This window comes from Haliotis rubra, unplaced genomic scaffold, assembly GCF_003918875.1.
Source record: "Haliotis rubra isolate DU_JTF1 unplaced genomic scaffold, ASM391887v1 Scf1039, whole genome shotgun sequence".
Taxonomy (NCBI): Eukaryota; Metazoa; Mollusca; class Gastropoda; order Lepetellida; family Haliotidae; genus Haliotis; species Haliotis rubra.
The window spans coordinates 69,515-141,603 of NW_025764936.1; the positions used below are offsets into that span (position 1 = coordinate 69,515).

The 72,089-nt window shown below is 40.2% G+C and overlaps 2 protein-coding genes and 2 long non-coding RNA genes across 4 annotated transcripts; all 4 read right to left on the minus strand.

Annotated features, from left to right (window-relative positions):
* Positions 1-6,956: 6,956 nt before the first annotated feature.
* Positions 6,957-20,185, minus strand: LOC124273933 (low-density lipoprotein receptor-related protein 4-like). The gene is made up of 11 exons (XM_046709277.1): positions 20,108-20,185; positions 19,856-19,986; positions 18,972-19,200; positions 18,670-18,792; positions 16,815-16,988; positions 16,123-16,416; positions 14,500-14,677; positions 13,576-13,806; positions 12,180-12,298; positions 7,912-8,028; positions 6,957-6,997 (listed from the first exon to the last, which is right to left on the minus strand). Exons 3-11 carry the CDS (start codon positions 19,114-19,116, stop codon positions 6,957-6,959), a joined length of 1,422 nt encoding a protein of 473 aa, XP_046565233.1. The 5' UTR covers positions 19,117-19,200; positions 19,856-19,986; positions 20,108-20,185.
* On the minus strand, positions 20,186-54,148 carry LOC124273942 (protein sidekick-2-like). The gene is made up of 19 exons (XM_046709288.1): positions 54,084-54,148; positions 53,622-53,798; positions 52,657-52,843; positions 48,030-48,305; positions 43,526-43,902; positions 42,725-42,956; positions 42,289-42,419; positions 41,917-42,145; positions 41,542-41,664; positions 40,878-41,051; positions 31,994-32,370; positions 30,626-30,857; positions 30,334-30,464; positions 29,407-29,635; positions 29,031-29,153; positions 27,726-27,899; positions 24,512-24,787; positions 23,353-23,729; positions 20,186-20,341 (listed from the first exon to the last, which is right to left on the minus strand). Exons 2-19 carry the CDS (start codon positions 53,772-53,774, stop codon positions 20,186-20,188), a joined length of 3,957 nt encoding a protein of 1,318 aa, XP_046565244.1. The 5' UTR covers positions 53,775-53,798; positions 54,084-54,148.
* On the minus strand, positions 54,149-56,388 carry LOC124273971. The gene is made up of 3 exons (XR_006897800.1): positions 56,295-56,388; positions 55,221-55,362; positions 54,149-54,340 (listed from the first exon to the last, which is right to left on the minus strand). It is a non-coding gene; the product is annotated as an uncharacterized LOC124273971 (long non-coding RNA).
* Positions 56,389-70,231: 13,843 nt separating this feature from the next.
* Positions 70,232-72,063, minus strand: LOC124273978. The gene is made up of 3 exons (XR_006897803.1): positions 71,976-72,063; positions 71,036-71,128; positions 70,232-70,313 (listed from the first exon to the last, which is right to left on the minus strand). It is a non-coding gene; the product is annotated as an uncharacterized LOC124273978 (long non-coding RNA).
* Positions 72,064-72,089: the final 26 nt, after the last annotated feature.

The window sequence follows — 72,089 nt, forward strand, 5'->3', positions numbered from 1 at the left end:
GATAGCGATACTGATGGACGTAACATGAATCATTGGTTCATAATTTATTAAAACCATATTCCAATCTAGGGTACATTTAAGTGAATCAGGATATATTTTGTAGATGTTGTACGCCATTTTGCTGGCAAGTGTGCATTTATATAGAAAAACATCGATACTGATGGACGATTTTCTTTCTTGAAGAGTGAGTGTGTGACTGGTTTTAGGCAGCTTTTATCAATATTCCAGAAATGGGCTTCACACATTGTACCCATGTGGGGAATCGAACCCGGATCTTCAGCGTGACGAGCGGAAGCTTTAACCACTAGGCTACCCCACTGCCTCCGTTCTTGAAGAGGATGTTACGGTTCGCCCTCTTCGTCTTCACTTCCAGGTTGCCCAGGAGTCGTCTTGTTACAAGTCTGAAATAATACAAATATATACGCTTATTTACCTTTGATGCGATTAACTCTAATTTGTAAACTATTATTGAGATAATCATGCAGCTCAAAGTTAGTTGTAATATGTGTTTCATGCACGATCGATGCTCGTCAAAGGGAGATAACTCCATTACAATCTGTGTACCTCGGACTGCTGTCTAATTTGGACTTGTTAGTCGGTCCCAAGCCGGTCCGAATTAGACAGAGTGCACTGTAAGTGGATGACATGTGTTGTTTGTTGTTTTACGCCGCACTCAGCTATATGAGTGAGTGAGTTTGGTTTTATGCTGCTTTTAGCAATATTCCAGGACGAGGGACACCAGAAATAGACTTCACACATTGTATCCATGTGGGGAATAGAACCCGGGTCTTTGGCGTGACGAGCGAACGATTTAACTACTAGGCTACCCCACCGCCCCCTCAACTATATGACGGCAGTCTGTAAACAATCGAGCCTGTGATTGATAACATTAGCACTGGGATACGATGACGTGTGTCAATGGTGATTAGCGAGCCTGGCCACCCGATCCCGTTAGTCACCTATTACGACAAGCATGGGTCGCTGATTCTAACCCGGATGACAAGTGATGAGATCAAATCACTCGAAGTATGATGTCAGAACTGGCGCAACACCTGACTGGTGTCATTCAGATCTGTCCTTCCTTGGGGCGGCGGGGTAGCCTAGTGGTTAAAGCGTTGGATCGTAACGCCGGAGACCCGGGTTCGAATCCCCACATGGGTAGTATGTGTGAAGCCCATTTCTGGTGTCCCCGCCGTGATGTTGCTGGAATTTTGCTAAAAGTGGCGTAAAACCATACTCAGTCAGTCAGTTTGTCCTTCCTTACATTACACACAGTGTATCTCATCAGTCGAATAAAGGAGATGTGGGATGGTGTTTGTGGCATTCATAACACCTCGACCACATTATTCATATTGCTAGAATAGACTGAGAGAAAAGCGTGACTCTAACATGTAATCACAAGCAATATGTAAACGACTTCATCGGTGCAAAGGTTTAGTTTATATTATCCCTCAGTCAGGCGGTGGTGGGCAGCCAAGTGGTTAAAATGTTCACGCCTCATGCTGAAGACTCGGGTTCGATTCCCCACATGGGTACAATCTGTAAAGTCCATTTCTGATGTTCCCCGCTGTGATATTGCTAGAATATTGCTAAAACTAAACTCACCCACTACAATATCAATCAATTTGAATCTAAATATCAGCTAAACTTGTTTCATATACCCGAGCTTCACTGACAGGCAGGTGTCTTGCTTACTTTGGTTCTGTTGAATCAATGTAGTCAACATACCATCGGTAAAGCACGTCCTGTCATCCGACGACAGCTGGTAACGCCGATCATCCGGGCATTTACATAAGAAGCTTGTAGACTGTGACGTCTGATGAGGCGACGGCAGACACAGATGTGAGCATCCTCCGTTGTTGTCACCACATGCGTTCGATGCTGTGAACCAAAATGTACACTCTGACTAAAGTGCGCGTAGTACTGTCCGTGAACTGCATTATTTCAACTTTAGCCAAGCTAAACTGAACCTTCGTAGCGCTGAACCTTCGTAGCTCCACTGAACCTTCGTAGCGCTGCGACATTCGTAATCCAATGATAAAATATAGATTTACGACAGGTCGTAACGTTACAAACACTTTGTGGATCTGGGCCCTGCCTTCGTACCAAGCAATACTCCGTGGTGTAGTGGTTAGAGCGTCCGCCCGGAGAGCGGAAGGTCGCGGGTTCGATCCCCGACCGCGTCTTAACAAAAGACGTTAAAATATGCTACTTGTTGGTTTCTGCCAGGCGCTCGGCTTTAATGGGTATAACAAGGACTGGTCGTCTCGAGTCAGTATAATGTGTCTGAGTGGGGTATTCATGCTTCACTGCAGCATGGTATCTCAATGGGCTAGCACTATAAAACAGCTTCAGTCTGGGCTAGTACAAGCAGCCGCACATACACATACACACGCATGCACGTCATCATATGAGCGAAATATTTAAAAGCACGACGTTAAACCCAATTTCACCTCACCTCACCTCACTTATGGAGAATATTTCCGATACACAGTAAAACACTGTGAGTCAAGACCTTGGCGTCGTACCAAGCAATACTTACAGAGAATATGTTCAATACACAGTGAAACACTGTGGGTCAGGGACCTGGCGTCGTACCAAGCAATACTTACAGAGAATATTTTCGATACACAGTAAAATACTGTGGGTCAAGACCTTGGCGTCGTACCAAGCAATACTTACAGAGAATGTTTTCGATACACAGTGAAACACTGTGGGTCAGGGACCTGGCTTCGTACCAAGCAATACTTACAGAGAATGTTTTCGATACACAGTGAAACACCATTCTGTCGAAGTTACTTACGTAAATACACCTTAGTTCGACACAACCGAAAAATATATGCCTAATGAACGAATACGAAAGGACCGGGTTTTTACTTCGACACAACCATAAGCTCGACACATCAAAGTTTGGCACAACGATGTTTGAGTGTATGATGCTGGTGGTGGTCCGATTAATTGAAATAATCGAAGATTGGTCGCAGTGACTAAACGACCAAGCAATCGATCATGTTTTCTCATAATCGAACACAAACAATTCTGGAACACTTGTTTTCATAAACAATAATTTTCACAAGGTTGGTTTTGTCTGTTACATTTCATAAACACTACAAACTCGTTTCAAGTCATGATTGAATTTATCTTAAAGACTCCAAGAAATTTATGTTCCTGACATACTAATCATCCTATAAAGATGTGAAATTTTGCCCCAAAAACAAAAGAACTACATGTTTTTTCCTTATTTTTATGTGCATTAAGAAATTTCATTAATGACGCTAACCAATTTTTTTCGATGATTGATCGGTTGTAATAAACCAATCATCAATTATGAGATTTTAACCAATTCCCAACACTACTATACTTAGATTAGATATCAACAGATCTTACTTATTAGAGATAAAAATACATTGCGTTTTGTTTTATCTTAGTCTTCTGTATTTGATTGAAACCAGCTGGCAGAGGCCATGGACCCGATTCACAAAACTCCGGCAGCGCTAAGTCATTCGTGAGCCTATGATATACTGTACAGTTACGATATCTCGTTACGCTACGAATGTTTTGTTAATCGATCGGAAACCTGAATTTTGCAATAAATGAACCCACACCAGCAATATCATTAACCTGTTAATTGGTTTAACTAAAATGAATGTAAAATGTTGCTGTTTCATGTCCAAAACACTTCATTCACTCAATTGTTTTATGAACGCATAGATTTCAATTCCATGGCGACCTCTGTTAATGACATAAAATAAGTTTGGAGAATCGGGTGGATGGCCACTCTTGAGCAATGAAGTTACATTTGAATATGTGGCAAATATGGTTCAGCTTTTAACTCTCATGAATATGTAAATATCAAAATCAATTTGACTGTACCTTTGAAGAAAATCTGACGGTGGTTCATAATTCATTAAAACCATATTCCAAGCTAGGGTAGATCTAAGTGAATCAAGATATGTTATGCTAGCAAGTGTGCATGTATATAGAAAGATAGCGATACTGATGGACGTAACATGAATCATTGGTTCATAATTTATTAAAACCATATTCCAATCTAGGGTACATTTAAGTGAATCAGGATATATTTTTTGTAGATGTTGTACGCCATTTTGCTGGCAAGTGTGCATTTATATAGAAAAACATCGATACTGATGGACGATTTTCTTTCTTGAAGAGTGAGTGTGTGACTGGTTTTAGGCAGCTTTTATCAATATTCCAGAAATGGGCTTCACACATTGTACCCATGTGGGGAATCGAACCCGGATCTTCAGCGTGACGAGCGGAAGCTTTAACCACTAGGCTACCCCACTGCCTCCGTTCTTGAAGAGGGTGTTACGGTTCGGCCTCTTCGTCTTCACTTCAGGTTGCCCAGGAGTCGTCTTGTTACAAGTCTGAAATAATACAAATATATACGCTTATTTACCTTTGATGCGATTAACACTAATATGTAAACTATAATTGAGATAACCACGCAGCTCAAAGTTAGTTGTAATATGTGTTTCATGCACGATCGATGCTCGTCAAAGGGAGATAACTCCATTACAATCTGTGTACCTCGGACTGCTGTCTAATTTGGACTTGTTAGTCGGTCCCAAGCCGGTCCGAATTAGACAGAGTGCACTGTAAGTGGATGACATGTGTTGTTTGTTGTTTTACGCCGCACTCAGCTATATGAGTGAGTGAGTTTGGTTTTATGCTGCTTTTAGCAATATTCCAGGACGAGGGACACCAGAAATAGACTTCACACATTGTATCCATGTGGGGAATAGAACCCGGGTCTTTGGCGTGACGAGCGAACGCTTTAACCACTAGGCTACCCCCACCGCCCCCTCAACTATATGACGGCAGTCTGTAAACAATCGAGCCTGTGATTGATAACATTAGCACTGGGATACGATGACGTGTGTCAATGGTGATTAGCGAGCCTGGCCACCCGATCCCGTTAGTCACCTATTACGTCAAGCATGGGTCGCTGATTCTAACCCGGATGACAAGTGATGAGATCAAATCACTCGAAGTATGATGTCAGAACTGGCGCAATACCTGACTGGTGTCATTCAGATCTGTCCTTCCTTGAGGCGGCGGGGTAGCCTAGTGGTTAAAGCGTTGGCTCGTCACGCCGAAGACCCGGGTTCGAATCCCCACATGGGTACAATGAGTGAAGCCCATTTCTGGTGTCCCCCGCCGTGATGTTGCTGGAATATTGCTAAAAGCGGCGTCAAACCATACTCAGTCAGTCAGTCTGTCCTTCATTACATTACACACAGTGTATCTCATCAGTCGAATAAAGGAGATTTGGGATGGTGTTTGTGGCATTCATAACACCTCGACCACATTATTCATATTGCTAGAATAGACTGAGAGAAAAGCGTGACTCTAACATGTAATCACAAGCAATATGTAAACGACTTACAGTCAGGCGGTGGGCAGCCCAGTGGCTAAAATGTTCACGCCTCATGCTGACGACTCGGGTTCGATTCCCCACATGGGTACAATCTGTTAAGTCCATTTCTGATGTTCCCCGCCGTGATATAGCTAGAATATTTGCTAAAACTAAACTCACCCACTACAATATCAATCAATTTGAATCTAAATATCAGCTTAACTTGTTTCACAGCAGCCCGAGCTTCACTGAGAGGCAGGTGTCTTGCTAACTTCGGTTCTGTTGAATCAATGTAGTCAACATACCATCGGTAAAGCACGTCCTGTCATCCGACGACAGCTGGTAACGCCGATCATCCGGGCATTTACATAAGAAGCTTGTAGACTGTGACGTCTGATGAGGCGACGGCAGACACAGATGTGAGCATCCTCCGTTGTTGTCACCACATGCGTTCGATGCTGTGAACCAAAATGTACACTCTGACTAAAGTGCGCGTAGTACTGTCCGTGAACTGCATTATTTCAACTTTAGCCAAGCTAAACTGAACCTTCGTAGCGCTGAACCTTCGTAGCTCCACTGAACCTTCGTAGCGCTGCGACATTCGTAATCCAATGATAAAATATAGATTTACGACAGGTCGTAACGTTACGAACGCTTTGTGGATCTGGGCCCTGGCTTCGTACCAAGCAATACTCCGTGGTGTAGTGGTTAGAGCGTCCGCCCGGAGAGCGGAAGGTCGCGGGTTCGATCCCCGACCGCGTCTTAACAAAAGACGTTAAAATATGCTACTTGTTGGTTTCTGCCAGGCGCTCGGCTTTAATGGGTATAACAAGGACTGGTCGGCTCGGAGTCAGTATAATGTGTCTGAGTGGGGTATTCATGCTTCACTGCGGCATGGCATTTCAGTGGGCTAGCACTATAAAACCAGCTTCTGTCTGGGCTAGTACAAGCAGCCGCACATACACATACACACGCATGCACGTCATCATATGGGCGAAATATTTAAAAGCACGACGTTAAACCCAATTTCACCTCACCTCACCTCACTTATGGAGAATATTTCCGATACACAGTAAAACACTGTGGGACAAGACCTTGGCGTCGTACCAAGCAATACTTGCAGAGAATAGTTTCGATACACAGTAAAATACTGTGGGTCAAGACCTTGGCGTCGTACCAAGCAATACTTACAGAGAATAGTTTCGATACACAGTGAAACACTGTGGGTCAGGGACCTGGCGTCGTACCAAGCAATACTTACAGAGAATGTTTTCGATACACAGTGAAACACCGTTCAATGTCAGAGAATAGTTTCGATACACGGTGAAACAGTTACTTATATATAATTACGTAAAACACCTTAGTTCGACACAACCGAAAATATATGCCTAATGAACGAATACGAAAGGACCGGGTTTTCACTTCGACACAACGATGTTTGAGTGTATGTTGCTTCATAGATGTAAAAGTATCACCTTCTGGTTGTCGGTCAGTGTGGTACACTTTGACATCGTAGGGCCTTCCTCTCCCAGTGTTGATGACTTCAACGGCCTCCCTCGTCCTCTTGTTGACCTTTCTAAGAGTTGATGATCTCAAGTCGCTCCAGTAGAGGAAGTCCTGGAAGGAGTAGCAACATCTGTATCAACACCACCACCACCACCATCATAAGCAGCACGTTCTTATATACCGTATTGCTATGCACCAAGTTGCCTTAAACCACATTTTGTATAGTCTCGTGTGTCAGTGTTATTTGTTGTGTAACAATGTTTCAAGTGTAATAATACCTTGTATATGTGGATAGTTAGTGAGAGGTTATGTTAGAATTGTACTATGTTTAGACAGAAAATAATTCTGTAACACTAGTAGGTCAAAACTCACCTGACATATTCTTATAGGGCAACACTAGTAGGTCATGTCTCACCGATATATTTTTATAGGGCAACACTAGTAGGTCATGTCTCACCTGATATAGTTATAGGACAAGACTAGTAGGTAATGTCTCACCGATATATTTTTATAGGGCAACACTAGTAGGTCATGTCTCACCTGATATAGTTATAGGACAAGACTAGTAGGTCATGTCTCACCTGATATGTTATAGGGCAACACTAGTAGGTCATGTCTCACCGATATGTTTTTATAGGGCAACACTAGTAGGTCATGTCTCACCGATATGTTTTATAGGGCAACACTAGTAGGTCATGTCCCACCTGATATAGTTATAGGACGAGACTAGTAGGTCATGTCTCACCTGATATGTTATAGGGCAACACTAATACGTCCTGTCTCACCTGATATGTTCTTATAGGGCAACACTGGTAGGTCATGTCTCACCTGATATGTTGTTATAGGGCAACCCTAGTAGGTCATATCTTACATCCTACATTATTATAGGGTAAAGATGTAAGCCTGTCTCAGCTGCTATATCGTTATAGAGAATCTGTGTTTGGTTAGATCTGATTTCTCCCGACCTATCGTTTTGGGCAGCTGTAGGTCATGTCTCACCTGAAACATCGTTATAGCAAACATACGTTCATCTGGCGGACCTGGCATTCTGATGACCACTCTGCGGTCACCACCGTCCATGTCGCAGCTGCTCACTCTGTCACGTATAGCGTCCGTCCAGTACAAGCGACGTTCAGCATAGTCTGTTGAAAATATGGGTGGTTTTGTAGAAGTTCTTGTCTCCCTGCTGTGGTTGCATTCATCTTGGTCCAAATCGTTATTTCACCATAAACAATAAGGAGGCAATACAAGTTAAAGTGTATCATACAGAGTGAGAGGGAGCCCCCATTAAATGAGACAATATATTAAAGGGGCACTGATCCACAGCGACTCATGTTTCCCGCCAATCATTTTATAACTTCGTCTAGCCGCTAGATAAGCCTATTATATGAGTGAGTTTAGTTTTATGCCGCACTCAGCAATATTCCAGCTATATGGCGGCGGTCTGTAAATAATCGAGTCTGGACCAGACAATCCAGTGATCAACAGCATCAGCATCGATCTGCGCAATTGGGAACCGAGGACATGTGTCATCCAAGTCAGCGAGCCTGACCACCCGATCCCGTAAGTCGGCTCTTACGACAAGCATGGGTTACTGAAGATCAATATTCTAACCCGAACCTTCACGGGTCGCCAATTATATGAAAAACACACATTTCATCAGTTTGAATCCGTAAACTTAATCAAACTCACTTTGCCATTGCTAGAAAAATGCAAAATAATTACTAACGTCAGTAGGTGTATGCATTTTTAAACTTTACAGCAAATGATGTATTTCTTATGCAACAATGAAGTTCCGTACATATCCTCAAAACAGCGTCGACCTCTTAGCATTTTTAAGCAATTAAAATTGTATACAATACAGCGATTACTACTCTCTTGATGTTACCCATGTTTGGTGATATAAACGTACACCTGTTTGTTTGTCATCATTCACTTGATGGGCAGTTAATGAATTTATAACAGGTATAATTAGTAGTAATAGCACTCAGATTTCCCGACAAAGGTTCCCATTTGGCATTTCTCGTGTTTGGAGTAAATGCTCAACATTATAGATTAAGGTCTGATGTATGTATTACATGTTATGTAATATGCGCAAGGAAGTGCAGCAAAGGAATTGTCAGCTGAGTTAAAAATAATAACACCGACCAAAGGATTAACCGATAACACGTTGATTGATTAATTAGAGAAACTATCACTAGTTATAATTACTTCTTTGAGTGGCATTTAGAAGCTGGTTTGCTGACAGTATCAGAATGGTCATACCCCACTTTGCCGGACAGCTGATGTGATGATCACGGATTAGGAGTAACGGTCCGCTAGTTTGCTGGCTATAGTCTGTTTTCAGTGAGTAGTTGCCACCCATGGCCATAGTCTCATTTGGGGGACATAAGCGATTGGCAAAGTTCGAACTCAATAATTACAAGGCACCAATTTGTTTTGGGTGAACTCGATTTCTAGTAACTAATTTGAGTGAACACGAATTATATCAGCTAAATTGAGTGAAACTTATTTAAATGATTATTTCTGCCATTGTGCCTGTATTCAAAGAATGTAGACATGGTTCCCTCATTACAAAATTCAGTTCATTCCAAATTCATGGGGATCTTGTCTCAGACCTAGTTGGTGTCCCTGTGTTGGAATGATTATTATTTGTGTATATTTATGAACAAAAATCTTTATGTATATTTATGGAAAAATATTTATGCAGATTTATTTATATGTCTTCAGTTACCATTTTCTCATTTTCTGAAGATGTACGAAATGTGTATTTATGAATTTCATCATGAAGAGAAAATACACAAAAAATGTTGAATTGCTGAATAGAAAACATCGAGATGAAGTTATAGTGTGTACATATAGCCGAAAATGACTATAAGTTAATCCCCTATTGTTTAAGGATTATCGCGCATCAGTGAATTTTTATCTAGAACAAAATCGTCCGGCAAAACGGGAACCCCCCATCAGAATCTACACCGAAACGTCCCATCGATTTCAATAAAGAAGTTGTCTATCCATAAAAAAACGTTCCTTACTAGTTATAACGATTTATACATTGTTTGCATATTTGACACGTGACATGGAACAGGTTTCTTTGTCAGATGCAGATGAATGGCATATGGTTCCTTTATGCGGATATTGATGGATACATTCAAGGTAACGGCCTGAGGTTATTGCTATAACTTTAGTCGGTTTTAATTTTGTATATATTCTTTTCTTGCAGCATCCAACAGAATCGTTCCACTTCATTTTTTTCGCCGTGAAGGTCTGTAAGACAGACAACATACACTAGATCGCACTTAGGGCTTGTATTTGAAATATGAATCACATAGGCAGTCAATAAAAGTCTATATATTACATTCATGTAATATATTTGCTAAAACAGATCGTGTACATTTTATGAAGTTCCAAAATGCAGGGCTGTGGGGTAGCCTAGTGGTTAAAGCGCTGGCTCGTCACGCCGAAGGCCCGGGTTCGATTCCCCACATGGGTACAATGTGTGAAGCCCATTTCTGGTGTCCCCCGCAGTGATATTGCTGGAATATTGCTAAAAGCGGCGTTAAACCATACTCACTCACTCACTCTAAAATGCATACAAACATAAAAATAAATTAATTAGGATTATAACACAAAAATATAAACGCGTTCACTAACTTCTCTTTTTGTTCAGTCCTAACATATTTTACCACTGGCAGATGAAGTTCAATATTTTTCATTTGTTATCATAACAATGAAGTTGGAAATAGATTTCATATGTGTTGATCGATGTCAGGATATATCATACATATCATACCAATTGCGCTTGCGGGTGGCGCGACAGTGTTCGCAGCCCAGTCAAGAATTCTGGGATATCATCCGGTTACAAAACAATAGCAAAAGCAACAACCAGTCCCGGGGAATTGCTCTGGATCAGTGTCCCTTTACGTGTATATTTTATTAGCGTAATGGTGAGGAAAATATTGATTACAGGAGACTGTTTGAATATAATTTGCTAATTTGTCATTGATCTAATGTGGATATTTATTGATATCAAATTTAGTTTGAGTTTTCAGGGTTGATCTTCTAATTTCAAGTTTGAGATTTACTCGTAGGTGATCGGAAAAAAAGTCATAGGAAAAAGAATGGAAAAAGTCATAGGAAAAAAGTCATGGGGAAAAAGTCATCTTTTATAAAACATCCTGTTCTCCAGTTATTTAATTTTTTATACTTTATTTTATAAATACTATTTCACTTTCATCTTAAAAAAATCTTCAGTAATAAAAACATCCTGTTCTCCAGTTATTTATAAAAATTATTTCACTTTTAAGTTTGTTTTCCCTTTCGGTTTGATGCTGTAAGCAATTGGATCTTATCAAAACAGGAGAAATGAACATATTATTACTAATAGTTATTTAGTCCTTAAAGGAATATGGGATTAAAAGTCACGAGTCATATGATTGTTTGTATAACTTGCTTTGAGCTTGATGGTATCAAACAGATTGCTTCTTTCTAGCAGCTAATATAAGACACGAGATGAACTGGGACTTCGGTCATCCAAGATGGCGTTACTGACCACACGTAAGGGAGGTTTGACAGTCAGTTATGAAGACTACTTGTACGCAAAGCATTTCTCAAAGAAGAAGAAAATCTGCAGCCCTAAAGTTCGCGCCATGCTTCCATCGAAAGACGGTGACTAGACTCTTCACGGTATTGGATGGAAAATTCGGCTAAATAAAATATGCTGAGACAATTGATGTAGTGCTATTGCAGATGATAGTGTTGTGATCTGTTCATTTTATGATGTCATGTATTACTGGAATAAATACATTAATGTAGGTTCAGATGTGGTTCAGAGAAATTTATGTAGTGCTATTGAAGATAATATTGTTGTGACTTGTTGAAAATATACATTATCAATACTGAATTTTGTTTTAGTTTATGACTTTTTTCCTATGACATATTTTCCTACCCAAAGCTATGACGTTTCTTCTTATCACTCTTTTCCTACATTCTCCTCATCCCCGGGTTTTCAGTTATGTTTGAAGAACGCTGGAGAAGAAGGTTGCAGTGTTTGGGAGTCTTCAGTGCTTTATGTTTGTTCTTGGTACGTTCTTCAGTATCAGTATTCTCAACTAATTTGTCAATCTCACGCCAGTACACATATATCTTCAAAAGGGTCATTGTCAATGTGAAGTGATTAAAATAGAACCGTGGCACTCTTGTGTTCGCTTTTTGCTCTTATACCACAATCCTAATACCAAATATGCCAGTCCATGTAAGGAGCTGACCATTGTGTCTTCACTGTGCCTCTTACCTATAGTAAGACCTTCAGGCCATGTTATATCGGAGTTAATGATGCTGCTGACATTGGTTCCATCCATGCCACATCGCCCAATCATGGCTGGTTTCATCCGGTCAGTCCAGTACAAGTATCTGATTATAACAACAAGAATAATAATTGATTTCTAAAGCGCTATGACAAATTTAAAACCAAATCCATGCACACATATACACACAATCCTGAAAGTTGTGCTGAGTTGAAGAGGTGGGTTTTAAGTAAAGACTTGAAAAGGTCTTTGGGCTTGATGTTTCTTAGTTCAGATGGTAGAGAGTTCCATAACTGGGGACTAGAAACTGAGGAGGCACGTTCAGACAGAACCTGATTGAGTATAGCTCCGCTGTTGGATCGAAGTGCACGTTTAGTAGAACACAGGGAGATCAAGTCCTTAAGGTATCAAGGGTAGTTGTATCATCGTTGAGGCAGTCATGGGTGATAATACAGATCTTGAAAATATTTCGAGAGAAGACGGGATGCCAGTGCAAGGTTTCCAGAGCAGGAGGAATGTGTTCACTACACACCAACAAAGCCTTGATTTCAATAGTTGCCACATGTCTTATGTTATACAAAATGTCATTCAGTTCAAACTATCTAAATCAGTGAAATGCATGTGAATAACAATCTTCACACTAGAGCACTCCAAAGAGGCCAAAGAACATCCGGTTTATTTATATTGCTGACATATTAACTAAAATTGATAGAATCGGTGTTTTTTTAAACTTGGTTAATAAGTATACAGTAAAACCTGCCAACACCGGCACCTGTATAATCCGGCACACTGTCAAAGCCGGCATAAAATGATGAAGACGAGTGTAAATGGCAGCCATGTTGGAAAATGATCGTCACTGTCTAATCCGACACCCTGTCTAACCCGACATTTTATTTAGACAGTTTCACTATATTTACATTAATCAGTTTCACTATATTTACATTAATCCCATTCAGATCGAACGCCAGATATGAAGAGAAGGGGCGGCGGGGTAGCCAAGTGGTTAAAGCGTTCGCTCGTCACGCCGAAGACCCGGGTTCACTCACTCACTCACTCACTCATTAACAGAAGTGCAAACAAAATGACCTGTACGTCTACACTGACACATCAGAGAACATCAATTAGCATATCTGGTGTTATGGTCGGATTGATTGGTAAGGTAAAACGCAAAACGCCAACGAAAAACAATTTCGATCCGATGAAAATTACATATTACAACCGAAAGAACTACATCTTTAGCCGAATTGACTACAGAAGAGAAATAAGTTGATACAAGCAATGCTTTTGATTTTAGCATGTTTCACATAGATGCTGCAATAAGCTCAAGTGGTTTTTGGTTCGATGAAAATAAATTACTTTCTTATAGGATGTTTTAAACCCTACCTTTGCTGAATGTCAAGCGCTATTGCTCGTGGTTTACCCATGCCGTCAACAACCGTTGTGATATACTTCCGGTCCTCTCGGGTCAAAGTCATGACCCTTATGGATTTCCGTCGGCCGTCAGTCCAGTAGAGTGCTTCGTGTACCCAGTCGTAAGCTATGCCAAATATGGAGGAGTTGGAATCCTGATAGATCCGAACTGCTGAATGGAGCTGAAATCCTTCTATTGTTGCCCTAGAGAACATGTAATTATATGTGAATTTCAGTAATTCAACAGGAGCGGTGGGGTAGCCTAATGGTTAAAGCGTTCGCTCGTCACTCCGAAGACCCGGGTTTCGATTCCCCACATGGGTACAATATGTCAAGCCCATTTCCGATGTCTCCCACCGTGATATTGCTGGAATAATGCTAAAAGCGACGTAAAACTAAACTCACTCACTCAGAAACTCAACAACATCAGACAGGCGTCATCGTCGAGCATTCATTCATCTTATAACTTGAAACGATGTTTTAAAGATATACATTCAAGTAGAATTTATAAGGCCTTTACAGTTTGCTATTACGCATAGAAAGATGCATGTTGTATACTTATACACAGTCTAACACCGCTGTGTCGAAGTTTGATGTGTCGAAGTAAAGAGTTTTTCCCTGTGTGCTCTTTTTTAACCATCATTTTGCGGTTAACTATTGGCGGTTAATTATTTTACGTGGGTCCCTTCAACTTCGACTGAAGTATTTGACTTAAATATTATTTATAACGGCATATCGTCAGTCGGGGTCGGGTTGCCCGAAACATGAATGTCAACGTATCCCAGTTACGTCGATCGATGATCATGATTTCATCACCGGATCGTCTGGCCTACACTCGATAACTAACAAACATTATACCCTTGTGTCATTTCCCATAGCAACGAATATTTTAAGTACATGTTTATGCTTTTTGTTCTTTTGTCCGAAAAGAACACAGTATTCTTCCGAACGTTGAAGGTCAAGGACGCCGGACTCCTTATTTTGAGTTTTTTCTTGGTGAATCTGACCAGATTGGTAGATGTGGACGCGATGTCGACTCGCCTGATTTTCTTCCCTTGGGTCAACAAAAGAAAGGCTGTAAGAATGAAACAACAGCATGAATTTCAATGTGAAACACGTTACTCACGAAGTTCCCACTGTGGACCCAATGCTTGGTGAAATTGTTGGAAAAAGTTATCTGAAATACTTTTGTGTTACTTTATGTCTAACCATAGAACGTTCGAATACGGTCACGCGACCACTATTTTGTAAAGATAGATCATATAGTCTACATCAAACTTAGATGTAAGGGTTAGCTGTATAATCGGTTAGTTCAACGTTTTAGAAAAATATGAGTCTCGCCAAGCAACATTGTAAACCAAAAGTCACTGTGTTCTTTAATCTGATTGGTTGAAAATCATGATCGAATGGTATTCGATTCCCGGAAATTCGCTGCGTATTAACACGTACAAACATCGCTCACACTATTGTATTGTTACGTCGTCAGCTGTGATGACGTCATTCAAATCATATTGTGACGTAAAGTCTGAATGACGTCACAAATGAGTCACAAATGAGAAGTTCCAGATGCTACCACGGGAGACATCCGAAACGGCCGGCTGATGACATTTCACTGCTGTACCCGTACTCGATGTCAATGAGTGCAGACACAAAAACTTTGTGGACCTTTTGGTTTACTTTTGTGTTTACAATGTCGATAAACATCATGTGTTGGTCAATTTCCGGGTGTTATTGAGTATTTGAAGCACGGGAATATTTCATTTGAAACCTCTGGCTGACGCCGTCGGTTCCAAATGAATTCCCGTGCTTCAAATACTCAATAACACCCAGAAATTGACCAACACATGATGTTTATCTCCTAAATGACAAGGGACACATGTAGATCATATGCTAATTATTGAGCAGCGTGGGCACGGTTGGCCCAGTAGTCTCGGAGATAATTCATTTCCTCTTCCTGTGTAGGGGCTGTGGGGTAGTCTAGTGGTTAAAGCGTTCGCTCGTCACGCCGATTCCCCACATGGGAACAGTGTGTGAACCCCATTTCTGGTATCAGACTCCGCGATATTGCTGGAATATTGCTAAAAGCGGTGTAAAACCATACTCACTCACTCTTCCTGTTTGGGACAGGCGGTGAAGTCACAAGCTCCGACTTTACTGTGTCCCAAATGATTGCTTTCAGCTGAACTATACAAGCTGGTTACTGATGGGTGAGTTACAACTAAGACTTGATAGGTGTAGGCAATGGTCACTTATATGTCAGATCACGTCTATGTCACATCATGTCTATGTCTGTTCGCATATGTCAGAACACGGGTTCAGATACGGGTTGATATATTAATTCAGCTTTCGTTACAGTATAACAATCTGCATAGGGTTAAGATGGCTGACAGTATTTCTGCGCACTGGCCTATTTACATCTATAGCAATTATCAAAAGGTTTTACTTGGAATGTTCCTGATGCTTATCATGTCACCAACAGTGTGTATATATTCTGTGGAACCTGACAATAGTTCTCCTTACCTTCAGAAATCGTTCTAAATGTCCTGGTGTCGCTGTATAGTTTTCTACGTGATGGTGTACCAGTCTGCCCTGCTGCTGTCCACACACGGACTTGGTAGGATGTACCTGCCTCCAGCCCTTTAATTTCTTGCCAAAGATTCTCCTGTTCTACTGTTACACGGTCCCATCCAGCCTTTCCAAGTTTGCGATATTCCAAGTAATAGTTAGCCACCTCTTTAAGCCCCCCAGCGTCAGGAACAAGCCACGTTACATTAACGGTGGTGAGAGTTGGTACTATGTCATCTATGACTAGACCTACAATGTACGAAATTAATTATTCGCCTGTGAATGAATGTAACAGTTACTATGTGATGATTGACAAAATCTTTATCAGACTTAGGTACAGAACACATTTGTACTTCACTGCCGAGAAAACCTATTGAAATACATACAATAGGTGGATCCGTGTGGACACACACACACTCTTTCTCAAAATTGTGCCCCTTGTTAAGGGGGTTATCGGAATAGATTCGGGTTTTTCTGTTTAGTCAATTGCATCCGGTCACGTCTCACTCTCTGATCTTGTAGATCAACCCGTAATTGTTCAGGTAAGTCGTGAAACACTGTCAATTTTTTTACTTCATTTCCAACTTTTATTACTATTGACTTACGTGTATGAGGTTTCACAAAAGGATGCTGGTGGTTAAGCCTACCTGGCGTTTCTTCAGCCGTGCGAATGTCAATGAAGAACTCCTCACCCCGCCCAACACGTGTCATGCCCCACACGTACACACGGTACACAGTGTCGGGGGTCAGACCTCCAAGCCACATGCGCCTCTCTGTAACAATCTCACTGATCTCCAGATCACCAAACTCAAGACCTTCATCTGAAACAACACATTATGATATATGATTCCAAACAAAAACAATACTGCCTCTAAAATTCCATATAATCGCCATACATAAGTACATGCATCCATATTTGACGCCATTAACAAGCACAATAGACGATATTTCATGTGTCTGGTGAAATATGATGTATTCTATATATTATATGCTTCCAATTTTGTTTAATTGAATTTAAACACTAACAATTATTCCGAGGAAATTTGATTAACGAAATCCTAATTCTCCAAACGGTAAACTAAAGACTGTTCACTTCTTTGTTAAGAAAATAGAGTAACAATCGAGAAAACACATATCTGGATCAATCCTTTTACTTATTGTCATTGTTTGAATTAGATCAGCACTTACAACAATATCCATCAAACGATCCTTTTGTCTTAGCGTAAATGTCAAAGTCGGTGCTAGCGCAAGAATACATAAGAACCACAAAAACACGGCTGACCGAGAGAAAGGGAAGAGTGCGATTGAGAAAGAAATCAACTATTTACTGTGTCAATGAGCATAAATACAGGTAATGATTGTTGCCAGTCGAGTGAAAGGTCACTTGTACTTCAACTGTCTGTGTTAAACGATGCCAGCACGCAACTTATGTTTTTTCAACAGAGCTAAACTTGCACGAAATGAGACATGGACTCATGAACTGAATGAATTGGCGATTGGCTGATCGGTGCGTGTTTTCTTCGCAAGAGATTGGAGAACCAAAGCCTATTTGTTTGAGCGGCATTCTAGAAGTTGGTGGTATAGAGATGACAAGACTTTATGGATGATCATCTTCATTATTTTGACAATGGCGACGTTTCTGTATAGATTCTTATACCATATGCTTGAAAACGCTACAAGAACCTATACTGAAACGTCGCCATTGTCAAAATAAAGAAGATGATCATCCATAAAGTCTTGTCATATCTAAACCGAAGCCTAGGCTTGCTGACCAAATGCATTTGGTGAAATGCATCTGTGTACATTGCTATATATTGCGATATGTAACAAGATACAGCACGGAAAACTATGTTGAGCCATGAGGTAGTTCAGGTAAAGCGATATTTTCACTCTGATGAAAAAATCAAATTTCTGTCATTGCAGTGAAATTATCAGTTTTCTCAAACTCAGAAATTCAAGTCTTTCACACTTTCACACTAATTAATATGATTCCATATCGAAACTCATAAACTCAGAATCGAGATATTCGCTATACATGCATTGTCAATATTTCACACCATTAAGAAACACAATAGATGTACAGAATAGCACATACTTTAAAACTGTGGTTCTGAAAATAAGGATGAAACCTGGGACCTAAATTTTATGTGTATGAAATTGCTAAACGCTCCCTGGAACAAAGAAGTTCATGAAGTCACCTTTTCAAAAGAAAGTCTTTCAAAGTTGCTCAAAACCAATACACTGTAGGGTTCGAGAACAAAACGTCAATCCACACTGAAAAGATCGATCATCAAACGTTATTCAAACCTGAGTGTATGTGCTAATCACGAATCAGAGCTCGTGAGTCTTTGTGTGACCTTGACTTAGTAAGTAGTACCTTTAGTGTCGAACCCTGCAAGATTCATGCACATTTACATCCTGAAGCAAAAGGGTTGTTTTCACTGAGAGTGGCGAAGAAGCGAAGAGAGATGAAAGGAGAAGGTATTGATGCCGATAACGAACCCTTCATGTAGCCGACCTGGTAGCCAATGACGATACCGTTTGGTTCCCCAGGTTGTCCCCACTCCAGCTCGATATCTTCTGAGCCTCGGTAAGTTATATTTACGTCCTCTACTGAAGAGGGCACTGTAATAGAATAGAAATATGCTAAGTAATGTGTTTGTTTCAGAAAGGTCACTGTAATACCTGAAAGAGCTTTTGGTACTTTTGTTTTGGATATAGTTCCTTTCTTATTCAGATAATAAATAACATTTTCGAACACTATTCAAAGAATAAACATACGAAGTAGGTTGTACATTGATTACCTCCTTCTGCTGTTGAGAAGCGGAGGATGTTGCTGCCTTCAGAGCTGAAGTAGGTGTTGACAACCACTACATCGGCCTCAATATGAGAGTAAGGCGGCAAACTGTGGACGTCAACCCAGACTTTGTTTCCTGTACGTCTCAACATCTGTTTACTGTTAGCTTCTGTACGGTCCGGGATAAACACCTCACGGAGGCTTGTCTCCTTCTGGTTCCTCTTCCAGTGGCGAATCTGTAACCCAAACAATGTCCATCAATAAAAAATAATGTCTTCAAATAGAACCAAAATCATTAGATGCACCCAATGCCATCAATGTGTAATCATACCATGAAATAGAGTGAGTGAGGGTGTGTGTTTTTTATCAATATTCCGGCAATATCATGGTGGGGCACAACAGAAATTGGCTTTACACATTGTATCCACATGGGGAATCGAACCCTGGTCTTCGGCATGACGAGCGGACGCTTTAACCCCACCGCCCTCAAATAGAAAAATGTCTTCAAACAGAAAGAAAGGCAACAAAAGACAATATCCATTGTCAAAATGTTGGAAGTTTTATTCGGGTCCAGAGAAAGAAAATTTCTTGGTGTAAGTTGAGGACAGGTTCAGAGGGTCAGAGATGACAACTATCAATATTCTAAACAATTACAGCAGGAATAAAGTGACAACAAACCATTGAATTGATAATCAAAGTTTTGTACTAAGGTCTGTAAAATAACACTTTGCAAATCACATGCAAAATTAATGATCAGTGAAGTATCATTCAAAGATTGCAATTGTATTTACTACAAGTGATACATATACTTTCAATCCTCTATTGTAAAAGACTTATTGAAGTTTGCATGGCAGAGGGTGCACATATCTGTCTCACCCATTCACTCTATACCTTGTAGCCTCTGTACTCTCCACGTATCACCTCAGCGCTGGTGCTAACGGGATCCCAGCGAAATCTTGCACTTGTTGCAGTCACGTTCCTTTCACTGGCGAGTTCAAAGTTGGTAGGAAGAACAGTTGGTGCTGTGAAAATCGATTGTTCATTACATACTCACATTGGGCTATTTTCAAACCTAAGATTTGATGCAGATATTGATGCACAGTTCGGAAATTGACAACCTTAAAATGATTGATAGTAACTTACCACCTTCACCAGAATACCCAGTGATAGCCTGGGCATGAACGAATGGACGTCCCACAGAGTTCCGTGCTTTCACTTGTATTATATATATGGTTTGTAGACGGTGCCCGTGTATATCTCCTTTCTGCCTACAGTGTAGTCGTGTTCCATAAAGTTCATCAAGATGTCTCCATCCTTCTCCTTCACCTCAATGCTATAGGAGAAGTCAGGAGCATTGTGTTCAATCTGAGGCATCGTCTGTGAACATATCCCATCTATTACAATAACATCAGTTTTTGTGTTGGTGGTAAACAAGCATGTACCTGTGAAAGGTGTCATAAAGGTGTAGAGACCCATGGCTGCTTACCTGAGACATAGATCAAATTGTTTTTGGGATCCCAATAAAATATAACTAATAATACAGCGTTTGAAATTCCCGCCTGCCCGACCGTACGGAACGGTCTATATTCATCTCGGATGGTCAAATTTCAAAAGTAGCCTGTCCGGTGGTCTGCTAGATGTTTTTACCCCTAACAGTAAATATTTCATAATATCAGACAGGTTCTCTGGTCGTCAGTTTGAGGTGTTTAATGTATTATCTAAAACTACTTACGATTGGACAGTTCATTTTACAATGACCAATCACAACACATGCACTTTCAGTTTACCTAAACTCGGTGCATTGCCTGTTAGTGCTATGTTGTTCATTGCGATGCTTGCAAACAGTAAAGTATTCAGAAACCTTATTTTTGTTGTCATTGTTGAAAACCGGACAGGCAAGTTTGCATCCGTACTGGTATTTTTTTTTAAGTTACCAGTCTGGCTGTCTGGCTTGGAATTTGGGGAGTTTTAAACACTGAATAATACAACTAAAATATGTGACCTAGGTGCGCTAATATAACCGACCATGACTTCCAACTTCAGTTGAACAATAGATAGTTCTTGACAAAGATCCAATATCTGTATCAAACATTGCACTGCACCTTTCCTCAAAACCAAAGAAAAAAAAGCCATCTGAAAAAAATCCATTCCCAGATTGTGAAGTTACTGGTTGAAAAAATGTGATATTGGACTTTTTGTCGAGCTCAAGAGATGTATTGTGATAATTCTCGATAAACTAAAAATATATAGAGGATACTAAACTCGCTTCCGTGTAATACCATTTTTATTAAACGAGTTAAAGATTTGGTATCAAACGAGCGAAAGCGAGTTTGATGCCTAATCTTCCACGAGTTTAATAAAAGTGGTATTTCAGGGAAGCGAGTTTAGTAATCTGTTTATTATTCTCCAACATAAATTGATAGAAACTGCCTACGTAGTGTGATGACTCTCAGCTTTCCACGAGTCAAACAACGTCTAATACCATTGTGACAGAGGTATTAGCATTGTGACGTCATAACTGTAAACCATTATGACTCCATACCTCTAGCGGTATTACACTAGTGTAAGATTGCTGTAAAAATATTACACTGCAGTATCTTCCAATGAATGAAATTATCATCCAAAACTGTGTGCCACAGGAGATATCGCTTGTGTGAGATCAGACGATATCTCGTAGGAGATATCGTTTTGACAGTAGATTTTGTACAATGCCCTGGCAATGCTATGACGCCATGAACTTGATGACGTCACAATGCTATGACATCACTGCACTGCAAATCTAATGGCAGTACTGTGTTCAGAGTAGGGTGGGTATTGCAGAGAATTTTCATATAGCGATATATTGCGATGCGAAAGCATATATTGCGATATGTATTGCAATATATTGCGGAAGTTTGTTTTTTTTGTAACAATAAACTACATATAATCGAGTTAACGCTTTATTTATAAAGCAAAAACACAACAAAATCACTATGCTTGATTAAGCTTTAATAAAAACGTTTAACCATGACAAAATAAAAATATAAATTATAATTGGCACAAATGAAACAAGGAAAACATCAACAGAGTAGTGACTAGTTTGAACTACTTTCTCCACTCTCAAAAAAAGCCCTGAGATTTTAGACAGCAACTTGACCTAGTCAGGACATATCTGGGATCATTGGTCATTAATGAGTAAATATTTAAAACATTCAGATCCAAAACACTGCGGAACACTTGAACAAAAATTACGAACACAACTTCAAACAGGGTTATCGCTAAAACGGCACCAAAGCAGAACGGCAACAAATTTGTATGGTCAAAACGGCACCATATTGGCGAAAACGGCTACTGATTTCTGGGCTTAAACGGAACCATATACCGAACTTAACAATCCAGTTAAATGTAAAATATTTGAAGGGCCTTTAGAAGTGGAATGCATATTAAAAAGTAAGATTTATGGGTGTCAACTTCATACACAATATAGAAGTTGACATCCATAAATCTTGCTTTCTCAGTTAATGTAATTTTCACCACGATCATTCCCACCACCATTACCACAGTTAAAAAATTGCAACGATCATCAAGGTTTCCGAGTGTTACGAAGTTTTCCAAATGCATGTCAAAATACCGGTTTTCGATCAGCGTATCGCAATACGTATCGTTTTCATGTCTGAACCGGTTAATACCAGTAAACCGGTTATATTGCGCAGCCCTAGTTCAGAGATGAACATTTTTCATTGAAAATTAATGAGGAGTGATATTTGATGATAAATAGAATCTCCCCCTCGTGTCTTCTGTTATCAAATATATCATCAATCGTTGATAAAAGTAAAAATATCCCCGGTAAGCTTCGGATATTTGTTACTTTATCAACTCGTGGTGATATATTTCATAACAGAAGACACCGGGGATTCTCTATATATAACTCAAGGTATTGGTTGAACAAAAATTCTCTCGAGTTTTTTAAACTTCAACATAATATTGATGCATAGATTAGCAAATTGGAACTTTCTACTGCACCTCAAGATGATTTCCATATTTGAACTCATTTTGACCAATCAATTATGAAAATACCTTATTTACCCCCCTGCGTAAAATGAGTTATTTTCATTTTTGCTGTAATATTTTAGAGCTGAAAGAGCTACAATTTTGCCCCCGTCCGGATGAGGACCTCTAAAGCCCTGTCAATGTTTCAGTTGCCAATGTCAAAGGTATAAGTATATCTCTATGCACCATTAGTACTAAACAACATAGCCTATTTGAAATTACAACCACTGTATGTGGCAGTTGTTTTTTAATTAAAATAACCAGGTCACATTCCAGTGTACAGTCATTACAAAGTTTGAAAAAACAGAACAGGTTTTCTTGTTAACTTCAAGTACTGACATTGAACTTGTCTGACTCACCTCCCATTCAACCACCAAGAAGTTGGTCTTGTCTCCAACAGTCTTGACATTCCGTGGATGTCGGTCTGGTCGACTTGGAGGAGTCCTACACTTAGCCGGAGATATATCACCTGGTTCACCTTCACCAATCATGTTGAAGGCCTTTACACGGAAACTGTATATCGCCCAAGACGAAAGTTGTATCCGAGTTGAGCGACTGTCAGAAGAGGTCCTGGCACCTACTATCCACTCATTGGGTGTGAATGATGTATTGTATTCCACGATAAAACCCAGGAGAGGGGAGACGTTCTCTTGAGTCTTGTCAAATGACCATTCTACATTGGCATGATTGGCAAAGCATGCTGTTATGACCACGTTGTCAGGAGCAGCTGGGTGAGCTGGAGAAAAGAGATACCTTAAGAAGTAGCAAGTGTTATATAAGTACAGACACTAGTACTTTGAGGTGTGGATTCTCATCTACATATAGGACCAAAAACTGTAAAAGTGAGGCAAACAATCATCAGCATACAAAGTCAGCGATCTAACCCACTCAGCCATCGAGGCTCAACATGATTCTCTAGATCACGTACTTTGTGCACTATTCTAATAGGTTCAAGTTGACAAGACTCCCAAGACCGAACGCTACAGGTACACAATGCATCCTTTCCGAAAGAGATCAAAAGTAAGAAGTGTGAAATTGAGGATTACTCTTTCTAAGTTAAGTGCAGAAGAATTATTCCAACTTTTATGGGAATAAGGAGCCTTCAGAAGGAGTAGCTCAACAGGAAGAAGGTCCAAAAATATGGAACAAAAAAACATGATTTAACAGGAAAATGAATTTAGGTCGGCCAACAGTAGTAGGTGCGTTGAAGAAAATTGATCAACAAGAAGAAGGATCATTTGGTCTAAGAATAGGAAAAATATATATGGACTCATTCATTCAGCAATAAGAATGACTTATGTGTTTCAAGAATGAGGAACATTAAAACGGACTAGTTTGTTCTATTAAAAGTATAGTTTAGAAGAATTTGTTCAACAAAAGGAAAGATTGTTTTGGTCAAAGAAGGAGGGCCATTTAGAAGGAATAGTTCAAGAAGAAGGCTTTCGGTGTAAATTAGGTGGGCTGCATCTTGCGGAAGATGATTTATAAAGGAGAATCGCTAATTACGTTTTGACTTACCGCTAACCTGAAGTTTTGCAGTGGCCGTGGCATTGTTAATGCCCCTGTATGCAACACACGTGTAGTTGGCTGTATCGCTACTGGTGACATTAAGGATGGTAAGGCTACCTTCCTCAATCTTAACCTGAGGATCGCCCTCCTCAATACGGACTCCATTGCGCAACCATTTATATTCCACAGTCTTCCGTGGGCCAGCTCTTGCTCCACATGTAAATACAGCCTCATTGCCTTGAACTAATGCAAGGTCACGTGGTCCAGTATGTATCTCAATTGTTTCTGGAGAAAAGTAAAAACACGTAAAATGAATATCAAACACATGATGGATGAAATGGTTTATTATTATCAACATGTGAGAGCTTTTAAAAAACATGTCTGGAGAATATAAATACTATGGTGTCTCATTGTATGCAAACAATTCAATGCATCTGATCTGAGTTAACGAGATGTGATGCACCATATTTGTCAATGACTATGAAAATCACGCGTTTCCCGATATCTAGAAGTAAATATTTGCATTCTTAAGTTTACTCTACTGCAACTCTTGAACGGTCAGTCTTATGGATATAAATGGTAGAGTTGAAGCTGGCATGATCAAACCCTGAAATTACATTACAGTACAGCAAAATACAATCATGTAATGTAGGTTTTCAACATAGTACACACGCTTATAAACTGAACAAAAGGGTTGAGGTAAGGGTGACAAAAATGGAAACGGTGGCACTACGAGTTAGCTCTATGTAAACGTTCAGTTATCTCATATCTCACGAACAGTATCAGATGACAGAAGGCATGTAAAGATATATTGACATGCTCCAACGTGTATCAGATGACAGGAGGCATGTAAAGATATATTGACATGCTCCAACGTGTATCAGATGACAGGAGGCATGTAAAGATATATTGACATGCTCCAACGTGTATCAGATGACAGGAGGCATGTAAAGATATACTGACATGCTCCAACGTGTATCAGATGACAGAAGGCACGTAAAGATATATTGACATGCTCCAACGTGTATGAGATGACAGGAGGCATGTAAAGATATATTGACATGCTCCAACATGTCTCAGATGACAGAAGGCTCGTAAAGATATATTGACATGCTCCAACGTGTATCAGATGACAGGAGGCATGTAAAGATATATTGACATGCTCCAACATGTATCAGATGACAGAAGGCACGTAAAGATATATTGACATGCTCCAACGTGTATCAGATGACAGAAGGCACGTAAAGATATATTGACATGCTCCAAAGTGTATGAGATGACAGGAGGCATGTAAAGATATATTGACATGCTCCAACATGTATCAGATGACAGAAGGCATGTAAAGATATATTGACATGCTCCAACATGTATCAGATGACAGAAGGCATGTAAAGATATATTGACATGCTCCAACGTGTATCAGATGACAGGAGGCATGTAAAGATATATTGACATGCTCCAACATGTATCAGATGACAGAAGGCACGTAAAGATATATTGACATGCTCCAACGTGTATCAGATGACAGAAGGCACGTAAAGATATATTGACATGCTCCAAAGTGTATGAGATGACAGGAGGCATGTAAAGATATATTGACATGCTCCAACATGTATCAGATGACAGAAGGCATGTAAAGATATATTGACATGCTCCAACATGTATCAGATGACAGAAGGCATGTAAAGATATATTGACATGCTCCAACGTGTATCAGATGACAGGAGGCATGTAAAGATATATTGACATGCTCCAACATGTATCAGATGACAGAAGGCACGTAAAGATATATTGACATGATCCAACGTGTCACTGGTGGCACTCAGTGTCTTACTAGTAGAATGTGGCAGTGGTACGAAACCTCTTGAATTGCCTATACACCAAACACTGCCCCTCACAACTCAGAGGCGGAATAGATAGCTTGTAAACCTTGATAAGTATAGATTAAATGATCAGGGACCCGATCCACAAAGAGATTGTAGGACTATTTAATTCGTAATGCTATGCTACACCATGTAGTTACGATAGATCGCAACGCTTCGAATGCTTTGCGGACGGGACCCAGGACATTTAAGAGAATACACGAAACGTTTCTTTGACCAAAATAACTACAAATAAGATTTCATCAAATTTAGAACCAACATCTGTTCTCCCATATGAAAGCCGACCTCATTTTGGCTTCCATGTTGGCACCACCATTAGTGAAGATGGCATCATGGCTGTCTTGAATATGCTGCTAATGCATACACACTAATGTTATTGTGGTTAGACAAATTGTTTTGAAATGGTCATTTTGCATCACAGGAGTACGCAGGGTGAAATGGACTCTTGCGTGTCTGAGCATTTTCTTTGATGTGCCTCAGCTCTACCGTGTGATAACAGAACCCATCTTGCGCCACATGACCGTGTGGCTCTACAGAGCTTGTATTCATGAATAGAACACCATATCTCAGTCCGTTAGCATGACCTTTGTGTGGAGATACAGGGTGTCTTCAGGACAGCGTTTGGATAATAGAGAACATTGTACTAATTTTGAGATCATCTCTTTTCATTTATCAAGAACTTGGAACTGAACCTAGATGCAAACATTTACAGCTTTTATTAGAATGTTCATACTTATTATGTAAGTAACTAAGTTTGTAAGTTTGTAAAACTGGTGATGCAAAGTTTAAACAAAAGTCATATGAGGCTCTTTTGAAACCTTCTTGTGACGAGCATGTTCATTTGAACCTTTTGTTGTGAAACGAAGGCACAAAATGCTGAACCTGCAGAAATAATGCTCAACATAAGAGGAACTTTTACACTTGGAATTTCACTTCACTTCTCATACAGTCTTGTGGATAGTTCTTCAAAGCTGAATCTTCACCAGATGTCAATTTCCCAATAATACACGTCTCTTAAGAAAGATTTCAGAAGTACAGATTGGTCTGAATTCTGCAAACCTTCATAGGCTTAGCTGATCTTGTTTCAGATTATATCTGCATCGATTCGGGTTTTGCTTATACATGAAACTGACACGTTGTAATGCAGTTGAGAGGTTTTGCAACATCTGTATGTCCATTTCATTTACTCACAACCCACTCTCTGATGTTACTGGTCAACTCGTAAATCTTAGGGTAGTTCGTGAAACACTGTCAAAAATATTTACTTCATTTTCAACTTTAATTACTTTTGACTTACATATATGAGGTTTCACAAAAGGATGCTGGTGGTTGAGCCCTACCTGGCGTTTCTTCAGCCGTGCGAATGTCAATGAAGAACTCCTCACCCCGCCCAATACGTGTCATGCCCCACACGTACACACGGTACGCAGTGTCGGGGGTCAGACCTCTAAGTGTCATGCGCCTCTTTGCCACAAACCTACTGATCTCCAGATCACCAAACTCAAGACCTTCAACTGAAACAACACATTATGATTTATGATTCAAAAAAAAAAATATAAAAAAATACTGCCTCTAAAATTGCATATAATAGCCATACATAAATACATGCATCCATATTTGACGCCATTATCAAACACTGTCGATATGATGACATAAGTAATGAATAGCATGTGTTCTATAACCGTGGAACAAAGAATAGCAAGTTAAGGTTAAAAACTTGGGGAAAAGCAAATGTCGAGGATGCTAAGGTGTTTTATTTATGGTGAAGTAATTAAGTATGTAAATAAGAAAGATATTTCTCATGTAAGAAGAAAGATACATTAACATACCTATATAGCATGGGGTGAACGCTGACAACCAAAGGGATGATAAACAAATGGCATCTGCACCACGTATGATAAGTGAGTGAGAAAGTGAGTTGGGTTCTACCCCAGTTTTAGCAGTATTCCATCAATACCGCAGTGGGGAAACCAGAAAAATGGGCTTCATATATTGTACCCATGAGGGGAATCGAACCCGGGGGCTTTGGCTTGATGAGAGATCGCTTTAACACTAGGCTACCCTACCGCCCCCGAATGATGAGTAAAAGAGGCTTCAAACTACAAACTACCCAGCAGTTTAAAGGCTACACAATATATGAGGTGAAAATACTAGTGTGGAAATGTTTAATGCAACCTTAAAGGACCCATAGGCAAACGTCATAACACCTGAAGATACATGGTATGCAGATAATGTATTTTTACATCTAAAATGCATACAGTGAACACTGAATTCCACTCAAATGCAAGAGGAATAGCAGCTGCTGCATGTACATTACAATCACTATCACTGATAAGTGTCTGCATTTGGCAAACGCTCCCTGGAACAGAGATGTTCATGAAGCCCCCTTGCCAGTAAAGAGTATTTTCAAAGTTGGTCAAAGAACTGAGAAAAATCGATAATCAAACATTTCTTTATACCCGAGAGTATCTGCTAATCAATTGATCAGAGTTCCGGCGCTTTTGTGTGACCTTGACAAAGTATCTTTAGTGTCGACCCCTGCAAGGGTCCTGCACATGTATATCCTGAAGCAAAATGGTTTTGACTGAGAGGGGTAAAGAAACAAAGAGAACTGAAAGTAGGAGATATTGACTCCTTTAACGTACCCTTCCTATAGCCGACCTGGTAGCCAATGATGATACCGTTTGGTTCCCCGGGTTGTCCCCACTCCAGCTCGATGTCTTCTGAGCCTCGGTAAGTTATATTGACGTCCTCTACTGAAGAGGGCACTGAAATAGAAATCAGCGATTAAACATACCAGTGTGAATACATGTATGTAATATGCATGGGTCTCTGACAATATTCTAAATAGCTAAAGAAGCTGTTCAGAAACGTTTTTGTAATACCTCAAACAGGTTTCGGTAGTTCTATTATGGATTTGGTTCTGGGTCTTTTAAACAAATAAAGAAATTCATTTAGAAACATTTTCGGTAACTATTCAAAGAATAAGTAAACATACGAAGTAGGTTGTACATTGCTTACGTCCTTCTGCTGTTGAGAAGTGGAGGATGTTGCTGCCTTCAGAATTGAAGTAGGTGTTGACAACCACAACATCAGCCTCAATATGGGAGTAAGGTGGCAAATTGTGGACGTCAACCCAGACTTTGTTTCCTGTTCGTCTCAACATCTGTTCACTGTTAGCTTCTGTACTGTCCGGGATAAACACCTCACGGAGGCTTGCCTCCTTCTGGTTCCTCTTCCAGTGGCGAATCTGTAACCCAAACAATGTCCAGAAATAAAGGATAATGTCTTTTAAATAGAAACAAAATGATCAGATAGACCCAATGTCATCACTTTGTAACGATACCATCAAATAGAACGAGTTTTAGCAATGTTCCAGCAATATGATGGCGGGACACAACAGAAATGAGCTTCACACATAGTACCCATGTGGGAAATCGAGACCGGGTCTTCAGCATGAAGAGCAGACGTTTAACCCCACAGTCCCCAAATAGAAACAATGTCCTCAAACAGAAAGAAAGTCAACAAAAGACTATATCCACTGTCTAAAATGTTGGAGAGATTATTCAGGTCCAGAGAAGGCAAGCGCCTTGGTTTAAGTTGAGGACGGGTTCAGATGGTCAGAATTTACAACTATCAATATTCTAAACAATTACAGCAGGAACAAAAGTGACAACAAACCATTGAGTTGATAATTCAATTCAAGCTTTGTACTGAAGTCTGTTTCTAATCTAACGAGGTGAGCAAATCATTGCCAATTTTTAAACAAAGGTCGGTGAAGTATCAATTAAAGATTTCAGTTCTATTTCCGGTGTTAATAAAAAAACTAAAAACGATACATATACTTTATATTCTGATTTTCGCCTTTTTAGTTCTTGACGGTAAGAGTATAATTGAAACTGGCATGGCAGAGGGTGCACATCTCTGTCTCACCCGTTCACTCTATACCTTGTAGCCTCTGTACTCTCCAAGAATCACCTCAGTGCTGGTGCTAACGGGATCCCAGCGAAATCTTGCACTTGTTGCAGTCACGTTCCTTTCACTGGCGAGTTCAAAGTTGGTAGGAAGAACAGTTGGTGCTGTGAAAATCGATTATTTATAATATACTCCCATTGGAATATTTTCAAACCTAAGTGAAACGAACAAGCCCTTTCCATAACCTCTGCAAACGTTTTGACGAAGATATTGATGCAAAGTTCTGAAATTATTGACAACCTTAAAATGATTGATAGTAACTTACCACCTTCACCAGAATACCCAATGATAGCCTGGGCTTGAACGAATGGACGTCCCACAGAGTTCCGTGCTTTCACTTGTATTATATATGGTTTGTAGATCGTGCCCGTGTATATCTCCTTTCTGCTTACAGTGTAGTCGTGTTCCACAAAGTTCATCATGATGTCCCCATCCTTCTCCTTCACCTCAATGCTATAGGAGAAGTCAGGAGCATTGTGTTCAATCTGAGGCATCGTCTGTGAATATATCCCCTCTTTTACAATAACATCAGTTTTCGTGTTGATGGTAAAGAAGCATGTACCCGTGAAAGGTATTATAAAGATGTTGAGACCAATGGGTACTTACCTGAGATACAGACCAAAATTATTATTGGGATCACAATCTTAAACAAGCCAAAACATGAAGCAAGGTGTACTAATACCAATTCCAGTTGAACAACAATATATTATCAAACTGTCCACTGCACCTTTCCTCAAAACAAAAATATGTATGTCTAGATATATCTAAATATCTGACAGCTGAAGAGATTATGTAAATCCAGCTAGGGCCCATGCAGGAAGCAATTGTACTGCAAGTCCCCATGGTCCCTTGAATGATGATCTACCTTCATTTGTTAGCAGTATATAGCTTCTTTTCATTTTGTATTGTCAGCTATAGTTAAACTGTATTAGAGTTAATTACTAACTTTAAATTCGAATTTGTGATAATCTAGTTATTTTACTGTCCTTCGTTGACAGGTTTTTAAAATTTACCATTAATTAATTTGTGTAAAATTAATTGTTTTTGCCGAGCTCAAAAGATGTATTTTGTGATAATTCTTGATAAATTCAAAATAGCAAAATATAACTCAAGGTATTGTGTTCAAGGTATTGGTTGAACAAAACTTGAGCGTTTTTAACTTCAACAAAATAGTATGTAAATTGATGAAAGGATTAGCAAATTGGGACTTTCCACTGTACCTCTCTTTAAAGAAAGAAGCTGATTTTCAAATTCGAACACATTTAGACCGAGATATTGGTTGAACAATCTTTCCTAAGATCAAATACATATATTGCAGTAGTTCTTGAAATACAATTGAAATAAATTATTTTACACCTGACTCAATTTTTTCTGTCATAATATTAGGCTGAATTTTGTCCTGGTCTGAATGATGACTTCTAATGCCCTGTCAGTGTTACAGTAGCCAATGTCAGCGGTGCAAATATTTCTCAAAGCATCATTAGCACTGAACAACAAACCCACAAGCCTTTTTGAAAATATTACCACTGTTTACGTCAGTCGTTTGAATTGAAATAACCTCGTCACATTTCAATGTATTCAATGTCATTACAAGCAGAACTTTCAGCACTGGCATTTAACTTATCTCGCTTACCTCCCATTCAACCACCAAGAAGTTGGTCTTGTCTCCAACAGTCTTGACATTTCGTGGATGTCGGTCTGGTCGACTTGGAGGAGTCCTACACTTAGCCGGAGATATATCACCTGGTTCTCCTGTACCAATCTCGTTTAAAGCTTTAACACGGAAACTGTATGACCCCCATGGAGAAAGTTGTATCCGAGCTGAGCGACTGTTAGGAGATGTCCTGGCACCGACTGCCCACTCATTGGGTGTGAATGATGTATTGTATTCCACGATAAATCCCAAGAGGGGAGAGAAGTTCTCCTGAGTCTTATCAAACGACCATTCTACATTGGCACGATTAGCATAGCATGCCGTTATGACCACGTTGTCAGGAGCAGATGGGGGAGCTAGAGAAAAGAGAGACTGTAAAAGGTAACAGGTGTTATATTTGGAATTACATTTCATTGGTAACATAAAGATTCTAGGACATTATGGAGGTGATTCCTACCTGGATTTTGATCCCACACACTAAGAGTGAGGCATTACATCATCAGCATACAAAGTCTCTTATCTAGCTCACTCAGTCACTGGGGCTTCCATTAAAATGGTATACCAGATAACATACTTATCTAGAGTACACCACTGTAACAGGTTTAAGTTCTAGTACACCACTCTATCAGGTTTAAGTTGACACGGCTCCTAAGACTGAACACTATGGGTAGACAATGCATCTTTTCTGAAAGACGTCAAATGTAAGAAGTGTGAAATTGAGGATTGCATTTTCTAAGTAAAGTGCAGAAGAATTATTCTTGTTATTGGAATTAGGAACCTTCAGAAGGAGTAGCTAAACAAGAAGAAGGTTCTTAAAAAAGGACTGGTTTAACAGGAAGACGAATGCATGTGGGCCTAGGTGCGTTAAAAAGACCATGCTCAGCAACAAGAAGGATAATTTTGGTCTAAGAATAAGAAAAATGTAAAAGGACTCATTCAACGATAAGATTGACTTATGTGGTTCAAGAATGCGGAAAACTAGCACGAACTAGTTTGTTCCATAATTATAATAATAATAATAATAATAATAAATGAAACTGAGGGCTTCCTTTTTGCAGCTCAGGACCAGTCACTTCTCATTCGCAATCGCCTAAATGTCATTCTTAAAGAAAATATCAATATGAAATGTCGACTTTGCAATGAATTCACGGAGACTGTCCAACACTTTGTCAGTGGATGCCCTTCCTTGGCACAAACATCATATCTTAAACGACATGATGGCATGGCTCGTTGCTTTTACTACCGTCTCCGACATGCCTGTGGCTTTGACTCCGAGGTCAATCCATGGTACGACCCTGAACATGTCCAGGGCCTCATGGAAAATGATGCTTTCAAAGTTCTCAGGAATAGGCCCATATACAGCCTCAGAAGAATTCCAGCCAACAAACCTGATCTTGTCCATTTTGATAAAGCCAATGAATTTATTTATATCATTGAATTTTCTGTCCCTTTTGACACCAATGTGATTGGGAAGATTCAGGAAAAGCATGATAAATATGCAGACCTCGACTTTGAAATGTCTCGCTTGCATCCCAAGTATACTGTCGTCAGGCTCCCCATTGTCCTCGGTGCCCTTGGTTTGGTACCTCCTGATCTCTTGGCACAGATCAGGAGAGTGCCCGGGTTCTCCACTTGGAGTACAGCCCTTCTGACACTCTGGGTAATGCAGAAGGCTGCAGTGTTGGGGAGTCTTCATATTCTCCGGAAAGTTCTTGTAGGGTTCGACTAGGCAGCGTTTCCTGGGAGAAGCCCCATTCGCTGTCTGGGCTGCGTGTAGAGGGGGCAAGGGCCCTGAGCTGATGATGAGCCTTACCTGCCTGACTGTGCCATGATCACCCGAACCCTCTCAGCTGCATACTATCTTAAATCTGTAAAAAATAATAATAATAATAAGCTCGAATCTGGGCTGCGTGTAGACGGGGCAAGGGCCCTGGGCTGATGATGAGCCTTACCAGCCTGACTGTGCAAGGATCAACCGAACCCTCTCTGCTGCATACTATCTTTAATCTGTAAATAATAATAATAATAATAATAATAATAATAATAGAGACTGTCCAACACCTTGTCAGTGGATGCCCTTCCTTGGCACAAACAGCATATCTTAAACGACATGATGGCATGGCTCGTTGCTTTTACTACCGTCTCCGACATGCCTGTGGCTTTGACTCCGAGGTCCATCCATGGTACGACCCTGAACATGTCCAGGGCGTCATGGAAAATGATGCTTTCAAAGTTCTCTGGAATAGGCCCATATACAGCCTCAGAAGAATTCCAGCTAACAAACCTGATCTTGTCCTTTTTGATAAAGCCAATGAATTTATTTATATCATTGAATTTTCTGTCCCTTTTGACACCAATGTGATTGGCAAGATTAAGGAAAAGCATGATAAATATGCAGACCTCGCCTTTGAAATGTCTCGCTTGCATCCCAAGTACACTGTCGTCAGGCTCCCCATTGTCCTCGGTGCCCTTGGTTTGGTACCTCCTGATCTCTTGGCGCAGATCAGGAGAGTGCCCGGGTTCTTCACCGGGAGCACAGCCCTTCTGACACTCTGGGTAATGCAGAAGGCTGCAGTGTTGGGGAGCCTTCATATTCTCCGGAAAGTTCTTGGTGGGTTCGACTAGGCAGCGTTTCCTGGGAGAAGTCCCATTCGCTGTCTGGGCTGCGTGTAGAGGGGGCAAGGGCCCTGAGCTGATGATGAGCCTTACCAGCCTGACTGTGCCAGGATCACCCGAACCCTCTCTGCTGCATACAATTTTTAATCTGTAAAACATAATAATAATAATAATAATAAGCTCGAAACAAGGTCAAAGCCACCAATACTTTTGCTGTGCCAGTCCTTTCCTATTCCTTTGGAGTAGTTGATTGGACAAAACAAGACATCCAGAGTCTTGACCGTCTGACCAGAAGGATCATGCCTGATAACAGAGCCCACCACCCTCGTTCCTCTCTTAACCGTTTATACATGTCAATCAATTCTGGAGGTCGGGGTTTGATTAATGTGGAGGCTCTTCATGATAGAATTTTATTGTGTACTTTTGCACATATTTATTTATCGGATGATCCTCTAGTGATGCATGTGAAGACTCATGATGAAAGCAAGGAAATCCACAGCTATTTTAAGCGTGCCAAGGTTGTTGGACAGAATCTGAAATTTGAGGTTGATTTTGTTGATGGCGATGTACTGCTGGACGGTACAGTGATAGGAGTAAACCAGTCTGCCCAGAGTCGGTCTTTTGTGGAGAAGCTTTCTGAGAAGTCATTGCATCGTGTGTACATGCAGTGTGTTGAGCAGAATGGAATAGAATCCCACCGACTCTTTCGCCTGGATGAAGTCGGCTGGTCTTAAATGTGAAACTGAGGGCTTCCCTTTTGTTTCCTTTTTCTGTCCCTTTTGACACCAATGTGATTGGCAAGATTAAGGAAAATCATGATAAATATGCGGAACTCGCCTTTGAAATGTCTCGCTTGCATCCCAAGTACACCCTTGTCAGGCTCCCCATTGTTCTCGGTGCCCTTGGTTTGGTACCTCCTGATCTCTTGGCGCAGATCAGGAGAGTACCCAGGTTCTCCACCGGGAGCACAACCCTTCTTGGTGGGTTCGACTAGGCAGTGTTTCCTGGGAGAAGTCCCATTCACTGGCTGGGCTGAGTGTAGAGGGGGCGAGGGCCCTGAGCTGATGATGAGCCTTACCAGCCTGACTGTGCCAGGATCACCTGAACCCTCTCTGCTGCATTTTCATCTTTAATCTGTAAAACATAATAAGAATACTGTTATAGCGACTCATCCACATCACTCAGGGACATGCTGAAAGCGCATAACATATATACAGGTTCTATGTACAGGAAAGTTGACGTTCACAGATATTTCATAAAGAGGTGAGTTTTGAGTTTGGACTTAAAGACTGGGAGTGATGGAGAGGTTTTAAGATCCGATGGTAGTGAGTTCCAGAGAGTGGAAGCAGCATGAGAAAAAGAATTTTCCTGAAAGGTTTTAGTTTGTACACGGGGACAACTAGCAAGAGTTGATCACTGGAGCGGAGAGATCTTTCCGGTTTGTACAGTGTTATCAAGTCCTGGAGGTATGCTGGGCCAATGTTATTAATAGACTGATAAACAAGGGAGGGCAGTTTAAATTCAATCCTCTCGCGGATCCGGAGCCAGTGAAGAGAATTGAGAGCTGTGGTAATATGAGAGCGTAGCTTTGTCCTTGTGACGATGCGAGCAGCCTGGTTCCGTATTTTCTGGAGGCGCTGTAATTGTTCATCAGAGATACCACATAGTAAACTATTACAGTAGTCCAAGCGGGATAGAACTAGAGTTTGAACGAGGGTGGCCGTTGCTTCCATAGTTAAGATGTTGCGTATGGAACCAATATTTCGGAGATGGAAGTGACATATTTTGCATAAGCGGTTGATATGATTTTTCATAGTTATATTTTAGTCCAAATAAACACCAAGATTTCTTACAGAGGGAGAGAATTGGATAGAGGATTGTCCAATGGAAATGGAAGAAAGCTGACACTTCTGCTGTCTTTGACGTGGAGCAATAATGATAGCTTCTGTTTTACTATCGTTTAAGACCAGTTTGTTTTTTGTCATCCATGACTTGACATCACTGAGACAAGACTCCATGTTATCCTTGGCCTTCTGCTGACAGTCTGGACTTGGTTTAAAAGCTGTCCACTAATTTGGAGTCATCAGCATAAAGGTGCCGCGTAATGCAATGATCAGAGATCAGTTGTCCCAGAGATTTGGTGTACATAGTTTACAGTATTGGTCCTAAAACTGAGCCTTGTGGCACTCCACATTCAAGAACATGTCTGTCTGACAGTGTCCGGTTAATTTGAACAGACTGTACACGATCTTCTAGATATGATGAAAACCATCTCAGGACTGTGCTGTTTAGTCCATATTCGATCTGTAGCCTTGCTAACAATGTTGCATGGTCAATAGTATCAAAGGCAGCTGAGGGGTCTAAAAGGACAAGCAGGGAAATATTACCGTCATCTACGGACATCTTGGTGTTGTCCAGAACACCATTGAGAGCTGTTTCGGTGCTATGTGCAGTCCTGTAGGCAGATTGATACTTATCAATCAGATTGAAGTTCTGTAAATGCCCAAGCATCTGACTTCTGACAACTTTTTGAAGGATTTTAGAAAGAAACGAAAGATTAGAAACTGGTCGGTAATTGCTGAGGTTTTCGGGTTCAAATGATGGCTTCTTTATCAGAGGTTTTATCACTGCCTGTTTAAAGCACTTGGACACTGTTCCAGATGAGAGACTAAAGTTGACAATCCTGGTGATAACAGGCAGAATGGTGTCTAGTACTTTCAGTAGGAATTTGGTTGAGAGTGGATCTGCCTCACATGATGTTGGTTTTGATGATGTTATGATTTTCCTAATGTCATTTTCAGACACATGTGTGAAAGATGTTAAGCGTTGTCCTTGGAACTCTTTATAAGAGACATCATCACAGAGACTACCAAACTTATGTGATTTCTTCAGAGAAGTAATTTTGGAAATCATTTGCAAGAGCAGCATCGTCACCCTGTGGTAGAACTACGTCAGATATCTTCCCGAGGAGTTTGTTGAGGGTGCAGAAAGGGCGTTTAGGATTATCAGCATTAGATGTGGTTTCTGCATTGAAGTAATCAGATCTGGCTTTCCGTATGCATTTGTTGACGTCATTTCGTGCCAGTTTGTAAATGTGACGGTGAATTTCCAAATGTGATTTCCTCCAACGAATAAGTACTGTTTAGAAGGATTTGTTCAACAGGAGGAATGAATGTTTTGGTCAAAGAAGGAGGACCATTCAGAAGGAGGTTTTCGATGCAATAAAATTGGCTGTATCTTGAAGAAAATGTTTTATAAAGGAAAATCACTCATTTCGTTTTGATTTACCGCTAACCTGAAGTTTTGCAGTGGCCTGGCATTGTTAATACCCTTGTATGCAACGCATGTGTAATTGGCTGTGTCTATACTGGTGATATTAAGGATGGTAAGGCTGCCTTCCTCGATGTTTACATTAGGATCATCCACCTCAATATGGACTCCGTTGCGTAACCATTTATACTCCACAGTCTTCAGTGGGCCAGTTCTTGCTCGACATGTAAACACAGCCTCATTGCCTTGAATTAATGCAAGGTCATGTGGTCCATGATGTATCTCAATTGTTTCTGGAGGAAAGTAACACTACGAAGAATTGGTAGATTATACAGATGATGGAAGAAATGTTTGTATTATTCAGAAGACGTGAGAGCTTTTCGAAAACACGTCTGGAGAATATATACACTTTGGTGTCTTATTGTATTCATAAATTCAATGTATCTGATCTGAGTGGACTAAATGTAAGTGAGTGAGTTTAGTTTTACGCCGAACTCAACAACATTTAGGCTAAATTGGGGCGGTCTGTAAATAATCGAGTTTGGACCTGACAAACCAGTGATCAGCAGCATGGGGATCGATGTACGCAACTGGGATACGATGACATGTGTCAAGTAAGTCGTAATCGTGTATATTAACTTATAAACTGAACAAAAGAGATGAGGTTGTGACGACAAGGTGTAGTCGTAGCACGACTAATGGTCTTTATCTGAACGCTCAGCATCAGTTACCTCATATCTCATTAACAGTACCAGACGACATAGGGCATTTAAAACAACTTTGAATAGAATGGAATATCTTGTAAACCTTGTCATGCGTACTTTAAGTTTATTTTACTTAAAACGGCAACATGGCTGTCTTGCTGCTAATGCATACACATCACTGCTATTGTGGTTAGCCAATTGCTTTAAAGTGGTTATTTTGCGTCAGCTCTACCATGTGATAACATGGTCTTGTGCCACATGGTCGTGTAGCTCGGCAAAGAGCTTGTATTCATGAATAGAACGCCATATCTCAGTCTGTTACCATTAACTTTGTGTGGAGATACAGGGTGCGTTCAGGGACATCTTTTGGATAATAGAATTCATTGTCTTAATTTTGAGATTTTCTCTTTTCATTTATCAAGAAATTGGAAGTGAAACTAGACGCACACATTTACAGCTTATAATACAATGTTCATACTCATTATGCTGTTCAGTAATCATTATGTAAGTACAGTTACTTTCATTGAAGGATGGCTATTCCTTCCTCTCATGTTTTGAGTCATCTGTGCATTTTGAAGGACAATCAAAACATGAACAACTTCTCTAATAAAGAATAGGATACGGTGCTGAGATTCACAAAAGCAAAGTGGATTACAAGATTCCAAGTATACTGAGTCAAAAAAGAAACATTCTTTCTTCAGGGCACTATAAAAGAACAAGATTATTATTTATTTATTTCATTGCTGAGATCTGTGGGATGTACTCGATACACTGACAGTGCCATAATCACTTCCATTAGGCTACACCGCCGTTCCAAAACATGGCTATACAGAATGTTAAGTCACAAGAATAAAAATGCGAAATTTCTCAGTTCAATATCGTGTATGGCCGCCCCGCGCATTCACCACTGCCAAACACCGTCTCCTCATCGACTGCCTGATGCTTGTGAACACGTGGTTGGGGATTCTGCGCCATTGCTCTTGCAAGGCAGCGCCAAGTTCCTGCAAATTCTGAGGTTGGTTCCTAAGACCACGAAGCCTTCTCCCAAGTGCATCCCAAACGTGCTCTATTGGATTAAGGTCACGTGGACGACCCGACCTTGGGCGATCAGAAGTGGTGCCAGTTTGTTGTAGGCGACCTTGCAAGTCATACACAGTACGACGGCTGCATCCCATTGCTCTTGCGACGTCAATAACTGATCTTCCCGCTTGCAACATGCCAACGGCACGTTCACGTTGCACATTTGACAATCGTGGCACTTCAAGTACCGTTAGAACTGTAGTTTAAAAGTGTTTTTTCAATTCTTGAGGCCAATGCAAACACGTGCATATGAAGAAAACTTCGATGCGAAGATCACGTGATCGACTGCACGTGCAAAACCTGATTTGGCACTAACGTCATTTGCAAGAGGAATGGATGGATTTGAGTGGGTTTTGCTAGCGTTTTTCTAGAGTCGAAAGATAGGGATCCCATTTCGGATACATAGATTTATCACCAGAGAAACATTATTCAATATTTTTCAAATTACATTTTGTGAAGTTTCTTTTTTTACTCTGTATATATTATGAGTATGCGCATATATGGGTTTTGCGAACAAAATTCGAGTATCCTGTCACAACGATGGCTCTCATTTTATAGAGACGCAAGGCAAGTATATTGTTCATTTGAACGGTGCAAATTTCAGCAGGAATCACTTTGCCAATGTTCCCAATGCATACACAGTTAAACGTTTTGAAAGCTGAGTTTTGTAACCCTGGTGATGCAACGTTTAAACAAAAGTCATATGAGGCTCTTTTGAAACCTTCTTGTGACGAGCATGTTCATTTGTACCTTTTGTTGTGAAACGAAGACACAAAATGCTGAAGCTGCAGAAATAATGCTCAACATAAGAGGAACTTTTACACTTGGAAATTCACTCCACTTCTCATACAGTCTTGTGGATAGTTCTTTAAAGCTGAATCTTCACCAGATGTCAATTTCCCAATAATACACGTCTCTTAAGAAAGATTTCAGAAGTACAAATTGGTCTTAATTCTGCAAACCTTCATAGGCTTAGCTGATCTTGTTTCAGATTTTATCTGCATCGATTCGGGTTTTGCTTATACAAAATCAAAATATTCTCAAAATCACCATGTCCATTTCACTTCACTTCTCACACTCTGATCTTGCAGATCATGAAATACAGTCAGAAATGTTTATTTCATTTCCTTCTTTCATGACTATCAATATACATGTGTGATATTTAACAGAAGGGTGCCGATGGGTGACCATACCTGGCGTTTCTTCAGCCGTTCGAATGTCAGTGTAGTACTCCTCGCCACGCCCGACCCGTGTCAAGCCCCACACGTACACACGGTAATAAGTGTCAGGGGTTAGACCTCCAAGCAACATGCGCCTCTCTGCAATAATCTCACTGATCTCCAGATCACCATAATGAAGACCTTGAACTGAAACAGCACATTATGATACATGATTCCAAACGAACAAATTACTCTCTCTAAGATTCCGTAATTCCTAAGATAACTAATCGCCATACATAAATACATACATCAATAGTTGACGCCATCAACAGACACAATCAATATGCAGTAATGAATAGCATGTGTTCTAAAATCGTGGAATAAAGAATAATAAGATAAGGTTAAAACCTTGGGAATATCGAGTTGCTGCAAAGGTTTTCGTTTATGGTTAAGTCGGTTCCAAATGACTTCCCGTGCTTCAAATACTCAATAACACCCGGAAATCGGCCAACACATAATGTTTATCTCCAAATATCAGAACTCAGGAGTTTTTGTGTGATCTTGACCTAGTATTTTTGTGGTGGACCCAACAAGGCACATGCACATTTACACCCTAAAACAAATGGGTTGTTTTGACTGAGAGGGGCAAAGAAATGAAGAGGGCTGAAAGTAGAAAGTATTGACTCCGTTAACTTACCCTTCCTGTATCCGACGCGGTAGCCAATGACGATACCGTTTGGTTCCCCAGGTTGTCCCCACTCCAGCTCGATATCTTCTGAGCCTCGGTAAGTTACATTTACGTACTCTACTGAAGAGGGCACTGTAATAGAAATCGGTGATAATACATAGCAGTATCAATATAGAGTCAGTAATACGCTGGGGTCTATGAAGCTCTGTTAAATATGTTATCCTTTCAGAAAGGTCATTGTAATTCCTCAAAACAGGTTTTGGTACCTTGGTCATGGATATGCTTCTTCTATTATTCAGATACAGAAACATTTTTCATTTAGAAACATCACTGGAAACTATTCAAAGAATAGTAAACATACGAGGTACGTTCCGCATTGCCTACCTCCTTCTGCTGTTGAGAAGCGGAGGATGTTGCTGCCTTCAGAGCTGAAGTAGGTGTTGACAGCCACAACATCAGCCTCAACATGGGAGTAAGGTGGCAAACTGTGGACGTCAACCCAGACTTTGTTTCCTGTTCGTCTCAACCTCTGTTTACTGTTAGCTTCTGTACTGTCCGGGATAAACACCTCACGGAGGCTTGTCTCCTTCTGGTTCCTCTTCCAGTGGCGAACCTGTAACCCAAACAATGTCCAGAAATAAAGGATAATGTCTTTTAAATAGAAACAAAATGATCAGATAGACCAAATGTCATCAATTTGTAACGATACCATCAAATAGAGTGAGTTCCAGCGATATTAACCCATTCACTCTATACCTTGTAGCCTCTGTACTCTCCACGTATCACCTCAGCGCTGGTGCTAACGGGATCCCAGCGAAATCTTGCACTTGTTGCAGTCACGTCCATTTCACTGTCGAGTTCAAAGTTGGTAGGAGCAACAGTTGGTACTGTAAACATCAATATAAATAACTCCAACCGATAAACGTTTGGTCAGTGTTGAGTGAATGTCCTGCACATACTTGCCATAAAACGTTTTGAAAGCCATTATAAGGCATTTTAAGCTATAACCCTGGTCTAATAACTCATGAGTAAGAATCATACGATTCTCCTTGAAATGGCCGTGGAAGGCACAGGCTCAATTATTTATTGTTCTATTTCAACACCTCACCTGAGGCCACTGTAATGTCTTATGTGGCATTACAAGTGAGATAAGAAATTACTGACAACCTTAAAATGTCTGATAGTAACTTACCACCTTCACCAGAATACCCAGTGATAGCCTGGGCTTTAAGGAATGGACGTCCCATAGAGTTCTGTGATTTTACTTGTATTATATATGGTTTGTAGATCGTGCCCGTGTGTATTTCCTTTCTGCCTACAGAGTAGTCGTGCTCCACAAAGTTCATCAAGATGTCCCCATCCTTCTCCTTTACCTCAATGCTATAGAAGAAGTGAGGTCCATTGTGTTCAATCTGAGGCATCGTCTGTGAATATACCCCATCTTTTGAAATGACATCAGTTTTCGTGTTGATGGTAAACAAGCATGCACCTGTGAAAGGTGTTATAAAGGTGTTAATGTCCAATGGTTATGCAGTTCACGTGATGCAAATACGATAATTTTCGATAAATTAAAAATCTCAAAATATAATTTTCAACTGTACCTCCAATTTGGAGGGTGATGCCTAAAGTGAAAAACAACAACAATTCATTCAAATGTGCTAAAATTCTTGGGACTGGGGGACACACGGAATTCCTTAAAATAACTAAATACCCGCAGCTCCAAGTTTTGTCCATGTCCAAGATCCCTTCTGTGTTTCAGTGGCCAATATATCTGTATGCATCATCAGGACTAAACAGCATAGCCTACAAGCCTTTATGGAATATTAATACAACCACTATATGTGTCAGTTGTTTGTATTGACCATGCTTTACTCCAATGAATTAATTTGTAAATCCCTTCTTTACAGTTATCGCAACCATAACTGATAAATAGAGTTCACAGGCGTATGTTCTATGTTACTTACCAATACTGACATGAACTTGTCTGACTCACCTCCCATTCAACCACCAAGACGTTGGTCTGGTCTCCAACAGTCTTGACATTCCGTGGATGCCGGTCTGGTCGACTTTGAGGAGTCCTACACTTAATCGGAGATATATCACCTGGTTCACCTTCACCAATCACGTTGAAGGCCTTAACACGGAAACTGTATGTCACCCAAGAAGAAAGTTGTATCTGAGTTGAGCGACTGTCAGAAGAGGTCCTGGCACCGACTATCCACTCATTGGGTGTGAATGACGTATTATATTCCACGATAAAACCCAGGAGAGGAGAGAAGCTCTCCTGAGTCTTGCCAAATGACCATTCTACATTGGCATAATTAGCATAGCATGCCGTTATGACCACGTTGTCAGGAGCAGATGGAGGAGCTGGAGAGATAAATCACCAAAAAGAACTAGTTGTCTCTGGTTTAGGAATAATCAACATTGAAAATGACTAGTTAAACAGGATAAGCGAATACTTGGGTGTAAAGGTACGCAGCGTTAAGAATACATGGGTGTAGAGGTACGCAGCGTTAAGAATGACTAGTTAAACAGGATAAGACAATACTTGGGTGTAAAGGTACGGAGCGTTAAGAATGACTAGTTGAACAGGATAAGACAATACTTGGGTGTAGAGGTACGCAGCGTTAAGAATACATGGGTGTAGAGGTACGCAGCGTTAAGAATGACTAGTTAAACAGGATAAGACAATACTTGGGTGTAAAGGTACGGAGCGTTAAGAATGACTAGTTAAACAGGATAAGAGAATACTTGGGTGTAAAGGTACGGAGCGTTAAGAATGAGTAGTTAAACAGGATAAGAGAATACTTGGGTGTAAAGGTACGGAGCGTTAAGAATGACTAGTTAAACAGGATAAGAGAATACTTGGGTGTAAAGGTACGGAGCGTTAAGAATGAGTAGTTAAACAGGTTAAGCGAATACTTGGGTGTAAAGGTACGCAGCGTTAAGAATACATGGGTGTAGAGGTACGCAGCGTTAAGAATGACTAGTTAAACAGGATAAGACAATACTTGGGTGTAAAGGTACGGAGCGTTAAGAATGACTAGTTAAACAGGATAAGAGAATACTTGGGTGTAAAGGTACGGAGCGTTAAGAATGAGTAGTTAAACAGGTTAAGCGAATACTTGGGTGTAAAGGTACGCAGCGTTAAGAATACATGGGTGTAGAGGTACGCAGCGTTAAGAATGACTAGTTAAACAGGATAAGACAATACTTGGGTGTAAAGGTACGGAGCGTTAAGAATTACTAGTTGAACAGGATAAGACAATACTTGGGTGTAGAGGTACGCAGCGTTAAGAATACATGGGTGTAGAGGTACGCAGCGTTAAGAATGACTAGTTAAACAGGATAAGACAATACTTCGGTGTAAAGGTACGGAGCGTTAAGAATGACTAGTTAAACAGGATAAGACAATACTTGGGTGTAAAGGTACGGAGCGTTAAGAATGACTAGTTAAACAGGATAAGAGAATACTTGGGTGTAAAGGTACGGAGCGTTAAGAATGACTAGTTAAACAGGATAAGAGAATATTTGGGTGTAAAGGTACGGAGCGTTAAGAATAACTAGTTAAACAGGATAAGAGAATACTTGGGTGTAAAGGTACGGAGCGTTAAGAATGACTAGTTAAACAGGATAAGACAATACTTGGGTGTAGAGGTACGCAGCGTTAAGAATACATGGGTGTAGAGGTACGCAGCGTTAAGAATGACTAGTTAAACAGGATAAGAGAATTCTTGGGTGTAAAGGTACGGAGCGTTAAGAATGACTAGTTAAACAGGATAAGAGAATACTTGGGTGTAAAGGTACGGAGCGTTAAGAATGACTAGTTAAACAGGATAAGACAATACTTGGGTGTAGAGGTACGCAGCGTTAAGAATACATGGGTGTAGAGGTACGCAGCGTTAAGAATAACTAGTTAAACAGGATAAGACAATACTTGGGTGTAAAGGTACGGAGCGTTAAGAATGAGTAGTTAAACAGGATAAGAGAATACTTGGGTGTAAAGGTACGGAGCATTAAGAATGACTAGTTAAACAGGATAAGAGAATACTTGGGTGTAAAGGTACGCAGCATTAAGAATGACTAGTTAAACAGGATGAAAGATTCTACTGACCCTGGAATAGAGAACATTAAGAGCATTAATCAGGAAATGGAATTCCATGGGTGTAGGGAAATTAAGGAACATAAAGAAAGGCTAGTTCGGCAGTAAGAATGTTTTTTCTGGTCACCGATTGAGGAACATACATTGTAATGGACAGCTTTTGGTTTTTCTGTTATTTTGTTTTTTGTTGTGTTTTTTTATATATTCCATTTTAAGTCTTAGATGAAATACATATGACATAAAAGAATATATATATATATACGGTCTTTTATGTCATATATATACAACAACAAAAAACAACAACAAAATCAATGGTGTTTTGTAAGGTTATAACAAATATATAGATACATAAGAAATCATTAAAGTTTCTGTAGAGGGCATATAAAATTGGCCCATTTCTGGTGTCCCCCGTCGTGATGTTGCTGGAATATTGCTAAAAGCGGCGTAAAACCAAACTCAGTCAGTCAGTCATAAAATTGGACTGACTGACTGACTGAGTTTGGTTTTACGCCGCTTATAGAAATATTCCAGCAACATCACGACGGGGATAAAGCGGCGTAAACCCAAACTCAGTCAGTCAGTCATAAAATTTGACTGACTGACTGAGTTTGGTTTTACGCCGCTTATAGCAATATTCCAGCAACATCACGGGGGGACACCAGAAATGGGCTTCACACATTGTGCCCATGTGGGGATTCGTACCCGGGTCTTCGGCGTGACGAGCCAACGCTTTCACCATTACGCTATCCAACCGCCCCCATAAAATTGGAGGAATAAGGTTGAATAATGTGATTGTAGTGGGTGGGGTCTGGAAATATCAGCTGATATTATAAGTAGAGTTCAATGCTTAGTACATAATAAGGTATATAAATGTTTCCGCTTCCTTATAAAGGGATCTAAGCTATTGATTTCCTAGCTATATATTTTTCAGTTGTACATATATCTTTTAATAACTTAAGAAATCCCTCAAGGGAAACTGCTTGTTGATTTATACTTGAAACATCAATGAATCTTTTGGCAAGAAGTATAATATGATTTAGTATTTTATTGTTTGAGCACACTCCAAACATGAAAGTGAATTTTGTAAATGTGACATTACACTGGAGGTGGCTATTTAGAAATTGTTCTACATTTTGCCAAAAGTTTTTAACTAAATCACAGTAAAAAAATACGTGCAATATGTCTTTTGAGGTATTTTACAAAAAGTACAAGTATCATTATCAACTAGCTTCATCCGCATACTTCGTTCTTTCGGCCTAACTATATTCTCGATGTCCAATGTTAGGAAAGCTTCCATTTTATTTTGAAGGAATCATTAGCAAAGCCATATCCAAAATTTCACGTATGTGGGTAATGTGGTTAACGAGATATTAGTCATCCCAACACATTGGGGTATTATATTACTTTAATAATTGCAGAAAGTGAAAACGATCTCTTGGATAATGGTATGCCCTCAGATAATATCATATAAAATGTGTTCAGTATAGTATTGGATGACTTCCCGTCATAATCAACATTCAAGGGTTTGGATTGCTTGATTTATATTCAGACGGGGCTGTTTTTAAAGGACATCCCATTTTAATCTTTCATAAACCATTGTGTCCAGATATTCAAGCTGCACTGTTTACAATATATTGAGTGCTGACACTTGTGTGACCGTTCAGTGTTTAGTTTGAACCCTTGGCATCATGTATGAATAAGTGAAAACATTAGAATGCGTTATGTACTTATGATTACGTCATCTGAAAGGGGTTGGGTAGTTTCTACAAAACATGACGGGGTGAGTCACTCTAACAAGCGATTGTAGTTTCAAATTGCTTTCAGGTATGTGTGTGTGTGTGTGTGTGTGCGCGCGCGTGCGTGTGTGTGTGTGTGTGGGGGGTGGGGGGTCCCAAGATAAAAAGTCAAACAAAACGGGGATCGTGAGGCTGGAACATGGCAAAAGCAATTTGCTTGCGGTTGACAGATAATATGTAGAAAAATAAAACATAAAAAAACAGCTGCATTTGTCTTACTTTCTAAGTGGGGCCGACTACTTTTGGGACGCCCCTCGTAAGGAAGTAAAGATATTTTTATGAAATCATGAACATTTAAAATGGTTTTGTTCAACAGGAAGGGTAACTGCTTTGATTTTTGAATAAGGCACATCCAGGGCACAACAAGTAGTACAACAGGGAAAAAATATTTCTTTACTCCAGGAAATCAAAGTTTAGACCAGGGTTCAAAACCAAGGAGAGTATCTTTGATTACGGAATAAGGAACATTTTAAAGGATTTTCCAGAGGGAACAAGTGTTAATTTGGTCAAGGAATAAGGATTAATAACCATAAGGCATTATCCGAAAATGGAAATGGGATATAGCTGAACAAAACCAATATGTTTTATCATCTTACCTCTGACTTGCAGTTTTGCAGAAGCTGTGTCATTGTCGATCCCATTGTGTGCCACACAGGTGTAGGTAGCTGTGTCTTCACTACTGACGTTCAGGATGGTGAGGCTGCCTTCCTTTACGACCACCGGCATGTCGGCTTCATCAATGGGGACTGCGTCGCGCAGCCAGTTATACATCAGTGTCGTCCGCAAGTCTGTTGTTGCCCCGCATTCAAATGTAGCCACGTCGCCCGGATTTAATACAAGGTCTGAGGGTGCAGCTACTATGCTGGTTTGTTCTGAAAGTTAAGGGCTGTTTGGTAACAAGACGATAGAAAACCTAAACCACCACATGATCAATATTAACCAGATTAATACAATGTAAACCGGTTGGGTGCAACGCATGCATCCTGCTCCTAACAGATTGTGTCGGGTATGACTTGCTACGTTAAGCAAGATTTTTGTCACATTGATAATATGTTGGTTTGGGTGGTGTTGAAAGCCGCAAACATCAATATCCCAGCTATATGGCGGCACTTTGTACATAATCGAGTCAGAACTAGACAATCCAGAGATCAACAGCATGAGCGCCATCGATTTATGCAACTGGTCAGCTGCAGTCTTGTTAACAAAATTACGCATTGGGTTCTCAACGTCTAACTGGTAAATGACATCAGGTTTATCTGTGTATCTGAACAGAATTACGTTTGTTAAAAATTCACACATATTTTTGGTTATGCATAGATATAGCTTTAAGTAATAAATAAGAATACGCACACATGAAGAAATAGAAACAGGCAAGATAAAGTTTGTAATACCGATAAATTTACGTTCCTTCCTCAAATTAGTACAAACGTTAGATAAAGTATTATATACACTTGAGTGAGTGAGTGAGTGAGTTCGGTTTTACGCCGCTTGTAGCAATATACCAGCAATATCACGGCGGGGGACACCAGAAATGGGCTTCACACATTGCAATATACACTTGAAAAATGATACATTAACAAAACTGACTTACACACAAAAAGACGCACCTGGTGTTTGGGGATTATTTTAGAAAATACAAAACAAATAGTTGTCATTGTACACATGTTATTTACGTTGCTTATTTTTATATTTTTTTTTAATGATTCCAAAGCACTAACTGTGTACTTTCTTTTGTGCGTTAGTTTAGATATATTCCAGCTACAGATGTGGTTGGGGATGCACCTTACACCGAACCTCCCCCGGTCACAGCAAGGGCACGGGGCAATATTGTGGCTGCTTCTCTTACTCCTACAATACCAGAATATATGATAAGAAGGGGCTTCAACGAATCTCGACCCCTCACCTCTCCTTATCACCTCCTACTCGATCAAAGCATGGTAAAAATTCGTATAGATGTTTATAGTGGGTTTAGTTTTTGGCCGCTTTTAGCAATATTCCCATATTTAACCCGAATCTTCATTGCAGGGATATTATTACTAGCATGGGGTTCCAGGAAGCAAGAAAAGACATAGACATGCACAAGTCTGTCTTAATAATTAATAGTTTAAAAGTTCTAAAAATATAGTTATCCCTCTAACAGACTGGCATCCTTAGACTGATACTGTCCGCTTATCTAGCCTTGACTCTTTCAAGGACAGACTTACTATACATCCACGGGCTTAGCATTCAGTACAAGCTTGGTGCAATGCTAGACAAGACAAGACAGTGTGAGTTGCGAAGTGAAGCACAAGACTGAGAGAATGCATGAGTATGGTTTTACGCAGCTAATACTCCAGCAATATTTGAGGAATACCAAAATTTGGCTCCAACGTACCCATAAGGGGAATCGAACCCAAGGCTCTCAGAATGACTTCAAGATTTTCCTGAATCATGCAAGGCATCTGAAGTAGCCGAACTTGCAGCCAGACGAGAAACAATAAGGAAACACAGGTTCAACTCCTGGGATCCGGAAATATTCATAAAAAACTGTGAATAGGGATAAAAAAGTTGGTGTAGGGTTTTGTAAATAGGTGTTAATGTTTGCGATACTCAGTTGCTTGGAATTGGATAATATGGATGATGCGAGCACTATTCAAAGAAACGTTTATGGACACACGCTCTGTGTGGGACATGACAGCATCAGGGGTAGAGCAAAAGACGATTCCTGTTAATCCATCCTTGGGGTGTAAAATGGCTTGGGACCTACATGGTGGAAGAAGTGGCAACGCCCCCTCTCCGGCTGCTCTCCGGCTGCTCCTCTTCGACGTTGTTCGAAGGTGTTCGGGGAAACATGTCAGATGCTTGACACTGGGAACATTGTTACATACGAATATCACTGCCACTTAGCTACTAAATACTGGGTTTCATTAGCCGTCATACTCAAGTCAGAAAACCCCCACCTGCAAAATACATCGTAGCTCGGGGCGGTGGGGTAACCTAGTGGTTATAAAGCGTTCGCTCGTCACGCCGAAGACCTGGGCTCGATTCCCTACATGGGTACAATGTAGTGTCCCCCGCCGTGATATTGCTGGAATATTGCTAAAATCGGCGTAAACTAAACTAACCTCACGTCGTGGATTATTCCAGGTAAAAGAGTGGGTGAATAATCGTGTGTGGACCAGACCATCCAGTGTATCATTTCCTGAACTTGAACTTGGGAAACGAAGATATGTGTTAGCGATCCTGACTACCCGATCTTGTTAGTGTCGGCTATATGGAGAATCGAACTGGGGTCTTTGGCATGACAAGCGAACGCTTTAACCACTAGTCTACTAGGGCTGCGCAATAGTTCAGACATGAATACGATACGTATTGCGATACGCTGATCGAAAACCGGTATTTTGACTTTCATTCGGAAAACTTCGTAACACTCGGAAATCTTCGGATATTTCCTTTTTTCATTTGTGCCGAATATTATTCACATTTTTATTTTTAATCATGAATAAATGTTGTTATTAAAGCTTAATCAAGCATAGTGATTTTGCTGTGTATTTGCTCTATAAATCAAGCACTACCTCGGTTATAAGTAGTTTATTGTGTAAAAATACTTCACGCAATAAATTGCAATACATATCGCAATACATGCTTTCGCATCGCAATATATTGCAATATGAAAATTCTCTGCAATACCCACCCCTATAGTCTACCCCACCGCCCCTAAGAACGACTGTGTCTTTTTCAAGCCCAGGAAACCGTAATGTAAATAATGTTATTTGAACGATGTCACAATTACTTCTTGACCAGTAAAAACAACATACATAACATGTGGGTGTATTCACACTCCGAACAAACGGCAAGGCTAAATCACACATCCTTACCTCCATGGGAAGTTAGAAACTGTGTGGTCAGTTGAATAACACAGAGGAGTATGTGTAGCTTCATAGTGCCTATTAGTGGTGTCGAGTGAGCCTGGTACTAGCACTGTCTGGATAGGGAATAGAAGGCGGGGGCGGTTCGAAACACGAGCAGGGGGTAAAGGAGATATACGAGAAGAGGCATTGGGCAGCGGTAAAGCTAATGTGATCATTGACCTGGCCAGTGACTTTCCCCAACCATGCCGACAAAACATTGAGTAATTCTTGTGACTGCAGATATGAGACATGTTATATGCAGTAAGTGAGTGAATATGGTTTTACGCCGCTTTTAGCAATATTCCAGTTGCATCACGGCTGGGGGCACCAGAAATGAGATTCACACATGCTATATGTAGAGTACTGGTTTTGGGTTAAAAGCAACGTTAAGGCATACTCACTACTAACAGATAAAGGAACTCCTTTTTGCATTAGTTTTTTTTTCCTGTAAAAGGTGTAAAAATGTTAATTGAATTGGTGGATTCATGTTCTGATGGCCTGGAAAACACATTTTATGAGGTGATGCAGTCTATAGAACAGGGTACCAATGAGTGGCTGTAGACTTAAGACTGGCCCTAAACAGGTCTAGATAAACAGATGCTTCAACATAAAGAAATTCTCAATGGCAATGTTCCTAGTCAGGTATTCTCACTTATCTGGAGGAGTGGGGGAGGCAAGTGGATAAGGTGTTTGCTCGTCACGCGGAAGACCTTGGTTCGATTCCCCACATGTGTGAAGCTCATTGTCTGGTGTCCGGTGACGTAATTAGCGGAGTAAAACTAAAGCCCACTCACTCTCATTGTCTTGTTCTTCAACATTTAATAAAACAAACAAGCAACTTGCTGAAATGGTTTATTTCCAAGGTCTACACCTTTTCCTCCACATACACAATCTGCAATATAGCCTACCTCAGTGCTAGTCAACAAAAAAAAGTCCCAGTGCCTAATGATACGTTGTCAATAACGTAGACCCATGCCCAACTCCGATCACAGCCGATATGATGAGGCCCTTGCAACCAATGGTGCAAGCGACGACGCCAGTACTCACAACACAACCATAGGAAAATGTCTGCACTTGCACCAATACACGGCAGATTCTTTCAACTGCAGCGTTCTATTCCTACTGGGACCACAGTCACCAAAACAGTCTCAAACGTCTTTTCCCTGGGGTTCATGGGATATTTCAATGATTTACAAGGGGCTTTCAGCTAATAGGAATTCTTCTGATAAGTAGAGTATGAGTTAAGTTAGCAGGGATCTTCTCTGCTTATATTTAATCAACTCACCTTTACAGGAAGTTAAACACTTTGAAGTTGAATGTGATTTGAACTTACTGAGTGTTTTAAACGTGAGTGAGTTATTTCCTGGCCAGGAGTAGAACCAAAAGGGTGGAGTCTTGTACATGGTCCTGATCTGGAAGGTGTACTCGGTGTTGGTGTCCAGGTGAGGGATCAGCTCCGTGTACTTCGTGTTGTTCTTCGTAATTTTGATCGGAGTAGTCCGTCCTTCCGAACCCTTTTTCTGGAATCACAACAGTTTTGCAGATGAGTTAACAAGTGAATGCAATATAATACACGACTTCACAACAATACTGCAGAAACATCAGAATGGGATGCTATGAATGGGCTTCACATTAATATTCATTTGTATTCATCCTTCATTTCTCTAATATCTGTAACAGCAATAGTTATAAAATTATGATAGGCTATGTTGAGTTATTTAAAGAATAATGACACAAGATGGCAGTATGGAGATGAGCCTCTTTGCCACTAGACTGTCATATTTATTTGGGACTCTCTACATGTTGCATGTTCATACTTACCCACAGCTCCTTTGCTTAATAGGTCTGTTGGTCATAATATTATGACTATTACAGTTACAGATATTACATCCTCCAATCAGAACTGCTCTATGCATTACGAAACTAATGAATATGACAGGATGCATGTCTTCAAAGGCAAAATAGCAGACCTGTTATGACAGCCATGCTATGTATGGATTTAAAATAATGCATACTTAGGAAATTTAAACTCTGGATTTCAGAACGGCCATCTGACACAAACCACTAGGTGAACTGAGGTGAAATTGGGTTTTACGTCGTGCTTGAGAATATTTCGCTCATATGACGACCCAAACCACTAGGTGAACTGAGGTGAAATTGGGTTTTACGTCGTGCTTGAGAATATTTCGCTCATATGACGACCCAAACCACTAGGCTACTTTAAGACCTCCAAATAGTACAGACAAAAAGTCAGGGACAAAATCTGCAAGTTCTGTAAGAAGGAAGATCCCCACATACCGTAGAGTACCAGAAGGTGTGACGGGCAACACTGTTGTCAGAAGGACTCAGCCACTCTATTTCTAGAGCATTGGGGTACGACTGCTTCAGGGTGATGGGGTATGGGTCCATGTAGGTTGTTACTGTCAATGGTTTGGTTTCGCTGTATGACATGTTGTCAGCCCCATATGCCCTCACCTAGTAGAAAGAATAAATAGTGAAGCAAACTATCAAGGAGGCCATTTTGAAAATGCATTCCCATAGACATTTTTATACACAACAAACTAAATTTGAACAATTATTCTCATTATACACAGATATGTGCAATAATGTAACATTACTGAAAATATTTCAATACAGCCACCAAGTCTGAGAGTAGCATTGTTCAAAGAGCTTGTTCATGGGGGCTAAAACGGGCACACATTTTCATTAACCTGTCAAATATGTACATGCTTGATCCAGTTCAACAGAAGCCCCACTTACTGTGAAAGTATAGGTATGACTTGGAGACAGGTCTGTCACGGTGGTTTGGTCAGTGGTTGTCAAAGAGTGTGATGCACGAACATCAGAAGGGCGGGTCTGACCTTCCAAGTTGTGGCCTTTGGAGTTCAAGGTTGACCACTTCACCACGTAAGAAATATTTTGTAGTGGTCCATTCAGCTTCAAAGGGGGGTTCCACTCAATACGGATTATGCTGGGATCGACTATGAAGGCAGTGACATTCTGAGCTGGTGATGGCACTGTAAGAAGAAGATGATAGTTCAGACAGAATTCAACATTAATCCTTCTAAAGATACAATGTCAATGCCACAGAATGACCAGTCTCTGTTAACCACTGAAACATAAATCATTGGGTGTAAAAAGGCAAAATAGCATTTAAAAATATATGAAAAACTGATCACTGAAAATCTGTGATGACACAGATGTAAGCATTTCCTGCTCTGTTGATATCACCATACAGAGGTGATTTTCTTGAACCATAACAGTAATACTAATTATTATTCCCCTATTCCCCGCTCCAAAAATAAAATCCTCATGTTTCTATTCGCAAAGAATGTAAACTTGTTGTTGATTGCTTTTTGCCCCATATACACTTCATAACTTGCCAAAAATAAAATACTTTTAGTATGCAAAAGAAATATTACTTTGACTGGTGATTTTTAATTTTTATTTTTTCCCTCATGCCTTTAGGTTTTCTGAGGACAAAAATCCGTAAAACAAGAAATAAAATTGGTCTGGCCTTAGGACTGTGACTTGAAAAAAATAAATGTTACACATATGAGTACAGTTAGCAGGAATCTTCTCTGCTTATATTTAATCAACTCACATTTGACTGTGACCTTTACAGGAAGTTTAACACTTTGAAGTTGAATGGCGCCAAACTACCCCCATTCTCGAGGACACGTCTTACATGTGCTAATGAACTACTGAACTGCTCTCCAAATGGATGGCCTCTTACCTACCTGGTATTTGCTTCACTCACTCACTATTTTTTTATTTGTCTGAATGTTACTGAACTGCTCTTGCATATGGCTAGTCTCAAATCACCTCATTCCACTCACTCCATGAATTATACGTCTTAATGCTACTAAACTGCTCTCTACATCAACGGTATCCTACCTCCTTGTTTCGTCCTCTGCACAACCTCCTTGCCTGCTGTCTCCGCCAGGTACTCTCCGTAGTAGTTACTTATGGTCACCTGGAACAGGTACTTGGTGTATGGCTCCAGCCCCGTGATGTTCACAAACCGGTCATATGACTCCTGTGGATGCAAGCATCATTCATCACAACTAAGAAAACATTTAAGACTTCAAAAATAATACATAACAGGTTTCGAAATTCCCCATATATTAGTGTGCCACGGCACAGTAAATGCAGAAATGGCATGGCTAAAAACATTTTTGTGCCCTTTTGACATGGCTAATTCTTTAGAGACATAACTCACATTTAGTCATTTAATCCCCCAAACATTTTTTTTGTCAAATTGAATAATACCATACATATTTAAATGCTCATAAACCCATTTCTTTATTTAACAATAAATTTCAAATGATCATCATCACTGTCATTTATTCTAAAAACATGTGGGCATACTCAATTTCTGAAAGGCACACCTAACATATTTGTCTGGTGCCCTAAGGCACACTTAGAAAAAAAGTATTTCTATCCCTGCACAAATATACACTCATTTATGGTGAAAAAAAGTCACTATTAAAGGCAGTTTGTAATAACTTGAGAGACAATTCAATTTTGCAATGTTAAGGGTAATAGACTTGGGCCCAATATCAGTCCAGTCTAGCAGCTGGCCAATACCCCAATTACATAGACACAATTTCTCAGTATCACACATAGAACTTACTACAACATTCATACTACAGTACATGGGCCATGAATATAGGACCAAAATCTAAAAGGGTAAACAAGGAGTTTTGTTTAATGTCCTAAACTTGATGATATGTTGGGTCTAGTCTGTAGTAAGTAATCTATGGAAAACGTGTTACTAATATATATTGTACACCATAATTGAAGAAATATGATCAAAACTTTTATTCAAACTCTAAACTGATTCTATTTTAAAACTATACACATTAACTTTGAGAAAAGTAAACATGATCAACAATGACATAGATAGGCTTTGACAGGAAATGGGGACCAGACATTGGGAATTGACCATTTTATAAACAATGTCCTCACCACTTTCTGGCAGGATTCACTCTCAGTTCTACAGTCAGTTTGTGGGGTGTCCTTCCTGTCCTTCAGCTGCTTGTACCAAGCAGTGTACTTGTCCTGGGGGTACTGATGCCCTTACAGTGTTTGGGACGAGTCACAGCGTCCAGAAGCAGGCCAATGGACTTGTCAGTCACCTCCTCCACAGCGACCTTGCCACTGTACTTACCAGGGTCAAGGCACTCCGAGTCTGAAGACACAATCATGGTTCAATTGAAAAAGCACCCAAATGGTTTGGGAGGTCACTCAATTTGTAAAGTCTAATTTCTCACTTGGCATGATGTAACATAACTAACATAACATAACTAATGTTTCTTTCCATAGTGTACCTTAATACTCTCATAATCCCCACTCGCTACACTCACATCCCCTTCGAGTGTAAAACGATATTATTACCCACTTGAGATCCTTTCCAGAGGAAATCCTATCTCCACATTGATATATACAGCTATTTATATTCAAAATACATCATTTCCAATGTCAAGTTTCTTGGATATTTTCTCTGGAAACTATTCATCTGAAAACATTAATTGCTCAGACAATAAACCCTGTTCCCTCCACCATACACACACTCAACACTAACCACACCTTCCGCCACCAAACCCATGAAGATCCATGTCAGAATTGGTCTTCAGTAACCCATGCTCTTCGTAAGAGGCAACTAACACTATCAGGTGGTCAGGCTCGCTGACTTGGTTGACATATGTCATCATGTCAGTTGTGTAGATCGATGCTCCGGATCACTGGATTGTCTGGTCCAGACTCATTTATTTACAGACCACCGTCATATAGCTCAAATTTTGCTGAAACCATCCAACCAACCAGCCTTCCACCACATTCGTTAACACACCAACACACCAACCAACCCCATTCATCAGAACACATACTCACCATCTACCCACATCCTTCAATCAAATCTTATCCATGAACACACAGACACTGGAACATACCCGGCAAGGGCTGCAAATGGTCTCCATAAGCCACTATGTCCTGGACGTCTGGGATGCTCTGCTGGATGTAGTCCCGTCCTGTGTTCTTGTTGACACTGTACAGCTTACTGTTGTCCTTGTTGTACCAATACACTCGGAGGTGATCCACAGCCAGCAGACTTGGGGGCAGGCCTGAAGAAGATGCTGAAGCTTGTTAATGGCAAGTGAGTGAGTGAGTTCTGTTTACGCCGCTTTTAGCAATATTCCACGGCATGGGACACCAGAAATGAGCTTCACATATTGTACCCATGTGGGGAATCGAACCCGGGTCCTCGTCATGATGAGTGAACCACTAAGCTACCCAACTGCCCCATTACTAGCAAGATTTTAAGAAAGATGCTAGGACTGATATGATAGAACATCTGTAACCTGTGCCATACAATGTCAAAAGAAACTTCCCTGGAGCAGGAACTGTTGTCCAAAATACAACAGATCAAGGCAGGAGATATTTTATCAATCTATCCTTACCAATTATAACAGAGAGTTATAAACTAGAGGACCATGTGACCATAATGGAAGGATGCCTGAATGTATTTGCATTTGGATTTTTGCTTCCATCTACATTTTGGTTTTACTTTCTGTTCTCTGTCACTCTTGATGGCTTATCCAGGCTTTTAACCAGAATAAGCCTTCAAGAGTGACAGAGAACACAAAATGCAGTGACTATTATATCATGTAACACGGAGAAAGGGTATACTGTCTGCCCAAACCTACCCCTTGTGTTTGAGGCTGTTGCTCTGAAGATAACACGACACTGACATCCAGCCACATCAGTAGCCATGATGCTGTATGTTGGCATGTCGATGAACACTATCTCTGTCCTTCCACTGCTTGAGTAGTCCATAGCAACAACAGGTGAGACACTGAGTCTATCTGAGCAAGTGCAGTTGTCGGTGGACCTCCGAGAACGTCTTTCACCACCAAGAAGGTCTGACACGGTATTGCTGTTGAAGTGTTTGTGGAAAATGTGGCCTTGATTGGAAGAGTCATTCTCAGTCCAGAAGAGGGAGCTGTAAACAAAAGATACCTGATGAAAATATAAAACAAAAACACACACTTGGAAGACTAGTGATAATATATCACTGGATGATGTGGATGAGTCATCTATCATGTTGTCCACAGCATCTATTGACCAATGTGAAAGACAAAGGCTGCATATTTAACTGCAATATTTGCCATCACTGACTACTTCATACATTTCTTGAAGAGAACTGCAAGATCATTTCCTGTTTGGATAGGACCTTTTTAGAAGTAAAAACTTTTATTGCACTTAATTCTCTGGGATCATGACCTTCAATGCTGGAATATAGGTGCCATATCTGGAATATGTTCTGTGACAATGCAGAGAAGGCTGCCATATTGTACATGATATATTACAACATTCACCTTGTGTAAGGGTCTGACAGAACACTGCCCACAGAGACAGATCTGTTCATAATCTCCCGGTACATCTTCTTGTCGATATCAAATGCCATGATTCTGTTCAGGTCTCCCATCTCCTCCACTACATACAGAGTCCGACTGATCCAGTCAATGCTCATGTCCTTTCCTACACCATCCAGTTTGATGAGCTGCAAGAGAAGGAAAGCTGAGCATTTGCAGGAAAGAAAAGAAATCTGTAACAGCAGTCTCTCTCTACAAAGTATATATACCCAAAACAATTAAAACAAATACAAATCAGAACCATTTCAACTACATTCCATATTTCAACTACTTGTTGAATCATACAATTGGTTAAGGTGACTGAATGCTGTTATTGCCAAAACCCTGTAGTTCAAAATATTAACACAGTAAAATGGTCATAAACACTCAGACATTTACTGTTAAGGAGGCACTGAAAAACAAAAAAACATAACATGATCATTATTTGTTTGCAAGTCTAGAGAGGAATGAGACTCTGTCACTGTATGCAACTGTTGTCTATAGACTTAACTACTACACAGTGTAGAAAAGACAGGTGAGGTGAGGTGGGGTGATGGGGGTTTAACATCGCACTTAAGAATATTTCGCTCATATGAGGACGTGCATGCATGTGTATGTGTGGCTGCTTGTACTAGCCCAGACTTAAGCTGGTTTTATAGTGCTAGCTCACTGAGATACCATGCCACAGTTAAGCATGAATACCCCATTTAGACACATTATATTGACTCCGAGCCAACCAGTCCTTGTTTTATTCATTAATAGCGAGCACAAGGCAGGGAACAATAAGTACCACATTTTAAGTTTTTTTGGTACGATGCAACCAGGGATCAAACTCGCAACCTTCCGCTCTCTGGGCGGATGCTCTAACCACTACACCACAGAGGTGGTCTACAAAATACCGGTTTACATAGCATACTGGGCCTAGATTTTCGAAGCTCTCTTAGCGGTAAGAGAGCTTCGAAAATCCAGGCTCTAGTTACTGACAACCAGGGCTGGCAATGCTCATGTCCAACTTACTGCTGAGTTTGTGGAGTTCTGGGACACATAGAGAGATGTCTTCTTCTCGATCCAGAACATGCGGACATCTTGTGCCAGAAATGTCATGGCTGTGGGTGAGATCTCTGGCAGGAGGACCGTGGAGTTAAGATGGCCATCCATTTCTGACACAGAGACTGATGACTTGGTTGCAATCAGCAGGCGAGGAACTGGATTCACCACTGAAATGTACACATTAATATTTCACTTCCTATCATTCTAATATTTTCACATTACATAATAAGATCTTTAAACAACAAACAGACTCATGACTGAGCTACTTTTGACACATAATCCAGATATTAATGTTGATTTGTTGTTTAATGCTACACTCAGCAATGATGGTTGTTGAAGTTAGGTCAGACAATCCAGCTGTGACATCAAGAGCGTCAATCTACACAACAGGGACACATGACACACAACCATGTCAGCAAGCATGACCACACAACCCCAATTAGTCACCTCTTACTACAAGCATGGACTGTTGAAGAACAGTTATTACCCAAATCTTCACATCCAGCTAAGATTTATGCTGTTGTTTGGAGTACTCACCATCAGTAACAGCAGACACTATTTCTGATAGTTCACCACATCCTGCTTCTGTGCAACCTTTAACCTGTGCAATACAAATTCGTCTTTAACACTGTATATTCTATCAAATAAAAACACTGTTATTTCATTAGGCACAGTCTGTAAATACTTTATAAAAGTATAAAAAATGCCTAATCTGTGAATGGGGCATTAACCGATTGTCTTGGCAATTCATGGAAACATAAATACAAATTATACTTGCTTGCTCAGCCAATTAAATGTCATTGGAATCACTTGCAATGTATGTATTGTATTGAAACTTTAAATAACAATACTGAGAAGCACAAATCTTTGGTACTACAGTTGTTCTGCATCTCACAATACCTCTTATATGTTACACTATCAATTCTCAGGACAGGACAAGCTGATTATGAAAATGCACATGTTCAACTTCTGACAAGAAATTTAACTTTCAAGAAACGCATAAACAATCTCAAACACACCTGCCACATGCTAGCAAAGAGGGATGTTTTTCATACCTGAAAGAAGTAACTCTTGTTGTCAAGAAGGTTGTTGAGAATGAAGTGTCTCAAGACGCCACCAACACGAGCCTCATGTTTGACTGCACTGTCCCCTTCCCAGTAAAAGACAAAATGGTGGCTCAGGACGCCACGTATGGCGTGGGGGTTGGACCAGCGGAAGTCTGCAGCCAGCATCAGCTGGGAGGTGGAGTTGTTCTTGTTGGGCTGGGTGATGTACACCCTTGGAGTCAGCGGTGCAGTTGGAACTGGGGACAAATATTTAAACAGTATAGCTTGGAATAGACAATGTGTATGCTATGGTGTGCCTGGTCACACACATTGAAGCTAAGCCTTGAAAGGTGAGTGAGTGAGTTAAGTTTTACGCCGCACTCAGCAATATTCCAGCTATATGACGGCGGTCTGTAAATAATCGAGGCTGTACCAAATAATCCACTGATCGACAGCAAGAGCATCAATCTACACAATTGGGATGACATGTGTCAACCAAGTCAGCGAGTCTGACTGCCCGATCCCATTTGTCGCCTCTTATGACAAGCATGAGTTACTGAAGACCAATTCTAACCCAGATCTTCACGGGTTGCCTTGAAAGGGATTCATAGAGGTATATTCTGCAGGATCAGGCATGTCATCCTTCTTCATAATGGGAATTGGGAGGCAATAATGGCTGATCAAGGCAGCAGGGTATTTATTACATCCTGATTGTATAATTCAAAACATCAGTGCCAGAAAACAGTCTCAAACCTTTAGTGAAATTGGCCGTTCAAGACAAAAGAACAATGGAAATTAATAAACGGATCATTTCAAATAACTGATGACAATAGATGTTGGCAAAAAGGACAAGCATATCAGTTTCAAATATCCGCCAAAATAAGGCATGAAAAGTAAAAAAGTGATGAAATTTATATTAAACGATCATTGAAAGTCAGTGAAGGCACCATGTGTTCAAGAAAAGGGAAAGCATATCATAGCTTTATGCTGCAAACAGACACCAGAAATTGACTTCGCACATTGTACCCATGTGGGGAATAGAACCCGGGTCTTCGGCATGACAAGCGATCGCTTCAACCACTAGGCTACCCCACTGACCCAGTATTGTTACAGCAAACCTTACCATCTTGTAGATGCTGGTCATATTGTACCCGTGTGGGGGATAGAACCAGGGTCTTCGGCATGACGAGCGAACACTTCAACCACTAGGCTACCCCACTGACCCAGTATTGTTACAGCAAACCTTACCATCTTGTAGATGCTGGTCATATTGTACCCGTGTGGGGGATAGAGCCCATCTTGTAGATGCTGGTCATATTGTACCCGTGTGGGAATACCCGTGTGGGGGATAGAACCAGGGTCTTCGGCATGACGAGCGAACACTTCAACCACTAGGCTACCCCACTGACCCAGTATTGTTACAGCAAACCTTACCATATTGTAGATGCTGGTCACATTGTACAACAATACTAATAATGAGCAGGCATAGTTTTCAGTTGGATGTAAAAAATGAATCAAGGGACAGTGACAGAAAATCAACCAGGGCCCTGTTCCTCAAAGCGAACATAGCGCAAAGATTATCGCAACTCCCATACTCTAACATTGACTTATGACTGTCGTAGTGCTACAGGGTCCAGGTCACACACTGTCCCAGCCTAACACAACAGATATTGGGAGCCTATTCTGCCCTAGAACCCTGATACAGTTGGCCAATGTCTCTACTGACTGACCTGCCATGGGGGATCTGATGAACACAACAGATATTGGGAGCCTATTCTGCCCTAGAACCCTGATACAGTTGGCCAATGTCTCTACTGACTGACCTGCCATGGGGGATCTGATGAACACAACAGATATTGGGAGCCTATTCTGCCCTAGAATCCTGATACAGATGGCCAATGTCTCTACTGACTGACCTGCCATGGGGGATCTGATGGACACAGTGGAAGCCTCTGTGTACCCCCAGTAGGTGTAGGGCTGTATGGACACGGTCATCTGGGTGTAGGGGGACAGGCCTTCTATTGGGTGCCACGTCTTGGATGTTATCTGAAACAAACATCTCATCTGAGAACACTGATGGTACAATACTGACAAATTTATGGATAACAACTTCTTTTATTTTGAGAGTGCAATGTTTCAATACAGATTCTGGTATTATTGTCCATTGCATGTCTTGACAAATATCAGAAGCAATCATTTGAGGGAATACAGTAACTGTAGTTATAATGAACTCAAGCAGACCACTAACTTTAGTTCGCTATAACCATAGTTACTAATACCCTTTTAGAGATGTAGCTGCCCAAAATATACAGCATTTGAGTTGTATACAGTAAAAAGTACCAGTTAATATTTCCGGCAGTTTGTAGTTACTAAGCGTGTTCATCAGCCCAAAATGTACAGTAGTTTACCGTACTTTCATGTTTCACATTTGATGGTGCCATTTGGTATTACATCAAATTATAAGAGGTCTGGAGAAGGAAAACTTACGACATGTGTGGATCTGTGAGCAATCTGAATGTAGACCTTGTAAAAGACCTTCCCGTATGTGACATTGTGGGCCTGGTCCCAGGTCAGGTTGAAATTGTATGATGGCCCCACCACCTTGATGGCAGTCGCCCATAATGGTTTGGGAATCACACGTAGAGAAGAAGCATCAAAACCATCTACAAACATATATTCAACTTTGATCAACATGTCCAAACTTAAAATCAGCATGGCTGAACTTCACAACTTGTCATATGCAAATATCAACTTTACATCTGCATGTCCAAACATAACAGCATGTCTGAACTTTACATCAGCATGTCTAAACTTTACATCAGCTATCTAAACTTTACATCAGCTATCTAAACTTTACATCAGCTATCTAAACTTTACATCAGCATGTCTAAACTTTACATCAGCTATCTAAACTTTACATCAGCATGTCTAAACTTAACAGCATGTCTGAATGTCGCAACTTGTCCAAGCAAATGTCACCTTTACATCTGCATGTCTAAACTTTACATCAGCTATCTAAACTTTACATCAGCATGTCTAAACTTTACATCAGCTATTTAAACTTTACATCAGCATGTCTAAACTTTACATCAGCATGTCTGAACTTAACAGCATGTCTGAACTTTAGATCTGCATGTCTAAACTTTACATCAGCATGTCAAACCTATACATCAGCATGTGAAAACTTTACATCAGCATGTCTAAACTTTACATCAGCTATCTAAACTTTACATCAGCATGTCTAAACATCAGCTATCTAAACTCTAAACTTTACACCAGCTATCTAAACTTTACATCAGCATGTCTAAACTTAACAGCATGTCTGAATGTCGCAACTTGTTTAAGCAAATGTCACCTTTACATCTGCATGTCTAAACTTTACATCAGCACGTCTACATTTTACATCAGCATGTCTAAACTTTACATCAGCATGTCTAAACTTTACATTTGCATGTCAGCACTCACCAGGAAAGCTGTGTATGCTGGGGTGTTTCACTGAGAATGCTGTGATGTTGGAGAAGTGGGGGCTGACGATGGAGGTGTTTTTACAGTCCATGTCTCCCACAACCAAGGCATTTGACTGGTCCATCCAGAACAGGTGGTGAGAGTAGTACTGGATGCCTGAATATCTGGAAAATGGATAGATAACTGGCCTGTAGCATGAATATCTGGAATATGGTGAAACAAATGACCTACAGCCTGAATATCTGGAATATGGTGAAACAAATGACCTACAGCCTGACTATCTGGAATATGGTGAAACAAATGACCTACAGCCTGACTATCTGGAATATGGTGAAACAAATGACCTACAGCCTGACTATCTGGAATATGGTGAAACAAATGACCTACAGCCTGACTATCTGGAATATGGTGAAATAAACGACCTACAGCCTGACTATCTGGAATATGGTGAAACAAACGACCTACAGCCTGACTATCTGGAATATGGTGAAACATAGTAACCACGACACAGTGGGATACCTCCTCCAAAATTACCAAAAACAGTATTTCTCTCCAAATCTGCAGTGAAACCAACACACAGTAAACCCCATGCTAGTTGTTTGATAAAAGATACAACTGGACACTTATTTATATTTGATTCAGCCCACAGAGAGAACTCATGACACACGATATGGTTCAAACGTTACATGCAGATGCTTATATATCTGTTGACATTACTCATTCAGATGGACTGGACTTTTGAAAAGGTCACTTTCTATATTTACAATGCTTGGAACTTTAAAACTTCTCAATGGGTGACAGCTATTATTCATAATGTCTGCATTAGCAATATTCTGACATTCAAATGACACTTAAAAGCTGTTGTTTACTTAAACACAAATTCAAACAAAGAGTATTGGACCTAAACTTTATAAAATTTTGACTTTTTCCCCATCGGTTGTCGTCCCAGACGTGATCTACATAAGATGTTAATGACAACATAATCATGTGAGAATCCCACTGTAATCTAACCATTAAGTTGAAATTGCAAAATGAGGATAAATTGGACACATGACTGACATTTTGACTATCACAGCTTGAATGAAAAAAATACAGGCAGGGCCTGGTTGAATATTTAGCAGGTTATTTGAAAGTCAGACTGACGTGTCATTGCTAGGTTTGTCATCTGTAAGGCTATTCCACTGTTCACTCCTCTGTCACCTTCAATGGGTCATCATCATTACATCCTGGTTCATCCTTTCTCAGTCCTGAAATCCACCCATTAGCTGTAGCAGACGTCAAAGGCAATCACCACACCATGCCGCTCTCACACTTTTCAACATGCTGGTCCATCCCTTCCTATCCAGTCATCCACTCCTGCAACTGAAGCAGGCTTCAAGGACAATCACTATGTCCACCGTGCCATTCATCCTGTCCACATCATTTGTTTCATCCCTTCCTATCCAGTCATCCACTCCTGGAACTGATGCAGGCTTCAAGGACAATCACTATGTCTGCTTTGCCATTCATCCTGTCACCATCTGTGTGCTTAATCCCTTCCCATCCTGTCAAGCACTCCTTTAGCCACTGGAAATTCCAAGAACTATGCCTGTGTTCAAGCTCTCAACAAAACACAACTTCATCTCTTCTCTGTCCTCCACCCTCCCAGTTTTGTCCCTACCCTATACTACCTGTGAAGATCTGGGTTATGCTCATGCTGTTGATCACTGGATTGTGTGGTCCAGACTGGATCATATACATACCGCCACCATATAGCTGGAATATTGCTGAGTGTGGCGTTTAACAACAAACAAGCCATCCCTACCCTATATTTCTTTCATATGCAGTATGCATACTATAATGTCTTGCTGTAACCATTCTACTCCTCAATGTTGCTTATCTGCTCTAATGCTTGATGTCTGTCACACCAAAAAGGCATTGATTTCCCCCATCTATTCTCTCTTGAAACACACTACCAAACAAGTCTCAAAACCAATTTACAGCAAATCCCTTATTTTCCGACACAACAGTCAGTATTTGACTGTACATCTATGTCCTTGGCACTGAGATATCTAACTGTTATGCAAATGTGTGATAATACTGTATGTCATAAAAACATGAAAAAAGGTTCATTTTCAATTAAACACATTGCAATATTGGCCTGTTCAGGTGTATTTCAGATGTGAGTGAGTGAGTTTGGTTTTAGGCAGCAATATCAAGGCAGGTGGGAACCAGAAATGAGCTTAACATATTGTACCCCTGTATGGAATCGAACCCTGGTTTTCAGGCATGATGAGCGAAGGCTTTAACAACAAGACTACCCCATCGCCCCATTTCAAATCAGAAAACCAGAACGAAAAATTGAAATATACTTTGACAAGTAAAGTTATTACTACAACTACAGTGACCTACAAAGCATGGACTTTGCAGTCTCCTCTCTCACTCCATAGGTTGAGCCACGGTAAATGTCAGTGTATCAATCAGTACACAAGCAGCAGGTTCCCTCCAGCTGGCTGTCAACTGACACACATTCTCACCAAATACACACCATTATCTCACACCCTATCACAAAATAATTTACACTTGTTTGTCTCACAACTATTCATCAGGATGTTTTTGAAAGGTCTTGTTAGATTTTTCCATTCATCTCTAAGCCGTTTAAACTATATACGTAGAGGTATATTGAGTAAGAATAATATTGTACATTTAACATGTGTCCAAACTAAATGAGAACGGCTGCTGAATAAAATACAAGGAAGAATAATGACCAAAATATAACATTGGAATTGCATTTAATAATCAAAAGGTGGGGTTTTAAACACTGCTACAGCACCTAAGAAACAGGTAGGTTTTTGAGGTTTTCAAGACTGGGACAGATATTAGCTGTATCGACAAGGAGTTCCATACAACATGGGGTATTTTCTGTAATGACTACCAGAGGAAAGTGTGGAAAACTTTTGGATAAAGGAAAGCATAGATGTTTCCCCGTCATTCCAGCCAGATTTTAACAGAAAAACACTGATTACATTCCTAATAACCTTTTTCTTTTCTTTCCTTCAAAAAACTTACATCAAACTCACAGGCAAAATGTGCAAGGATTGGATAAACAAGTGAAACATGGAAGAAACAAGTCAAACATGTATGAGCAAATGTCCCTACGCTGAGATGCTCTTGAAGTTTCCCATTTCCCTGACACTGGTTCGCACATCCATGGCAAGGGACCCCTCGGCACTGATGAGGTCAGCCATATACAGATCCTGGTTCTCAAAGGCATTGATGTACCACAGGACCTTCTTTAAGTCCAGATTGATGACAAGGCTGATGATTTGTTTACCCTGGAAGAATGGCACTGAGTCTATGACAACATGATCCTCGCCATTGAGGAAGGTGGACTCGACGGTGTTGCCTGTGGCCCAGTAGAGTCTCCCAGCAGCGGAGTCAATAGCCATGTCGCGAGCAGTTGCCTGGTATATGAAGTCGCTGGACATACTGTTGATGTCGGACCTCTTGATCTGCGGAGGAATAACAAGTGAACCATAGGTGAGTGAGTGAGTTAAAATTTTACATCACATCGTCAATAGAAGGACAGTATAACAACTAGATTTATCACATATTTTTAAAACTAGTTTGTGAGCATGTAAAGATTTTTAACTATCAATAATTATTGACAAACATTGTATAAAAAGGGGATAGAGATTGCTAACAACCAAAGTGATGCCATTATGCTTAGGGCCGTGAGGACAATACTTCTGCTTCGTGCACAGTTCCCCAGCAGGATTTATACCATCCCTTCAGCTGCTAGCATAGGTGAAACTCCACTATGTTTAGTCTTTACTGGTGAAACAATAAAAAACCATACTGCAGCACTGACTACAGCTCAACCAGGGTTTACACTGCTCTTTCAGGAACTTCATTAAAGGCTTAATCTGGCCCCGGACATGCATTGATCACAAATTTCAACACTTTGTCAAATCCTTCCACAAGTTGGATTTCCCAAGTTTAATCCTTAATATCAAAATCTATAAGTGACATTTTAGAAGCTGTAGTATCAAAAGAATCTTAATGATTAAACAATGTTTTAAAACACATGCTTCCATCCCTTACTTGATAAAGGTACACAAACGATCTTTGTGCAACAAGTTCATAAATCTAGGTTAAAAGATGGCAGCTGTGATCGTCATGGCGATAAGGGAATGGTACCCTGTTCACTTACAGTTGTTGATATCTAACAGTCAGTCATGCCTTCCCTAATATCCAGTACAAGTACATACCACTGCCGGCTGATACTCGGACCAGAATATCTTCTTGCCAAACCAGTCATACTCAAGACAGGAAGCTTCACCAGTCTGGGCCATATTTGTCCGTATCTGCTTTGTGTGGTCCAGGATTTGGACATAGCCACCATCTTTGGATACCCACATGAGCATGTTGTTATGCCAGGCTATGTCTGGGAAAGTAAAACAAATAATAAGTTCATTTATGTTTTCCTAAACCAAAATGTAACAAGGCAACACCTATAACTATAACAGATCCTGTGTGGATGGAATGGATATGCTGAATGATGTCCCAAATTTATACTCTTGGCGAAAGTTTTGTTTCAATGATTAAATAAGGTGTCTGTGGTAATATTATTGTTTCCATATTAAATGATTAGTTTCAATGTTTTTGCAATTATTGAATCATAAGAGAGTAGAAAACAGCGTTGGGTTCATTAAATTGGTTTCATTATTTACACAATGTGATCACCAATTTTAATATGCATTCCTCCATGAAAGAATATTGAAACATATTCAAATCAATTCTTGAGGAAAAGATATTACAAAGGAATGTTATCAAGCTATGCCAACTGTTACATAGTTCGTGTTCATTTTATATGAACCCTTTTATCCTTTGGTTCAGTCATTTTTAGTGTTAGAAATGGTATTATTTATAAAAAAATTCATTCACTTGTACATGCACTATGTACTTGCAGATTATCCATTAAGGAACAAATATGCCACAGATTTAAGAATGTTAATTCATCAAACATCCCAGCCATGTTCTCGTGCTTCCATGTATCAAGAATGTAACTCAATTCAGCTCCATGACAATGTTTCCTCTGACGTAAATTGTCCTACCTCTTGCAGAAGTTGTGTTGACCAATGTCTGATTGGTGTTGTCGGATAGATCGGTCTCAATCATCCTCCCGGGCATACTCATTAAAACACGAACTGGTATCTTTTCTGTAAAAAACAAACATATATACTGCCAGTGAACAAGATAAAACATGACTTTTTTGATTGGCATTCTAGAAGTTGGGTAGATGAAGAATGAGGACTAGTTTGATGTATCTACAACTTCTTCATTCTGTATAGGCAATGTTTCGACATAGCTTCTAATTTCACCACTTGCTTGACATTAGAATCTATGTCGAAACATAGCCTATACAGAAAAATGAAGTTGTATATCCATAAAAATTGTCCTCATTCTTCAAGATAAAACATGCCTTAACCTGCCCATTGTCACAGCAGGTTGGGCAGACAGAGGTTAAAGATAAGTGAGTGAGTGAGTCTAGTTTTACGCTGCTTTTAGCAATATTCCAGCAATAACACAGCGGGGGATACCAGATATGGGCTTCACACCATGTGGGGAAGTGAACTTGAGTCTTCTGGGGGACGAGGGAATGCTCTAAACATGAGGTTATCTCACCGTCCCAGTTCAAGATGACATCAGAATTGTTGTCAGTGTTTTATAAACATACATCATATATTTGACTCTACATAAACCAATGAGCCCGGGTTTGTGAAGGCAAATTATAGGGAATGTGCTTTGCTTGGGCTTACCTGCTTTAAGAGTCCTTCCAATGAAAATTTCAGACCAGGGTCCTAGTCCAGATTCAGAAACTGCTCTGACCCGGATGTTGTAACGAGTGTCAGGCTGGAGATTCTGCACCATGATAGAGTTCCCTGTAGTATTGATGGACTGTTCTGTGTTGTCCCTGTCCTCCACATCAAACAAGGACAACTCATAGTCCCACTGGTTCCACGCTCCACGACCTGAAGTGTTGTTGAATGATTACACCTCTCCACATCACATGAGCAACAAAGAGATTTAAACCCTGACTAATGATTGGGGTTGTACTGCCTCACTATATATGTGGTGTTAGCTCATAGTTTACCATGGAACCTGAGCATCCCTTAGGACTATGACAGGCTAGTAATTGTGTGTTCAAATCCCAGATCAGCATCCTATTCTTGAGGTCTGGTCAGCATCAAACTCCTGGCTTCTTTGAGGGGCATTTTAGAAGACGGGAAGTGAAATATTGAACACACTTTATGGATAGCAACTTGTCCTGTTTGACACTGGTACAAGAATCTGTATCAAAATGTCGCACTCACGAAACAAAGAAATTGTTTTCCATAAAGTTTGTTCAATATTGTATCACACTCCTGGGTTTCAAAAAGGCTTTAAAGAAGTCCTTCAGTGCCTACTATTGAACTACAATTGCACATAAATATTCCTAAAAGTCACCCTACTTGTACTGAATGTTTAAAAGTGTCTGTTAATAAATAGTCTTACATATTATTGTTAATGTTTGTATGTCTGTTTGTATTGTGCTCTCTGTTTTAACATGCCATATACCTCTGATGTACACCAAATTCCCTCTTTGGGTAATAAAGTATTATCTTATCTTATCTATCTTACCTCTTTGTTATTAGCCCAACATGAGCCACTAGAATGACCGTCGAGGCCATGAACATGTGCATCTCTTACTCACCTTGATATTGCAGCAATGGCGGTGGGTCCCATTTAATGTGTGCTTCTGTTGGTTCAAATAAAGCTTGGAGGTTCATAGGTGCTGCATGAGGAACTGAAAGACAGAAGAAATTGCTTCATTACATCATGGACCAATTTATTTGCCAAGTAAACAATTTAATAAGACACTAATGGTAATTACAGGTGAAACATCTCAAGGTATCTGGTGAGTGAGTGAGTTTGTTTTTACGCTGCTTTTAGCAATATTCCAAACCAGAAGTTGATTTCACATGCTGATCATGCTGTTGATCACTGGATTGTCTGGTCCAGACTTGATTATTTACAGACCGCCGCCATATAGCTGGAATCAGAGGCCCAGATAAGCTGCGTATCCGGGTACAATACGCAGAGAAAATTTCCAATTAGGCATTGAAAAAATAATTGTTGCGTACCAGTTACGCATTTAAAATGTTAGATACGCAAAAGGTTTAAAACAAATGCGTACGGAATATATTTATAAAAATTGCTTGTGTAATGAAAAAGACATAGATTGCTATCAAGTTGTACTGTTAGTATAGGACAAGTGTTGTACTGTCAGTACAGGATGAGTGAGTTTTTATGAAATCATGTCCATTATATTTAAGTTGGTTTTGATTAGGTATGACATAAGGCAGAACATACCTGCTTAGTAAACTTACTCAATGACATATACTTAGGTGAGTGAAATGACTGAAATACGCACATATTTGAAAGCAGTGGGTAACGGAAAATGAAATACCCACTCAACATTCATAACACCCTCTCCAAAATAATACAGTGGGTACAGTACCCACATGAGCTAAATCTTATCTGGAGCTCTGGCTGGAATATTGCTGAGTGCGGTGTAAAACTAAACTCACTCACTCACTCTAACTATGGTTGTAAAATGTTATACTGGGAACTAAAGCTTCAAAACTTTCTACCTGGTGTTGGCTGCATCCTGGGGTGGTACATGTTCAGTCCTCTGTAGTACTTGTCGAAGAACAGCAGCTCATTATGTCGATACTTCTCAAATCTCGGATCAAATTCTTCACTCA

What these genes read in the sequence shown, in the direction of transcription:
- LOC124273933 (XM_046709277.1), bottom strand. Translation starts at nt 19,116, where the DNA reads ATGTTGAGACGTACAGGAAACAAAGTCTGGGTTGACGTCCACAGTTTG. An exon ending in CACGGCTGAAGAAACGCCAG is followed by an intron (nt 16,417 to 16,814) that starts GTAGGCTTAACC and finishes CGTACATTGTAG; the next exon opens with GTCTAGTCATAGATGACATA. An exon ending in GCGCTTGACATTCAGCAAAG is followed by an intron (nt 12,299 to 13,575) that starts GTAGGGTTTAAA and finishes TGTTATAATCAG; the next exon opens with ATACTTGTACTGGACTGACC.
- LOC124273942 (XM_046709288.1), bottom strand. Translation starts at nt 53,774, where the DNA reads ATGTCATACAGCGAAACCAAACCATTGACAGTAACAACCTACATGGAC. An exon ending in TGCAAAACTGCAAGTCAGAG is followed by an intron (nt 43,903 to 48,029) that starts GTAAGATGATAA and finishes TTATCTCTCCAG; the next exon opens with CTCCTCCATCTGCTCCTGAC. An exon ending in TGGGTATTCTGGTGAAGGTG is followed by an intron (nt 30,465 to 30,625) that starts GTAAGTTACTAT and finishes CGATTTTCACAG; the next exon opens with CACCAACTGTTCTTCCTACC.